The sequence below is a fragment of the Schistocerca nitens genome, chromosome 7 (genome assembly GCF_023898315.1).
Source record: "Schistocerca nitens isolate TAMUIC-IGC-003100 chromosome 7, iqSchNite1.1, whole genome shotgun sequence".
NCBI classification, from domain to species: domain Eukaryota; kingdom Metazoa; phylum Arthropoda; class Insecta; order Orthoptera; family Acrididae; genus Schistocerca; species Schistocerca nitens.
The window spans coordinates 118688060-118760148 of record NC_064620.1 but is presented as its reverse complement, the minus strand read 5'-3'; the positions used below and the strand labels follow the sequence as shown (position 1 = coordinate 118760148).

Below are 72089 nucleotides of genomic sequence, written 5' to 3'. Positions count from 1 at the left end.
ATTTAATGCTCTCCCTCAGGCAATAAAAATGTCAGTTACTGATCTGCCTACTTTTAAAGATCAACTTAAAAAAAAAAAACTTCTAAGTAAAACCATTTACTCACTGGCCGAATTTATGTATGAGAATATGTGAATTAATTTTGATCTATTGTAAGTCTGTTCAATGTAATTCATAACTTTTTACAAAAAACAATTCTTGTAAACATTTTTTCTATCTAATATATTATTCATTGTACAGCCTATCATTATAAATAAATCTCTCAAATCTATGTAAATGACACGTTGTACACCCAAGCGATTTATCGCTAATGGGTCTACAGAACACAAATGAAGTAAATAAATAAATTCTGACATCCTGCCATTCACCAGTCAACAATTTCATCATGAATTATGCTGGGAGAAGTTGAAGAATGACAATTCATTATATTTTCCTAAGTTCTCAGTAGAAGGAGTTCCAAAACTTTGCTTAAAGATCAATAGTTGTAAAATTATTATTTCCTCATGCAGTTCAGCCGAAAACAAGTCAAATATATCTGTACTCAAGTAATCTCATACATATGATTCTAATTTTTACCTGTTGACTTTTCTGTTTAAGAAACCATGATGCTAACACAGTGTAAAGTGAAGTACATGCCAATTTCAAGCAACACCACTACAAATCCTTATTCTACCAAAAACATTTAAAACAGTTACACATATTACTTAAGGGGAGACATGTGCGAAATAGACTCAAAAAATCGAAATTTCTTTTATGGTCATTCCAAATGCTTCGTAGTTTTCTTTGTAAAATGAGCTTTGTTTCATGTAAATCTGACGATAATTTTCCAAGTATCCTCAATTTTACAATACGTTGTCAGTCAAGTGCTACACTCATTTTCATGTTACTGTAATATTTCGTGCATATGACCTCGTGGCATGGAGGTATACCTCCATGCCTCGTGGTATGTCCTTGTGATTTTAGTACCTTTGATTTACATTTCAATGGTTTTCCAGACTGTAATCAGGGTGACAATTGAACGTCATTTAACAACAGACGGTGATTGCTTTTTTTTGTTTGTTTCCACACGTGAATTGCTGTTGTGATTCATTTCTGCAAAGGAAATGCTGAGAATAAAGAAGTTTTCACCAAAGACAAGATTCAGAGGAAATCAATACGCAAGTAGTAAAACCAGCAAACAAGACGAATGTGTGTCTTCACGTACTTCAAACAAGCAACCGGTAAGTGCATCAAGAATGAAGTTGAAAGTAAAACTTGATTCTGTGTTTGTCACATAAAACTTCAAAACAGAGAAAACTGTGGAAATATTATAACTGACTTGAAGATACTGGGTGAATTTATCAGTTCACATACATGATGTAAGGAGTGTGGCGGTATTGTATCTTTGGGTGAGAACAGAAATATTCGCAAGGGTATTGTGAGTCAGCTAGTTTACGAATATGCCAAGTGCAAATAAAATGCGGTAACAATGACGTGTAGCTTAGGTCCGATGAGGTTATATGACAATAATATACGCCTTGTATGTAGACTCAGATCAATAGGTAAAGGTATGCAGGCAGGAAAGATGTTCCTCAGCCTCCCGTGTGATTTTCAGTTTATAATAAAATCATTGGTTCAGCTGTCAGTAAGGTGTGTAATTTGTCAATGAAGGAAGCAGCTCAGCAAGCAATAAATGAAAACACCGAAGATAATTCCACACACATAACAACAGCCGTAATTTTTCCCGAGGGCATGCAGCTTTACTGTATGGTTAATGATGGCGTCCTCTTGGGTAAAATATTCCGGAGGTAAAATAGTCCCCCATTCGGATCTCCGGGTGGGGACTACTCAGGAGGACGTTGTTATCAGGAGAAAGAAAACTGGCATTCTACAGATCAGAGTGTGGAATGTCAGATCACTTAATCGGGCAGGTAGGTTGGAAAATTTAAAAAGAGAAATTGATAGGTTAAAGTTAGATATAGTGGGAATTAGTGAAATTCGTTGGCAGGAGGAACAAGACTTTTGGTCAGGTGAATACAGAGTTATAAATACAAAATCAAATAGGGGTAATGCAGGCGTAGGTTTAATAATGAATAAAAAAATAGGAGTGCGAGTAAGCTACTACAAACAGCATAGTGAACGCATTATTGTGGCCAAGATAGACACGAAGCCCATGCCTACTACAGTAGTACAAGTTTATATGCCAACTAGCTCTGCAGATGATGATGAAATTGATCAAATGTATGATGAAATAAAAGAAATTATTTAGGTTGTGAAGGGAGACAAAAATATAATAGTCATGGGTGACTGGAATTCGAGAGTGGGAAAAGGGAGAGAAGGAAACATAGTGGATGAATATGGATTGGGAGTGAGAAATGAAAGAGGAAGCCGTCTGGTAGAATTTTGCACAGAACATAACTTAATCATAACTAACACTTGGTTCAAGAATCATAAAAGAAGGTTGTATACATGGAAGAATCCTGGAGATACTAAAAGGTATCAGATATATTATATAATGGTAAGATAGAGATTTAGGAACCAGGTTTTAAATTGTAGGACATTTCCAGGGGCAGATGTTGACTCTGACCACAATCTATTGGTTATAAACTGTAGATTAAAACTGAAGAAACTGCAAAAAGGTGGGAATTTAAGGAGATGGGACCTGGATAAACTGAGTAAACCACAGGTTGTACAGAGTTTCAGGGAGAGCATAAGGGAACAACTGACAGGAATGGGGGAAAGAAATACAGTAGAAGAAGAATGGGTAGCTCTGAGGGATGAAGTAGTGAAGGCAGCAGAGGAACAAGTAGGTAGAAAGACAAGGGCTAGTAGAAATCCTTGGGTAACAGAAGAAATATTGAATTTATTTGATGAAAGCAGAAAATATAAAAATGTAGTAAATGAAGCAGACAAAAAGGAATACAAACGTCTCAAAAATGAGATCGACAGGAAGTGCAAAATAGCTAAGCAGGCATGGCTAGAGGACAAATGTAAGGATGTAGAGGCTTATCTCACTAGGGGTAAGATAGATACTGCCTACCGGAAAATTAAAGAGACCTTTGGAGAAAAGAGGGCCACTTGTATGAATATCGAGAGCTCAGATGGAAACACAGTTCTAAGCAAAGAAGGGAAAGCGGAAAGGTGGAAGGAATATATAGACGGTCTATACAAGGGCGATGTACTTGAGGACAATATTATGGAAATGGAAGAGGATGTAGATGAAGATGAAATGGGAGATATGATACTGCGTGAAGAGTTTGACAGAGCACTGAAAGACCTGAGTCGAAACAAGGCCCCGGGAGTAGACAACATTCCATTGGAACTACTGACGGCCTTGGGAGAGCCAGTCCTGACAAAACTCTACCATCTGGTGAGCAAGATGTATGAGACAGGTGAAATACCCTCAGACTTCAAGAAGAATATAATAATTCCAATCCCAAAGAAAGCAGGTGTGGACAGATGTGAAAATTACCGAACTATCAGTTTAATAAGCCACAGCTGCAAAATACTAACATGAATTCTTTACAGACGAATGGAAAAACTGGTAGAAGCTGACCTCGGGGAAGATCAGTTTGGATTCCGTAGAAATATTGGAAGATGTCAGGCAATACTGACCCTACAACTTATCTTAGAAAATAGATTAAGGAAAGGTAAAATACGTTTCTAGCATTTGTAGACTTAGAAAAAGCTTATGACAATGTTGACTGGAATACTCTCTTTCAAATTCTAAAGTTGGCAGGGGTAAAATACAGAGAGCTAAAGGCTATTTACAATTTGTACAGAGACCAAATGGCAGTTATAAGAGTTGAGGGGCATGAAAGGGAAGCAGCGGTTGGGAAGGGAGTGAGACAGAGTTTTAGTCTCTCCCCGATGTTATTCAATCTGTATACTGAGCAAGCAGTAAAGGAAACAAAAGAAAAATTCGGAGTAGGTATTAAAATCCATGGAGAAGAAATAAAAACTTTGAGGTTCACGATGACATTGTAATTCTGTCAGAGACAGCAAAGGACTTGGAAGAGCAGTTGAACAGAATGGACAGTGTATTGAAAGGAGGGTATAAGATGAACATCAACAAAAGCAAAATGAGGATAATGGAATGTAGTCAAATTAAGTCAGTTGATGCTGAGGGAATTAGATTAGGTAATGAGACACTTAAAGTAGTAAAGGAGTTTTACTATTTGGGAAGCAAAGTAACTGATGATGGTTGAAGTAGAGAGGATATAAAATGTAGACTGGCAATGGCAAGGAAAGAGTTTCTGAAGAAAAGAAATTTGTTAACATCGAGTATAGGTTTAAGTGTCAGGAAGTCGTTTCTGAAAGTTTTTGTATCGAGTGTAGCCATGTATGGAAGTGAGACATGGACGATAAATAGTTTGGACAAGAAGAGAATAGAAGCTTTCGAAATGTGGTGCTACAGAAGAATGCTGAAGATTAGTTAGGTAGATCACATAACTAATGAGAAGGTATTGAATAGAATTGGGGAGAAGAGGAGTTTGTGTCACAACTTGACAAGAAGAAGAGACCGGTTGGTAGGACATGTTCTGAGGCATCAAGGGATAACAAATTTAGTATTGGAGGGCAGTGTGGAGGGTAAAAATTGTAAAGGGAGACCAAGAGATGAATACATTAAACAGATTCAGAAGGATGTAGGTTGCAGTAAGTACTGGGAGATGAAGAAGCTTGCACAGGATAGAGTAGCATGGAGAGCTGCATCAAACCAGTCTAAGGACTGAAGACTTCAACAACAACAACAACAACAGCTTGTTATGATGGTTCATGGCAGAAACAAGGCCACACGTCTCTCAATGGCATTGTTTCTGTCACATCTTTTGACACTGGAAAAGTTTTAGATGTCTAAGTGATGAGTAAGTTTTGCTTTGTTTGTCAAAATGACCCAGGAGCAAAACACATCTGTGAAAAAAATCATAGCGGACGAAGTGGGGGTATGGAGGTGGCTGGAGTACGAAAAATACTTCAGCACTCTGTCAGTGCAAGAGGTGTCATGTACACGAAAGATCTCGGCGATGGCAACAGTGAAGCCTTCCCAAAATTCTGTGAAGAGAAGCCATATGGCCCTGACATTCAGATTACAAAACTAGAATGCATAGGGCATATTCATAAAGGACTTGGCTCAAGGCTGAGAGAGCTTCTAAAGGAAAAGACAGGAAATAAATTAGAAGATTGAAAAAAACTTGGAGGAAAAGAATGTCTTACAAACTGTGAAATAGACAAGCTGCAAGTTTACTATGGGTTAGCCATAAGAAGGAACTGTAATGATATGGAAAACATGAGAAGAGCTGTATGGGCAATATTTTTCCATAAAGTATCAAGTGATGAAGACCCACAACACAGCCTTTGCCCAAACAGTCCTGAAACTTGGTTCAAATATAATCGTGAGTGCAATAAAACCTATATTTCGGGACTTGGCTAGTACTGATGTACTCAAGAAGTGCTTACATGGAAAAACTCAAAATTTGAATGAAAGTTTGAACTCTGTAATTCGGAATCGCCTACCAAAAACGGCATTTGTACACTATGAAACTTTAAAATTTGGGGTATTTTACGCTGTTTTGTGTTTTAATGATGGAACATCAAGAAAAATTGAGGTACTGGTGAGGCTTGGAGTAAATGCAGGTGCAAACACTAGACTGGCGTTGCGTAATATTGATTTTTAAAGAATTCGTAAAGTGGACATAGCTGCTCTCAATTGCACAAAAGAAGAGAGAAAAAGAAGAAAAGACAAGAATAAAAGAAGGGAGGATGTCTACAATTGAGATGATGCTGAATATGGTGCAGAAAAAATATTAATTGTACGTACTGTAACAAAAACTTGTAAATAATATACAAATAAAAATTTAAACCAAGTTTTCTCAAAACAACATTTTTTTATCCTGTAGGTACCATTATTTCCTGAATGGTTTGTCACAGAATGTTGAAATTTTATACAGTTGTTCCAATGAAATGATTGTATAGCATTGTTGGCCGGGAGGCCCCATGCGGGGAGGTTCGGCCACCGTATTGCAAGTCCTTTTCAGTTGACGCCACTTTGGCAACTTGCGAGTCATTGATGATGAAATGATGATGAACACACAACACCCAGTCATCAAGAGTCAGAGAAAATCCCTGACCCCGCCGGTAATCGAACATGGGACCCCGTGCGCGGGAAGCGAGAACGCTACTGCAAGACCACGAGCTGCAAGTTGTTCCAAGACAACAAATGAGCAAACACATGCACGTTTGGTATTGTGGGTGTATTTCTTTTGAGGTAGGCCAAAAACAATTATAAATTTTATAAAAAAACTAAAACAAATGTTTGAAAAAAATGTCAAATGGTCTCTACAAATTCAATGTGCCTGAATTTGCACTAGATTAAACCAATTATTACTGAAAATATGCATACCAAAGTTCAAGGTTCAATGTTTAATACTTTGTTCAGAAACGGTACCTGAATACCTCGGAAATTTGCATTGCGAGCATAGGGAAGATGGCTTCTGCTTGTCTCCCCTTAAATAGAAGTAATGTTCACACTGTTCATGCTTTATGTAATTCTTTAGATTTACCTCTGAGTGATTCCTTGTGGATAAATGAATATCTGGAATGAATCTATCAAAATAATTCAACAGAACTATGTTGTTTGTCTAGTCTGACATCTCATTATGTCTAACTGTTTGCACTTAGGAAACTGATAATGAAATTCTTCTGAATAAAGCAACTATGTAATAACATTATAAACCACTTTGAGCATCTCACATTTAACACATGATAACAATTTGACATCATATTTTAGATTTGTTGCTGTGAAAAAATTGTTTTTGACATGTTATGTATGTGAATACCATAAATTCTGCATTATACTTGACAGCTACACAACGTTGTTTTAATGAATCATAATTCTGATTGACTGATAAACTCCCACTCTTGTCTATTTAAATGGTAATAGTATTACTGACTTGTCCTTGTGCACATGTGCCAATCATAGAATTGCTTTTATGTAAGAGGCAGCTTTTTTCTGCTTATTAACTGTCTGTACCTCTTCTGATGCTGTTTGTAGAGTTCAGCACTTTCCGTCTGTTTCATCATTCTTCTGTTCTATTTCTTCCTCCATGATCTGCTGCCTGTTCTGTAGGATTTTTCTTTTCCTCTTGGTTTTTGGAAATGCTATTTTGTAGTAATGTGCTAAGATTTCTTCAAAAGCATAGTATTTTTCATCTGTTCCCAAAGTTTGAAGAATGCCTGTCCAATGTTTTTTTCTCGACTTTATTGGTACTTGTTTACGGTACTGTGCCCAAAGTTTCATTTTCATTTTTCATGTCACAGACTAACATATTTATTAGACTGTGTTTCATACACTGAGATGACAAAAGTCATGGGGTAGCGATATGCACATATACAGATGCTAGTAAAAGGGTATAAAAGGGCAGTGCATTGGCAAAACTGTCGTTTGTACTAGGTGGTTCATGTGAAAAGGTTTCTGACATGATTATGGCCATATGACAGTAATTATCAGACTTTGAAAGTGGAATGGCAGTTGGAGCCAGACACATCAGAAATTCCATTCTGGAAATCATTAGCAAATTCAATAGTCTGAGATCCACAGTTCAAGAGTGTGCCAAGAATGTCAACTTTCAGGCATTATCTCTCAAGATGAGAGAATGCAATGTTTGATGGCCTTCATGTAACGACAAAAAGGAGTGGCGTTTGTCTAGAATAGTCAGTGCTAACAGACAAGCACCACTGCATGAAATAACCACAGAAATCAATGTGGGACATATGATGATTAGGACAGTACGGTGAAAGTTGGCATTAATGGGCTATAGCGTGATTGTATGGTTACTTGGTAGTCTCCTGAATATCTTTTTTCCAAGATGCGGAACTCCATTTTGGTAGAGCATAGTTTTTGTATGATGCATACAGAGTTCTATTTTTTGTCTTGTGTTGTGAGTGTGTACATCTTCATTTCTGAGGAATAGTGTGGGATATCAAGTCGCATACTGCTATATGAATACTCTGGTTTCATATATATGAAGGCATGGAAGTGGGAGGATTTGCAGTTTTCTGAAGAGAGGCTTTCAAGATTTTCTGTGCAAAGCACCTTCTATGATTCGTTTTTGGATTCTAAAGAGCTTGATGGTGTTTGAAGGAGATCCCCAGAAAATGACTCCAAACTTCAGGATTGACTGGACGCTGTCATAGTACACACTTTTTAGGCAGTCTTTGCTACAGCAGCTATCAAGGATCCTCATCACATAGCATGATGTGTTCAATTTTTTGCTGAGATTGTCAGTATGAGTTCCTCACCTGACAGTATCTTGGATCCGTAGCCCAAGAAACTTCGCCAGGTCAACTCTATTTACAGCTTTGTTTGGCAACTGGATATTTATAGTTTGTAAAAACTTTTCTTTGACATTATGGAAGTTGATTGCTACAATTTTTCCTTCATTTATGATTAACTTATTGTATGTGAACCATTCTGTAATGCTATCCATTGTCTTTATTATGTTTCCTTGAAGTAGGTTTTGTTATTTAGTAGTAACGAGAAAGCTTATGTCCTCAGCAAACTGGTAAGCATTTTGACACTGTATGTTGTTTCTAGGTCATTTACATAAAGGAGGAACAGTGCTGGTCCCAGAACTGATCCTTGGGAAACACCATATTTCATGTCTTGGTAATCTGAGCAATGATTTGTCATTTTGTTGTAGTCAATGTGTTGTATTTCCACTATTTGTTTTAATCCACAAAGGTATGACCTGACCCAATCATTAGGTGTGCTTCTGAAGCCTAGTTGATTTAATATCTGTAGGAGTGCTTCATAATCTACCATATCAAATGCTTTTGACAAGTTAAGGCATACGCCAATGATATATTCGTCACTGTCCACTTTCTGGGAAGTTTTGGCTTAGGTTCATAGATAGCACTGTTGGTTGAGCGATTCTTCCTAAACCTGTGTAGTTCTGTGGGTAGGATTTGATATTTTTTCCATATGGGCTGTAAGTCTTTTATGGAAGACCTTCTCTAGAATTTCTGGAGAAGCCAAACAATAGGGCAACTGGCCTATACTTGTCAAGTTCTTCTGTGTTTCTTTTTTTATAGATTGGTTTCAATTATGCAATTTTTAGACAAGAAGGGAAAGTACCTGATGCCAGTGATCTATTGCATAACTATGATAGTGATTTTACAATGAGTTCACTACATCTGGTTTTATTATTTTATTGCATATACCATCTACTCCTAAGGATTGTTTCGTTTTTAATACTTTCATGATGGTCAGGATTTCTTCTTCATTCATTGGGTACAGGTACAATATGTAGCTGAGCTGTTGAGCTTGAGTGGTGATGCCGTTGTATTTTGATTACTTGGAGTAATGTTACTTATTAGTTGCTCACTTATGTTTGTAAAATAGCTGTTGAAGGTATTTGCTACTTTTCTTGGATCTGTTATTTTCTCTCCTTGTTGACATAGCATGATATTGGCATTTCTAGTAGTGACATTACCTGTCAGTTGTTTCACAACTTTCCACAATGCTTTGGTCTTGATTCCAGCAGACTGAATGTATAGATCATTTGTCTTCATTTTTTCTTCCTTGACAAGCATTAAATTCATCACCTACATGCTGTGTCTTTATAATACCATATAGTTTTACCTTTTGGTTGTTTGAGAGCTTTATTCTAGTTGTTACCCAAGATTTCTTTCTATTATTAGACCTCAGTCTATGTTTCTTTATTGAGAACACAGTTTCATAGTAGTTGCTAAATATTTCCATAAATCTGTTGAACTTTTCAAATGTGCCTCCATGCACATATACTTCATCCCATGTTTCCTTAGCTAACAGTTGTCTGAAGGTGTCTATATTCTGTTTGTCAGGAGTTGTTCTTCTTTGACTAATTCTGTTTGATTTATGGTTTTAGGTATCGGTATTGTATGGAAAGCAATATACTGTCCATAATGCTCAATTTATTTATTTATTTACTTAGCATCCTTGTATCTCATCATTATAAAAATGATAAAGGATTTGTCATACATTGTCTAACATAGAAAATAGGACATGAAAAGATTTACAATTATATGTCCATAAAAAAAATATTATTACATATAACATGAAACCATACACATAACAACATTCATAATATGCTAAATTAGAATAATAAATGAATACAATTTAGTTTTCAATGAGCATTTTGGGTCATTATGATGAAGGAAATAAGCTATTGTATACTGAATGCTGGTGATTTAAGTATTCCTTGATACTATAAAACTCTTGCTAATTAACATTTTTTTTAAAGTTCTTTTTTGAATATTTGGAATTTTGGCTGATAAAGAACACTTTTTTTATATATAGCTTTTGTGTGACTTTCTCTATGTAGTTATGAACTTGAGTGTTTAACAAAGAATGTTCCTGGTGTACCTTCATAAAACATATACTTTCATAAGCATAGATGCATGGTAGAATCATGATTTGTATTTCCAGGACTGATGACCTCAGAAGTTAAGTCCCATAGTGCTCAGAGCCATTTGAACCAAGCCATTGTATTTCTTTGAAAACTTTTTTATATGATTTTCTGTGTGTCATACCTCTTATTATCCTTATTGCCCTCTTTTGAAGCACAAATGAGTGTTTGGCCAAACTGGTATTCCCCCAAAATATGATACCATATCTTAGTGTGCTATGTATGAATGCAAAGTATGAACATAACACTGCATCAACACTACAGGTATTTTTAGTATTCTAAGGACATAACAATACTAACAATTTTTTGTTTAACATTTCTGTGTGTTTCTCCCACATTAAATATTAATCTAACCATAATCCTAACAATTTAGTATGGGGGAGGGGGGTTCTCTATCTTACACTGAGCTCAGATTTTATTTTGTTATATGTCTGAAGTTCATCCAAACTGTTTTTTTGTCATTCACAATTAATTTGTTGTTTGTGAACCACATAGCTTTGACAAACAGACTGGTGTCATCGGCAAACAATACTGTATCAGCTGTTGATATATGGCTTGTCATATCATTCATAAATATTAAGAACAGCAAAGGCCCCAGTACAGAGCCCTGCAGCACACCATACCTGACTCTTTGGTATGCCGATGAGTAGACTTTACCTGCATGCTGTATCCCTACCTTCTGGTACCTACTAGAAAGATAGGATTTGAACCAGTCATATGCTACACCACGAACCCTATAGCTCTATAGTTTCCTGAGCAGTAAATTATGGTCAGTGACATTGAATGCCTTAGACAGGTTCATAAACAGGCCACAGTTTAATTCATTTTTGTCTACAGAATTTATGATCAGTTTTAAAAAGTTATAAATTGCTGAGTCAGTTGACCTATTTTTCTTAAAACCGTTTTGCCCATTAACTAGAATTTGATTTTTATTAAGAAAATGAGACAGTCTTTCATGTATTACCCTTTCAATTACTTTTGAAAATCCGGATAACTGTGATATAGGCCAGTAATTGATAAGACTGGACTGGTCACCCTTCTTGTAAATAGGATTGACAATCGATTTCTTTAGTTTTTCTGGGGAAACTATGTATCTTGCAGTGTTCTTTATTACTTTGTCTGGAATCCCGTCACAGCCATATGTAATTTTATTTTTTAACTGATTTAAGACATTTTGTACCTCTAATGCAGTAACAGGATATAGAAACATGGTTTTATCATTCATTGGTAGTTGCACTCTGGAGCTGAAATCACATCTTCTTTGAATTCGATTTGTTGCAATATTTGTGTAATGTGTGTTGAATATGTTGGCTATCTGTAGGGGGACCTCAACTGTTTTCCCTTCAGTTTTAATTACAACAATGAAGTTTTTACTTTTTTGTTTACTGATGCTCCTATTTATTGCCTCCCAGGTTGATTCTATTTTGGTAGTACCTTTACTGATATATGAGCCATTATTTAGTTTCTTAGCTGCTTTTATAACTTTTTAAATACTTTCCTGTAAATTTTCACATATGGTTTTAATGCAACCGTATTTTTTGCAGATTTGTTTAACTTTTGGAGAGTGTCTGCAGATTTTTTTTAATCCCTGTGTTTCCCATGTCTTTGTTTTGGTTTTAATTTTGACTCTTTCAATAGGAATTGCGACATCTTAACAATGCCAATAACTTTCTAGTAAAGACTCAAATTTTTTATTTACATCACAGGTTGATTCTATGTCCCAAGTTATAATTTTAACATGTGATTAAAAAGTCTTATGCTGTCTTTATTAACAAATCTTTTCTCTCTGTATTTTTCATGTACCACAGGATCCTTAATGGATATATTATATAATGTTAACGTTACTGCCTTATGATCCGAGAACCCCGTATCTATTAGTTCAGTGATATGCTCACACTTATTCTTACTTGCAAATACTTGAACAATTATTGTTTCAGACCCATTTAAACATCTAGTGTCTTCTGTTACTGTTGCCGTCATAAGATAAGGACAGATTGATCAGTTGTTGTTGTTTACTGCAATAATCCTGTACTTATGGTTCCAGTCTGGAAGCAGTTTTTCCTGCATTTGTGAATATTTGGTCAGTAGTGGTACATGTTGTTTTGGTAATCCTAGTGGGAGAGTTTATAGTTGTCTGTGAATTATACTTTGAAAGAAAAGTCATGAGATTTTGTTTTTGGTTTCAGTTTTTCTGGATATTTATGTTGAAGTTTGCTGACTCCCTATCTGGGCTTCTGTACAGGCAAATTATTATTGTTCTTAGTGACGTTATTTCTATAGTTGAAATTTCATGTTCCCAAACAACGATGTCATGCCCACTTTGCCACCTAGTTCGCCAGACATGAATCTCATCGAAAATTTATGGGATATATTCGAGAGGTGAAATTGTGCACAAAATTCTCCACTGGACACATTTTTGCAATCACGGGTGGCTACAGAGGCAGCATGGCTCAATATTTCGGCAGTGGACTTCCAACGGGCAACGGCTTATTGCTCCATGCCTCATGGAGCTGCTCACGAGGGAGCAGTAACTGCTGCGCAGAAGCAAACCCATTTCTGACGTTCTGCGCAAGACGTCACTGAGGAACAGCTCTTGGCGCGCGCGAAGTGTACATCTGAGCTTTTTGTTGTCGTGGTTCGTCCGTGTGTTTCGTGCGTGTTGTCGTTTCCGTTTGGTTATGTTTGTGCAGTGAGTGTTTGTCCGAAGTATTTGAGTGTGTGGAAGCAATGCCAGGTTGTGCTGTTGTTGGCTGTAACTCTCACAATCGCAATACAAAAGGGACTGAAATAGTGTTGCATTGTTTCCCACGTGATGAAAGTCTGCAAAAGGTTTGGCTTTCAAAATGCTTTAGGAAAGATCCTGTGAACGTAGGGAACGCTAGAATATGCTCTCGTCATTTCAAGGAAACGGATTATATCCGGGACTTACGTTCAGAACTGTTAAATTTACCGCGGAAACTAATCCTTAAGAGTGATGCGTATCCGTCTTGTAATTTGCCTTGTGGTAGTAGCGCCAATGATAACACACCGATTGCAATAGAATAGTGGTGGGCAGGAAATCGCGTATCTGTTAGAAATCACAGTGACTGAGAAGTCACAGATATCACAGTAGCAACTTTACATAATCTAACTGCGATTTCAGTCACAGTTAGCAGTCGCAAGTAGTATTTCACATTCAAAGACGTGAGCCATCTATTGGTCGAATTTAGCACTGCTTTCTGCGATTTCAGTGACAAGTCGCAACTAAGAGTCGCATGTAGCAACTAAAAAGCTCGGTTAACAGTGGCATCTGTTGGCCAAAGTTCGTACTACGTCCATCTCTGAGGTACGCTATGGAGTCCAACTGCGATTTCCGTGACAAGTCGCAACTAAGAGTCGCAAGTAGCAACTAAAAAGCGCAGTTAGCACTGCCATCTGTTGAGCAAAGTTCATACTACGCTATTCGCTACCGAGAAACTGCGATTTCTGTGACAAATCGCAACTAAGAGTCGCAAGTAGCAACTAAAAGCGCAGTTAACATTCTTTTCCTAGTGCCATCTGTTGACCGACGTACGTACTTCGTTATGAGAGCCTTGTGCCTCACGAGATCGGTGTGCTGTGTGTGCATATGAAGGACTTATTTCATTAGTGGTACTAGTCCATTTTTGTTCATTTTGAGATACAGAGCCGTAAAGTAAAATGAGCGCTGAAAAATCTGCAATTGAGATACCAGAAATATTCAAGCATATGGCTTCTTGCTAGAGATGAACCTTTATTTATGTTTGTTTGGATCATTAATTTCAGAAGCATTATAGACAGAAAAGTGGAGGTAATGGACTACTACCACTATTGAAATAAGCCCTTCACATTATATGACGACATGCACATTCAGCATCAATTATGGTTGGTCAAACACAGCTGTGACTCTGAAAGTATTATATTAATAAGAAGCAACATTGCCTTTTTTTCCTGAAAATATCAAGTAACGTAACAAATGTGTTTGATTCTGCTTCCAAAATGACAGTTTTGCTTAATACTCCACATGCCTACAGGACTTTGCGATGTTAACACAGAGGAACTCAGACATCTGTATAAGTGTAGTGAAATGAAAACAGTATTATTGGGTCATATGAATGCCTCACTTTTGTTCCGACACAGTTCAAGACTCGGGATAAAAGCTTTACACCTGGTGTTCTACATGGCAACTTCACACACAAGAACTTTTTGCCGACACTACTACCACTTACATAAGTAAGCTTTTCCTGTGTTACTTTCAAGTAATGCACTTAAGCTATTCCTGATTTAAATGGAAGATCTGTACTTCCCACTTTCATATCAACAGCCTCAAAATGCATATTGTAGACTTTGGGATATGTTACAGGTCAGTGTCACACCAAGATTGTGGAGAAGGGGGGGGGGGGCATGTCACTCTCCAACTAGTGTTTACCAGTAAATAAGTGGCGGAAAATTACGGGTATAGGACGGCTTAAACATGTGGAAAATGAGATTTTCATTATTCACTCACTGTATTTAACATTTATTATTCCTTTAAAATCGCACAACTTCAATAAAACACAGTTTAATCACTCATATGCACACTTATTTCACAATTATGTCACTTTTAAACTGCAAAATCTTCTAAGAGCTGTCTTGAATCTTCACGAGTCTCTCTCAACAGCCTTGATGTGGATAGATACGTACAGCAACCAGTAATCAGAGTCAGAACTGTGTCTGCAAAACCACAAGGATTATTAAACAATTTTTGCTGTCACTAATTACAAGCAATATAATTGACAGAGTAGAGTGCTAAAATTTGCTCTAACGAAAGCCACTCAATGGGGTATATTTCACATTTGCAAGAACGATCTCACTGAAGTAATTTAGTCCATCGAAACACTTAGAAACTAACCTCTCGTCTGACGAAAACGGTCTAAAGACGCAGTGGCAATTTCTCCAGATCTGTTGACAATGATATTTTGAGTTATCACTTTACTGAGTGACTGAAATGTAGTTCGCGTACCTGTGAACATAACAATATGTTAGAATTCATTTTATAAACACGAACTATTACGCTACTGTATGGCTACTTACACATTAATTACACTATTAATATTTTCACAGTTGTTTCTTTAATACAAAATTAAAGCCAACGGAAGAACAAACGTAAAACATACTTACCAATGACAGGTTTGTTGAGATGCAATTTTCTGTGTGGACAGATGTAACTTTTTCATACGGTGGTGAGTCGCAGAAATCGCAGGAGTCACAGAAATCGCAGAAGTAGCAGAAATCGCAGGTAGCAGAAGTCGCAGAAGTAGCAGATATCGCAGTGGTAGAGTGCGGAGGGATACAAGAGCTGGATTCCTTAACTGCGATTCTTAACTGCGACAAATCACAGTTAAGAATAACAGATACTGAAAAGTAGCATTCACAGAAATCACTGATATCGGAAAATCGCAGTTTAGCCCATCACTACAATAGAAGAAAGGAAAGAACGTTTTAACAAACGTGAAATTCGTAGAAGAAGCCTAGAGACTTTAAAGAAGCTCTCACCATTGAAGAGGAATGTTGACAAGTATACATTTACAGATGACGTTCTTTGTAGTGATCCACATAAAGTCACTTTACAGAATTCTGTAGCGTCACTACAGAGGAGAAATGCTCATCTAAGGAACATGTGCATGAAATTGCGAGCACATAATAAAGATCTTGGAGGTCAGCTGTCCCCAATGAAACGATGTCTGCACAAAGAAGAATTTAATAAAAAGGAACTTGTGTCTCGTGAAACTAATCAAATACTGGGCAAAATATTTTCACCCAATCAAATTATAAGTTTGTTGTATGGTTCAAAACGGGTTCGATGGGGCAAAGAGGACATTTGTAAGTCTATTACTTTATGTGCTCTTTCGCAGAAGAGTTACAATTTCCTTAGAGAAAAACTCGGATATCCTCTACCTGCAGTGTCAACATTGCATTCTTGGATTAATCGCAGTTTCAGTTGCCAACCAGGAATTTTGAAGGATGTTTTAGTGATGATGAAAATGCAGGCTGCAACACTGACAGGGAACGTATTTGTGTTTTGTCATTTGGTGAAATGAACATTGACAGTAGAATTTGTTACGATCAGCAAGATGATAGGACTCTTGGACCTCACAGTAATGTCCTTGTTGTCATGGTCTGAGGCTTGTTTGCAACGTGGAAGCAACCTATCTATTTCAATTTTGACGTTCAGATGACAGCAGCACTCTTGAACGAAGTAATTGTTTCCCTGGCCAGCATTTGCTACAATGTTGTGGCTGCAGTAGCAGACATGGGTGCAAAGAATAGTTCTGTCTGGAAGGAGCTTGGCATTACTCATGAAAATACTTGTTTTCCACACCCGTGTGATTCTCTGAGACGTGTGTGGGTGTTTTCTGACGTTCCCCATTTGCTAAAACTCTTAAGGAACCACTTGCTGGATCTAGGAATAACGTTGGAAAACAAGGCAGTGGCAAAAACTGTGTTCGAGAAACTGTTAGTTCTGGACAGTGGCGAGATGAAAATATGTCCCAAGTTATCTCAGCAACACATTGCAGTGAAGGGCAGAGAGCGACAGCGAGTACGCTTAGCAGCTCAGCTGCTATCAAATACAACTGCACAGGCGATTCGGTATTTGATGCCTGAAGAAGGACACGCCAGTGATTTCATACAGATGGTGGATGAGACTTTCGATGTACTTAATTCAAGGACAAAAGAAAGTAGTAAATCACTAGCCTGTGGATTTGGTGTAAATTTTCAAGCCCAAGAACAGTGCCTACGTAAATTTTCGAAGTGTTGTGAGAAGATGCGTGTTGGCAACTCAAAGCATCTCCTACCATTCCAGAAAGGATTTTTGAATACTGTTCGGTCACTTTTGGGTCTGTTCAGTGACTTAGCTGTTTATAATATTGAATATATTCTTACAGCAAGATTAAATCAAGACTGCTTGGAGAACTTTTTTTCTCTTATAAGAGGCCTTGGACGTTTTTATGATCATCCATCGCCAGTCGAGGTAAAGAGCCGGATAAGACTGTTGTTGTTGGGAGCAAACGCTCATGATATTCCACTTTCAAATGCATCGTCTGTTGAGCCAGATGAAGAAGGAAGATTCGTGACTGCAACTGTTTTTGGCAATATCCTGCCTGATATGTCTGAGGCGTTGGCAATGGTTGAAGAAGAGAAGGAGATAGAAGATTTAGATTTTGGAGTAGGAGAATCCGATGTGCTTCCAATGTCACTGGCTTCTGATTGTAGCACTGAAGGATTTAAATATCTTGCTGGATATGTAGCTTATCGATGCAGACAGTATGACAGATCTGGCCATACCCACTGGAGAGTTACTGACACTGCCTGAGGAGACATCGAGAGGATGGCTGGGCATGCTTTCTCTTGGGGGTTTGCTTGTGCCTTCAGAAACGTGGCTCGAAACAATTAGCAGATTTGAATTAATTTTTGCCCAGATCCATCGACACGACAGTTTGTGCAGGGAAACTGCTGTCATCAAGAACCTGTGCGCTATACTTACCGAGCGATTCCCCACTATTCACCCAGAAATCATTAAGATTTACGCTAGGACGAGAACATTTATCCGACTGCGTTGGCTGTCTGCAAAGGACAAGTCGAAGAAAGCAGTTGCCGCTCAGCAACGGAAAGCAAGGAAGTGGTATTTGTCATCGCTTTAGAATGTAAATAAACAATATTTGTGAAAGTTAAATAATATATAAACTTAGTGATAGAAGTGAAGGTCCTCTGACTGTGTGTTGCACAACTAGCAAGACTCTACACTGACAGTGTCAAGGATTGGCTTATTGTTTCCCACACTACATACCAACTTTGCTGAACGGCGGACTCGGTAATTCAATTTACCACCATTTCCTGTAAATCGAATTTTGCAGCACTTTTTTTGATTCAATGCTCTTTTATATAAGTGAATTTTAACAACTAGGGCAAATATTATACAGCCACCTTGATAAAAATATAAGCCAAAGGTTTGAGGTGTGAGAAAATTAAGAATGTGTGTGTGTGTGTGTGTGTCAGTTCAGGTAGGTAATTCAAATGCTTCCTACAAATAAGGCAATTGCATAATTTCTTGAGTGAAAATGAAAGTGTTTTTGTAGACATGATGTAAACAGAATATAAATGAGCGTTACATAGAGCTTGTCTACAAGTTAACACTTTTCCCAGAGCCAAAGTTAGAAAATTGAATGCTCATTTCGAACGTTTACTTCGTAGAGAACTGCAAAACAGACTGTACTTTGCACTTATTTTTGTATAGTTTGATCTATAGACGCTTGATTTTATTAAAGTCAGCACTCAGCAGTGTCTGTTTAAAAGCTGGACAAGTTACAGAATATAGCAGTAACTTTCTAGAAATAGCAGAATAACAATTTACCTTTTAGTATTTCTGTAGAAACTGAAACATTTCACAAATACATCGCTTAAACGCGTGGGCTGCATCTTGTAGCGCTGTTCAGAGGCAGCGGCGGTTCCTTTGTGACGTCACAGCCTCAGCCAATGGCAGGACAGAACGCTTACTGCTCAACCTTATTTTTGTTATGGACCTTGGAGCTGCTGCACAACGCCGGGCAAAATGAGCTCCGATACGATATTAAGAGGTGCACCATGACTTTTGTCACCTCATTGTATTTCTATTTGTAATTTTCCACAACTGTTAAAACTACAGTTATGGATATTTAAATGAGAATAAATACATCATTGATTTGTTTTTTTGTGAGCTTGCGTTAAACACACAGTGGCGTGTATTAGAGAATAAAACAGCTTCGTGTAATGGACCTTCCATTCTGCGAGTCGGCAGCCTACTTGATTGCTGTGTGGAATTTTTGTATTGAAGGAATGCGGCTTGAGTAGAGTAGACTACGATTGACGTAGTTTTTCTCATATCGATAATGCCTATTTAGTAAAGCCCGGTCCACACGCAACGATCTGTCTGCGCAGACATCGGCGCAGATATCTGTACATGCAAAAGATCGCTGCAAATGTGGTGTGTTCACACGACACAAAACCCAATCTACTACTCGCCTGCCATCTGTCGGTGTAGAAATGAAATATCAGTGGCAAGCGACTACGATCCCCGTAAACGTCAAAATTTAATTCAGTTATTTTGAAATATAGAAATGGAGAAAGTTCTGTTGTGGTCTGTGTTCGCAACTTGTGTTGCAAAAAACATTTAGACCAACCGCAGGAAACAGAGAAAGCGGTCAAAATGGTGTAGACAGTGGCTGCTAAAGCGAAAGCAGTTTTCTCACGTAAATTTACTGCGAGAGTTGCAGGGCGAACCAGTTTTGTTTTACATTACCTCGTGTTCCATTTCCTCGCACATTGGCACTCCAATTTCATCTTCAATTGTATTCCTGCTTGGTCTTGGCGTTTCTTGATCACTAAGAAAGACAAGCAGATCAAAATACCATAACGTTGGCTGGTATACTTGATCTACTCCTACACCAGATCTTCTAGATTTCTGAACTTTGGATAACTCTTTTCGGTAAACAATTCGCTGACAGACTTAATTTACTTGACTTGCCTTCATGAACTCATCCTTCAGGAAAGCGTAAATAGCTTCACATCTGTTGGGTATTATTTCACTCAATGATTGTTTCGATATTGCAGATGAAAATTCCAAATCCTTGTAGCTCCTTCCTGTTGCTAGGAATCTTAATGTTAGGTTGGTTGGTTGGTTTGGGGAAGGAGACCAGACAGCGAGGTCATCGGTCTCATCAGATTAGGGAAGGACGGGGAAGGAAGTCGGCCGTGCCCTTTGAAAGGAACCATCCCGGCATTTGCCTATAGTGATTTAGGGAAATCACGGAAAACCTAAATCAGGATGGCCGGACGCGGGATTGAACCGTCGTCCTCCCGAATGCGAGAATCTTAATGTTACCGCCAGCCGTTAATGAGGAGAAATTGCCCTTCTCATACAAGTATTTTTTCTCATAATATGAGGGGTTACAAGCTTTAAGAGATAATTATAAGTTTCGACATCCATCCGCAAATAATTTCGCCAATTCGCAACGAAATTATTTTTTTATTACCGTTTCTCTGCTTGCCGAGGCGTCAACTACCCGCAATTTTTCAATTAGAGCATTGTATGCTGCTGTCTTTTGTCTCGGTCACTATATTCTTTACTTTTAATCTTCCACAAACATGGGTGGTTTCTGTATATTTCAATGAATTCACTTACAAACTCTCGAGAACACTGACGAGTATCAGCCATTTTAATGCTCTGTGCGTACAAATACAAACACTAGACTGAGCAAACAGCTGTTTCGCGCCAGATTTGCGGCGATCTTCTGACCACACGCTCCAACTTGTCTGCGCCTTAAAGGCCCGTCCACACGCAACGATCTGTCTGCGCAAATGTCTGCGCACATCATATGTGTGCAGACAGTTCGTTGCGTGTGGACAGAAGATTTGCACCAACCTGAGGTGTGTGCAAACCTGGAAGTTGGAGTTGAAGGTTTGAGCGAAACCTCTCAAATCTGTGGGTTCAAACCACATCTGCGCAGACAGATAGGGTTTTGTGTCGTGTGAACACACCACATTTGCAGCGATTTTTTGCATGTACAGATATCTGCGCCGATGTTTGCGCAGACAGATCGTTGCGTGTGGACCGGGCTTTAGTTTCACTTCGATATGGTCGAATGAGAGTTCTGTGATATTTTATATTTGGAAAGAGGTTCCCCAGAAAGATATTTCGTACGACGTACGTCCTTGTCGTCTGGTTGGTAGAAAGATGGCGAAGGCTGTTTCTAATTTGGTGCAGCGGGCTCCAATATGGGCTAGAGGTATTAAGTTGTTAATGAATATGTTTTAGTTTTATTGAAAACTGTTTTTTCAATCTTTTCGGTTGGAAGTGTTTTACAGAAGGTGGTAGGTATACAGACCATTTACAGAAAGTTAATTTAGACATCCTGCCGCAACTTTGTTATAGAATATGCACAGCCCCGGTTCCAGACGTTCCTGAAATATGCCCGTGTTGAGTTGACACCACCAACTCCTGGCGAATTCCCACAAGTTGCTAGTGGCATACAGAAACTGCTCAGCGGTGCACGAACTGGACGATGGAAGCAGCTGACAGTGAAGGTAAAGATTAAGAACAAATATCACGGTTCAGACCACATTTGTTTTTTTACAGTAACACCCAGAAAAAAGGGTTGGTTTTTCTGGATCGTATTTCAACGACTACAATTGCTGTAGCCAACGTAGAGCTGTGATGAAATTGTTTCATTCTAGCAGTCTAAAAAACAGTTTTTTCAGTAGTGTGGAGCAGGTGTGTGTAAGAAATAAATTCTTCATTTAAAAATGTGTGATAGTCTCATTTGTTTGTGATTTATCCTAGTAAAAATTTTCATTTATACACTATTTATGCAGCAGGACACACTTGCTGCCGTTTCGTCTGTATTCCACGCCATTTGGTAATCTCTCACGGTTAGTATTTGTTAGGCCTACTGGAAGAGATATGTAGGCATTTGGGTATAATGCTGAACCTCTGTGTGTCGGTTAGGTGATGCACTACCATTTGCAACAGCAAGTAGTATTGATTTGTGGCCGTGACATATTCTTTGTATATATCATTGCTGATGTAGGATGTAGGGGCTCTACCTATAACGTGCTAGTCAGAAAATTCTCATAATACAGTGATTCTGAAAATCCCTACAAGTTTATTTGTAAAGAAAATTCATAGAGGTCGTACATAGAGAGAATATTGACAATGAATAGTTATTTCCTGTTACCTGCTTTAATGTTATCTGTCCATACTACTTCTGTGTTATTGCCATTTTTCAAGATCAACGTGACATTGTTCATAACATATGTACATACTGCATCAGTGTCTGATTGCTATTTTCTTGCTGTCACAACAACTAGTACAGGTTTTACTGAAGATTTTATAGTTGTTTCTATTTTGATAACTTTTTAACTCTATCCAGGTTTCCTTGTATTAAGTTTTTATAACATATTTGAAAAGCTTATTTCAGAAGTGCCCTAAGTCCAGTTTTGATATTTTGTGCTATATACATTTCTGTGTTCTTTAGGGATAGACTTGTCTCTGAGTGTGAAAGGACCTTACCATTTTTATCAAATAGCCTAAACATACTACAAAGAGATTCTTGTTAATTTCAAAATAGCCCCTTTTCCAGGACATAGGGTGCTTTTGCTCTCAACAATTGTGAACAATGACTCCATGTACTTTTCTAGAGATGCAGTTGTCGAAAAAGGTGGGAGAACAATATAAATAATGCATCTGTTATTAGGAAAAGATCTGTACCTTCAGAGTGTAATGCAGGCAGAAAAAGTAAAACGACGTAGACCAAGGGAGGGAAAAATCCAAAGGCAAATTCTTTCAAATAGTATTGCATCGCGGGAACAAATTGTACCCAAATTTGGAGACAAGTATTTCCCAGCTTATTTGCAGTTGGCAAAAAAGGGTGAGAAGAATAAGACAGCAACTTATGTTTGGAAAAAGCCCTCAAGATGAACTAGGAAGCTGTAGTTCAGTATCAGAGCCGAAATTGCCAATGTTCATGAGCACATACAATTTCTGACGAATTTTATAATGCCGCTTAAAGTGTACATTTACTAAGTACCACTTTGAATGAAAAGGCCATTTACAAGAGTTTCAAAGAAGTGAATCCCCTTTCTCTGAGTGAAAACATTTAACCAGGATTTTGACCTCAATTTCGGCGGGCTGCCCATGGATGCATGACGTGAATTTGAGCAATTAATGGGGAAAATTAAAAGCAAATGCACCGGATAAGTACCAGAAAATTTTATGCTGCTTTGAATATAAGTGAAAGGCTGTGCAGTGAAAATATACATTTTTGAGTCTGAACTTTCATTTCATTCAGAATCTTCATCTGTCAAGCATTCCTGTTCAGGACCTATTTTGTCTCCAGCAGCTGATGGTTAATGTTTTTGGCATTTGCATTTTGAGACAATATGACATGTAATTACCTTTATTGTGAAGGTGTTGCCAGCAAAGGTTCTAACAAAGTGTCCACTTTCTTGTATCACTCTCACCACCTGCATCCCCAACACACAAAAATTATTCATCAGTTTTTTGATAACTGCCCAGTGCAAATAAAAAATCACTGTTAATAAAAATGTCAGGCTTTCATGGGTGCTGGAAATTTTCAAGAAATAGAGGTATTCTTTCCTATCAGGGGACATTTTCTTGGCATCTGATAGAGCTTTTGATACACTCAAGAGACTGCTGCAAAGAATTCAGAGTATATACTATTATGGATTACATTGAACTGGTCATATCGTAGAGTGCAAGGCACCAATTCTCTGTATAGGTTGTCTCAACAGATGAGGCTTTACAAGAGGACAACTCATTCATGAGAAACAGTTAATCACAAAAGGACTTACTCCAGTGTTTAAACATTTCATCAATTTGTCTTCAGTGATGAAATATTTGGGACTTAACAGGATGCAGTATGATCAGGGGTTTAAGTACCCACACGGTCAGATTAGGACAACCTCGAGTTTCTCGATCCAGTGTCAACTTCCCAGCTGTTTGAGCCTGTTATATATTCCTGTCAAAATAAAGATATTGGTAGATGTAAAGAAGTCTGCTGCTGGCATAGTGTAGGAAGAACACTTACTTGAATTATGGAATAGTTTGTCAATTGCCAACTGCTGCAGGAGCACTGGACACACAAGATGAGTGATCTGTGATTTCCAATATTGATAAACATTTACGTACTTGTTCATTAAACAGTTTGTTTGTATGATGTGAAAGTTTTAAGATTTTTCTCGCTTATTCAGAAAAGATCTCTGTCCAAGAAATATTCAGCTCTAGTGAATAAACACACACAATATTTGTGAATATAAGAAGTGATAATGATTGTTCATCAAGGTATCTGTCACATGGTTATTGCAGAATATTAAGAAAATGCCCTGTGAAATATTAACAGCTTTCTCCATTTTTCTGAAAACTGTCAGACGGGCATAGGAACCTTCTGAAATAAGCAGTTCATTTGTGTACTGGATTTTATATGATCATAATTTTCTATCTTATACTGTGAATAATTATGTATTTTTTGTAAGACCTCTGCATTAAGTTATGAAGCTGTATATTTTAAGATATATAACTCTTCAAAATATCAGACAGCAGGAAAATTATGACCATATACAAATCTGGTATATAAATATGGTACAAAAACTGAATGCAAGGAAACCAGGATCAAGTTAACAAGTTGTTAAAATAGAACCAACTATAAAATCCCATGTAAAACACATACTTGTACCTGATATGACATCAAGAAAATAGCAATCACACATGCATTATGTTCATATGTTATTAACAAATTAATGTTGTACTAGAAAATGGCAACAACAAGAAATAAGCTTATAGCTTGAAGCAATAATAAAGTTTAAGCAGCTAACAGGAAATATCTATTCATTAAAATGTCATACTGCCACCTATATTACACAGCAGGCCCTGCAATGTGGATATTGTGTTCAAATTTGATTCAGTCACAAAGCAATGTTTATGGTTCAAATGGCTCTGAGCACTATGGGACTCGAACTGCTGTGGTCATCAGTCCCCTGGAACTTACAATGTTTATATGCTTTCAAAGTGTCTTAAATGTGGAATGGGTGTTATCAGACTTGAACATAGACCTCAGGCTACAGTACAGATCATTTATCACACCCTTCTTTTGCTATTGATTCATTGTCTTTGTGTTCTCACAGCCAAATTTGTAACAAACCTAGCCTTAAGGCTACTCTACACAAGTATCAGGCACTGTCACACTCATCCAGATTATCACTGCCTCAAAGAATTATGCGTATTGCTTGTTAAGTTCCTGAGTAAGACAGCAAATCCCATGGGATATTCTGTGCTTACAGGTGTCTCATGTGGACAGATTTCCATTGATATGTTTGGAATAATAAATTGAACATGTTTTTGATACTGCGAATAAACATTGAAATGTTCTTTCCACCACAGAAGTCAAAATACAACATTGTAAGGTACAGAAGTAACTAATTATACTTCTTTATGGGTTTCACAAAAGTGGGCGTTATTTTGCGAGTTGTTGAAGTCTACAGGATTACTAGAGACTGAGGTATCACCTGTCTGCATTGACCAATGACATCACCATGCCTAAAACCCCCATGTCAAGTGTATCCACCAGTGCCACCGAAACATCAATCGTAACATCTGCAAAAATACAAATACCACATGATCCAATATCCTGACTACACCCAATGAAATTAGCCAGGCAACAGTGGGGAAAAGGGGTTTGGGGACTGGAACAAACTAAAACTTCAATAATAAAACTAATGTTCATGACTCAAGACTCGGGGGGGGGGGGGGGGGGGGACAAACACATGAAACTGCCAAAAAATGAAACCTGGCAAAACCATACAAAACACACCACACGAACATAGTATCCCAATCCACAGTTAACCTGTATACTCAACTGTAGACCAGGGTACCAATACCCCCTCCCCATTTCCCCACTCGAAAACAGATACGCTATGGCACGATGCCGTCACACGACAGTGTGGCATAGCATAAGTACATCACTGGTCAAAGAAAATGGGTGGCATCTGACAAACAAGCATTTTCTGTAATACTGAAGAAGTACATGTAAGCTAATTCCACTAAGGTCATAATACACAGAAACTACACACATGTACAGATAATACAGAAATTACCCTTTTCAGTACAAATGACGCACATTTTAAAATGACTTAGTACACTAATAATTAAGTGTGGTACCTCTATAAATTTCCATGCAATAACATAAATGAATATACCTACATATTTTGATGAAGATAATTTAATAGTCATTTTAAGCAAGAAAAACACTAAAATCCTCATGGCATTTTCTCACAAATATCATCAGGTTTTTAAAATACTGTAAAATACCACTTAAAATTTCCTTGCCACTTGAAGAAGAATTTCATTATTTGTTCTGAATCAATGTAGGAAATACCATTTCCATGTAATCTAAATGTTGTGGCATATAGCTGATTACACATTTGGAGACACATCACCTTAGTTTCACTACATTCTTCATCCAATCGGCGTAAACATAAATAATAAATGTTTTCTGGTAGAATGCAATTAATGGAGTCTGCAGCTCATCAGTTGTGCTCTGCTGTTTCCAGTTTTCATTGGTCATAGCCCATCAGGTGATAGTGTAGAGGTAGCCAGTGAGAATATCTCAATCTAATCATGTCTTTTTCTGAATGTCATGATTTCATATGTATAATCATGGTTGATAAAAATATTTTGCTGTTTTTCGGTGATATATCATGATTTCCAAGCTTCTGTTTAGGGTGAGACTTGAAGCACATCTTAAATTGTTGCAAGGGAAACAAAATACCAGCCAACTTCACTTACAAAGTTTACCAGCAATGTGATTGGCCACCCACTCCACTTAATGATTCATTGTGTTCTCTTCCTATTACTCATCTTGGGAACTGTTACCAATTACAGCATGCAATGAAAAGGCCATGGGATCCAGAAAAGCACTTTTACCATGTTTTCTATTTCTGTGCTCTCTACCCTATTATACATGTGTACCTTGTAAAACATCACTTTCAGTAGCTGAGACACTTTGATAAATGACGTTAAGTCATCGTAAGCATCAGAGAACATGGCATTGCTTTGGCTTTCCTTTTGTTGGATGAATTTTATCCAAAATCAATTCTAATTTGGACTAACAAGTGAAGTTACCCTGTAGACAGGGATCTGTGTGAACTTCAGAATGACAGTTTGTTTGGGATATAAAGTTGTGCAACAGCTGGTTGCAAATTTTTCAGTTGTACACTACTTCTGTGACCCTAAGCCAAAGGCAGCTGTTATTCCCAAGCGATCACCTGTCTTTGTAACCAGGTGTGACATTGCTTAATTCTGGTGATCGGGTGAGAACCGATGTAATCAATGTGGCGAGGCCGTTGGCTTGGAGGCCATGAATTGCTTGCATGACTTCTCATATTTTTGAAAAAGTATCCTCGAATTCTGAGGCTACATCAGTTGGTATAAACAGGATTGTTACTCCCAGAATACATTTTATTACACCTAAGAGATAATAATAAACATGTTAATGCGTGTGTGATCCCATTCTGTAAAGATAAAAATTTGTTTTGGGAGATGTTGTTTTTAAAGTAACTTTACACATGTGCAGTTGAAATGCATTAAGATATCTGAAGGTATTATTTTACAGTAAACAGTAATTCTGCAAAGAAATGACAGGTTGATATTTTAGACTTAAAGGTGTGTGACATTTTTCATTGCTTTAAACTGATTTATGAGAGGTTTCAGTTAATCAGATCTGTTCCTCCTATGTGAAGAGTTTTTACCATTCCTCAGTTATTTATAACATACTGGAAACTTTTGCATTATTTTTCTCACATTTGTCAAACAACTAGTGGGTAATTGAACTTCATTAATAAACAAAACAATTTGCTGCTAACAAAAAAGATATCTATGATAACAACCCTGATTCTTTAAATAATATTCCCTCTGAAAGAGCACTGCAGTATTCAGTCGATGGTAAGAGTAATTATTGCCATCATTTGTTAAAATTTTCTGTTGCTGTGGTCACTTCATATCTGTAACTTCGCTGTTAGACCAGGGCTTCCCAACGTGTGGTCCGCGGACCCCTTAGGGGTCCGCCGGCTCTTTCTAGGGGGTCTGCGGCCACCTTTCACCAAATTGTGTAAAATAATGAGTAAAATTATTGAATAAAAATGTGAAAATCAAATTCATCACTTTTTTTTTCGTATGAAAAACGTGTGTACTTTCACTTCAGGTCGTATTCCCAAGCAGCCTTTGCGGTTCTTAAGAGAGAACGCATACACAGTTTAGTGCCGGAGAATGCGGCTTCTCTGATTGACTGTTTCGCAACAATACGGGGGCCGTTTGTGCACCGGCTCACGGCGCTAGATGCGCTGAAACCTTTTACGCCTGCGCGGAGCGTGCTTTGTCGACCAATCACAATGCTCGCTGGCACGTATGCGGCCCCAGGCATCATTAAATGTTAAACTTGCTTTGTCAGTGCACTACCTATTTCATAAGTCGATTTTTGACCAGTTTATTACTTCTAACATGGATCGGTTGCTGAAGTCAGGACATTGAAGAAGGGTGCAGTTTCTCCATCGCCTTCACAAGGGAAGTTTCCAGTTGAAATGAATGAGAAGGCAGGACGACCAAAGGAAGAACAATCACAAGAAGCTCCACAGCCGGATTTATTATGTGAAAATGCTGCAAGTACTCCGTTGGTTGCAATATCCTGTGGAAGTGGACTAACCAAGAAGCGTAATTACAACGAAAGCTATTTAGAAATGGGCTTCGTGGAGACAAAGGAGGGTAAAGCTCAGTGTGTAATCTGTGCACGAGTCCTTCCGAACAGTTCAATGGTTCCAGTTAAACTGCGCCGTCATTTGGAGGTACTCACCCGGATTTCCAGGCTAAAGACATTTTTTGAGATTTTCTCAAAAGGAAGAGTGCTGAACCAGCTGCTTCTCAGCATTGCATGAAAACTCATGCAAAAACAATTAATGAAAATTCATTAAAAGCTACTTTCTTGGTTAGTTATGGAGTGGCAAAAACAGGCAAAGCTCATACCATTGCAGAAAATCTCATAAAGCCGTGTGTTAATGATATTGTTTCTTGCATCCTAGATGAAAAGGCAGTGAAACTTGTATCTTCGGTCATTATCAAACAATACTGTCAAGAGACGCATTGTTGACATGTCAAATGATATGAAAGACATTCTTGTTTCTCGCATCCAACACAATTCATTTGCTCTGCAGATAGATGAATCCACTGATGTTGCAGGATTAGCAATTTTATTGGCTTTTATGGACGTGCAAATAGCGGAAATTAAACTTAGGTTTAGTGTGTAAGACAAGGGACTAATGACCTCAGCAGTGAAGTACCATAGACTTTACATACATTTTAACATTTTTCATCTAACGAAAGCGCCGGCAGGCCGTCGCTTTCGTTCGGTGAGTCACATCATCTTTGTTTTAGATGTGTTTTTCCCATGTGGAATGTTTCCCTCTATTATATTTTTAACATTTTTCTTCGTATTTCACGACCCCCCCCCCCCCCACACACACACACACTCACACACACTCTGTTACGAACGTCTGAAATGTCAATTACCAAATAATTTTAATCAGGCTATAGTGTGTTGAACAAACGGAGTAAATCCACTAGTGAGTGTCTGGATACAGTGGGAATTCAAATTGGATCATTAATTGCAAGTTGTTTTCATTCATCTCTAAACCAAAGACTATTGATACTTCAGGGGGGGGGGGTCATTGGGAACATGGCACTTGCATTAAGAAGCTTTCAGTTTCCTTGGGTTTCACTCTGAAATTTAAAGTTACTGTGCTCTTGACTGACTAGGGGTCCACCATGGATTTTCGACTGAAGAAGGGGTCCGCCAGCTGAAAAGGTTGGGAAGCCCTGTGTTACACAAACTTGATCAGTTACTGAAGTCTTAAAAAATTTGATATTTTAGTAAATACAAGGTTTGCCTGCAAGGTAATGTCGCCAGTTCTGTTCTGACATTCCCGTTGAGCAGTGTGGCCTACCTGCTTGGGCTAACGGGTGGTCCTGGTGAATTACACAGTCTAATTCTGTGTGAAACATGGGAAGTCTGTGGTCAAAACATTTCAAATGATTGAGCATGCATTTAGGAATGAATGCCTCTCAAAGTGACAGGTGTTTTGGTGGCACAAGGCACTTATGGAAGGCTAAGATAATGTTGACAAAGTAACATGCTCTGGACCCACTTAAAGATTGAAAGACGAAGACAGTATTATGACAAGGATAGATTACCACTCACTATATTGTGTAGATGTTTAGTCGCAGATAGGCACAACAAAAAAGACTACTAAACAAGTAAGCTTTTGGCCACAAGGCGGCCTCCTTGAGTAGACAACGTGAGTGTAGTCTTTTTGTTGTCTGTTTGTGACTCAGTATCTCCAGTGCATAGTATATAGCAGTCTATCCTTTTCATAATATTGTCATTATTCCTTCCTGGATTTTCCAGGGCATGAAAGATGACAGTGTGACTTCCGTGCATGAACTTTTAAATACTTTGTAGAATGAGTCTTCACCTCACTCTGGAAGTACCCAAAGCCATGGAACAAAAGATTGTAACCAAATAACTGCAGACAAAGAAAGTACACGCAAAAAGGTTCCAAAAATTTTGATGAACAACCATAAATCCAGCTCTGTACTCATTTGTGAAGGTCACCACGTCCGTACATGAGCAGATCCAAAGTGAAGGCAATATTCATTATCTTTCTCAGTGCTTGTTTTATCATCAACCAAGAGCTTACACTTGCTGGACAGACTGTTAAGAGGCTAAGGTGCTCAGAACACTGGAAAAAAGTCTTGGATGCCAGACCACATGTTGCTGGTTCCTGGAAGTGCTACCAAGACAACTGGCCTAGTGGTATCATCTTTTTGGTGAGGGATTATCTGATCAAAAATGATGTGGCAAGACTGCCTTGGCCCCTCTACAGTCCTTACCTCACTTTGGCAGAGGCCCTTCCCCCTTGGATCAAGACATGCTTAGAAGAACACAGTTTCGAACCATTGACAACTGAGAACTTGCTGTGCATGTGCCCGAGAGGAAATTCTAACCCAAGCCTTCCAAGGTGCCTTAAACACTTGAAAATATCAATTGCAAAAATGTGTTGATGAAAGTATGTCCTGTTTTTATGCATTGCTCCATTTTAATCAATAAATAGATTTTATGGGTTTAGTGACATTACTTTCTGGTATAACTTATTGACTGTGAAATTTAATTTTTTAGCTTCAATCTGATGTAATAATGGGATGCCTCCATGGGAAATATTTAACACACAGTTCATGGGGAAAATGTGTGGAATGTCAACTTCGTGGAGATTGTGAAAGTCAATGATAAAATTTGGGTATGTTTGCTGTATCTTACCCAAAAATTTCAGTGTTACAAGATTACAAATAAAAACAAATTTTATTGTTAGATATGTGAAATGTATCTTTGAAGTTCCAATGAAGATTGGAACCAATGTTTATTATTGGCATGGTCAAACAATGGGAAGTCAAGGATGGAATAACAGTGTGCAAAGGATAGTTTGCTACTCACTGCGTAGAGGCGGCTTTGAGCCACAGACAGCCACAATGAAAAGTAATGTGAGAAATATTTCAGCTTTCGGAAAGTGCTGCTTCAGAATAGAAAACTCACATTCAAACTGCTACTAGTTACTTGTGCACGGCCACAGTCTCCAGTTGCTAAGGTCAGACATTTTAAATATTTCCAGCATTATTTTTCATTGTCTGTATGTGACTGAACACGTCCTGTATGTGATGAGTACCAGTCTAGCCTCTACATGTTATTGTTACTGTTGTAACAGGATGATCAAAAGATGACTTATATGTAAATCAGGCCTGTCTCATTTGAGTAGTTACATAATTGGTTAATTCCAGTTTAATACTGAATTCTGTCTTCAGAAATTTACTGCGTAAGTTCGTAACACTGTCGCTCCTTCCAGTCGTCGTACGAACCTCAAAATGTGAGGTATTGAGATCACTGATTGCGGAATAGAAAAACTACAATCACTTATTAGTGGAAAGGCCTCAGGACCAGATGAGATAAGTATAATATTCTGCAAAGAATATGTGAAAGAACTTGCTCCCCTTCTAGCAGTAACTTATCATAGATTGCTTTAGCAATGAAGGGTACCTGATGATTGGAAGAAAGCGCAGGTCATTCTAGGTTTTTAAGAAGGGGCATAGGGCAGAGGCACGCAGTCTGTTGTAGAATTATGGAATATGTTTTATGCCTAATAATTATGACAGTTTTGGAGAATTAAAATCTTCTTGATAAAAGTCAATATGGATTCTGCAAACAGATCCTGTGAAACTCAGCTCGCTCTGTTCCTCCATGAGATCCACAGCACCATAGACAATGCCACTCAGGTAAATGACTGTGTTCTTTGGCTTCAGGAAGGCATTTGACACCCCATTTAATGTCTTTGAACTCAACACATCGCTCTTAACAGAATAAAATTGACAGATGTAAAGGTAATTTCTGGATTACCCCAAGGAAGTGTTAGAACTGTTACTGTTTACAGTATATATAAATGATCTAGTAGAAATCATTGGATGCTCTTTAAGGCATGCTCAGACCTTGCAGGTGTCTATATAACAAAGTAGCAATGCCAGAAGATAGTAACAATTTGCAGAATGACCTCCAGAGAATTGATGGGTGGTGTAGGCTCTGGCAGTTGACCCCCGGATGTAAATAAATGTAACCTATTGCACGTACATGGGAAAAGTAGTTCACTACTGTAAGCTACACTGTTGATGACAAACCGCTGGAAACATTATCTACCAAAAAATATCTAGGAGTAACTATCCTGAAAGACTTCAAGTGGAACGACTGCATGAAACAAATAGTGGAAAAGGTAGATGCCAGACTCAGATTTGTAGGAAACGTACCTCATCCACAAAGGAAGTGGCTTATAGGGCACTTGTTTGACCGGTTCTTGAGTATTATTAATCTACTGGGGATCCCTACCAGGTAGGACTGATAGAAGAGAGAGAAGATGCAACACAGTTGCGCATTTCGTCATGGGAGTGTTACAGAGATGCTCAACAAACTCTGTTGGCAGATATTACAAGAGAGGAATTGTGCATCATGGAAGATTTACTATTGCAGTTTTGAGAGAGCACTTTCCGGGAAGAGTCGGACAACATATTACTTCGCCACCACATAATGTCTCACATAAAGAACATGAGGAGAAAATTCAAGAAATTAGAGCCTATACAGAGACTTACTGATAATCGCTATTCATTAGTGGAATCGGGTTGGAGTGCTCAGTTAGTGGTACAAAAGTACTCTCGATCACACAACATTACGTGGCTTGCAGAATATTATGTAGATGAAATTGGTGTGAAATCAGATTTATTTCACTGATAATTCTGAAGTAACTTATTAAGAGCTGCAATTTTCATAAAAATAATAAATGCGTCAGAAAAAGCATACTTTTTATGCAAATAACGTCGTAACATAGGTTCCGGCAATATATTTGGTAAATCTGAGTTTTTTCAGACATCCATATGGAGTACTGTGCATTAAGATTGCCTTAAATTTGTAAACTTGCCTCTCTGAAGTTGACCATGAAACACAGCTTTCAATAATAATTTCAGCTGTATTGTAATGACAGTTGATTGTATAGTACAACTACTGAATTTGCATGTTGAGTACAAACACATTTATATTAGTAAAGCAGGTTTTTAATTTATTCTGGATTTTGGTCATACATTTCATTGCTGTAATAAAGACAGCAGTAAATTTCATTTTTTTTGACACCCATTTCCGTGTAAGCACTGAGACACAATCATTTTTTGTGCATCTCCTATTTGGCCATGAAATAGATTTATTAGTATTGAATAGGAAAAAGACTTCCTAATGTTCTGCACAACATTGGGAAGTGTTTTCCTATTTAATATTATGTTCTCCAAGCACTGATGGAAAAGTGTTAAAAATTGATATTTATTGTATTTCTAGTGGTAATTTGTGAAGACCTAGACAGTGTTAAAGAAATGGAAACACATTTTTTGAAACTTTATCTAATTCTAATTATGATTTTTTGTCAGTTGGCAGTCAATATAATGACTGAAAGGGTTAAACTGTGGAGTGTGAAGACATAGAGTAAATGTAATCTTTTTTGACCATAAAAAGTATGTCTATTCTGGGCAAGGTGAAGGGGCGAGGGCTGTTTCGTCAGGTTTGCGTCGCCATATTGAGGTTAGTCATAGCACGGAAGATGGGATCTACAAACTGTTTTTCTACTCTGGAACAGTGGTATATATTTCCATGTTATCATTAAACAAATGGTCTTTCTCCTCAACTCAATTCTACAGCTGTGGAAGCCATTTGTTTTATAAAAATGTGTCCAGTTCTGTAAGCATTCATTCAATAAGCTCTTCCAGATTTTAAGTTTGTTTTCACTTCATTACCATTAAAATTAAAAGTTGCTACAGTGTTTGTATCCTAATAGTACCCTTTTAAATTTTTCAGGAAGCGTGGCTTAATACTCTTGTCACTGTGGAAGTTCTATGTTGGTTCTTCGTTGGAGAATGTATAGGAAAACGGCACATTGTTGGTTATAAAGTGTAATTCCAAGCACTATACCTGAAGTACATGTAGTTGTAAATTATAAAATGTGTATTAAAACTCTGTAAAATAATTGCTTGGCATAGTATGAACTATACTTGAGAGGATTGTGGAGAATTGAAAGTTTGTGGTTACAGAGTAATTGGTTGCATAGGTACAGAATGCACTATTACACTTACTTTAAGAATTGTGAAATATTTTGATTTGGAGTGAGCAGTTATGGAATACTGATGGATAACATTTTGTTGAAATAAATGTTTCAATACAACAAAGTGTGTTGTCTTTCTTACCTACACCCACTTGTAAAACTAGTAATGTGCTACTGAAATTGAATATACACCATAAACAGTGAAACATTTTGAAAATTCAGTTGCTATTTGTGATAGGAAATACTGTTATATTCAAATTGTACTGTTGTAGTTATGCCTTTCCACTTTTCTGGTTGCTATTCCTTAATGTCTGATGGTATCGTGGGACAAAAAGTAGACATACCAGGATGAACAATTTTTCTTTTATAGGATGGTTTGGTGTGTACTACCCCAGAAATGTCCACCTAACAATACAGATTGTTTTTAGGTTAATATATTGCATTGTTTCAAACCATTTGGCAGTAAGTTAGAGGCACTGCCACAGTCTTTCTTTAGAATATCATCAATGTTCACAATGCAGTGTCCTTTGCTATGTCACTCAAATAATTACTAAGTGAACGTCAATCCTCCAACGTGGATAGAAGCTAACACACAGCTCAATGTGGTCAGTATCAACAGTATTTCAAGAAGGCATTGGGACACTGTCTATAGGTGCCATGAAGATGATCCACTGGACATTCTGCAAGTGACAGAACTTACCATTCTCTGGATTCAGCACTAGAGAAGTCAGTTTAATGCAAGTGAACCTTGAATTATTGCAATGCACAGTCGTCATACTACTGTTAAGTCATGTTATGTTTCTGTTAGTAAATTGTTGCTATTCCGGGTTGTCACTTCTGTTGTAGCATTGCCTAACACTATTGGACCTGTGATGAGGCTGTATAGATGCTATACGCAGCAACTCTCCAGCAGTAACTGCAGTTACTTACGATAGTAAGGGGTTCTCTTCCTGCCACCTATTTATGTTTCACTCAGGTGCATTTGTTGACAACAGTAAGAAAATGAACTTTGTGGCTGAAGGCAGTTATATATGGAGCGTTCAGAGCACAAGGGAATCAAGCTACAATAAGTAAGTTTTGAGAAAATAGACATAATTTTTGCTGAATAATTAATAACAAGGACAAGCTGACCCAGTTTTAAAATGTTTGAATAACAGAAGATATTTTGAATAATGTATTCTCATACTGAAGGTGGGTCGGTTTAAGTGCTTTTTGCATGTTACCTTGAACAAAATCTAAAATTTTGGATTTCGTTCTTTTGTGCAGTGAATGTATTCTAGCTGAATCTTCTGTTTTGTTCTAGTCATCAGGTGTTATTAAAAAAAGATAAAGAAAGTACATTGTGGAAGATACAATTTTATTCCTTGTGTCTGCTTATAACAAATATTTCCAAATGGGAACTTATGCAATTCATATTTAAAGAAAAATTTATCTACCTTCATCTGCTTGCTCTTCCAAAGTCGAGGAAGCTGTTGTGACAGTGTTACTTGGTAGGTTCTTGAAAATATATAGCAGTAAGTCTTCCATGCCATTTTTCTTTGCTTTTGCTACTGGTCACAGTTAGATATGAAGAGGATCCTGCTGGATGTTATGCAAGTCAGCTTCGTGAAATTGCATGTCAGGATTCAGAGACTGCTTAAACATCAGAGGAAAAAGAGATTATATTTCATAATGTTACTATCTTGTAGCCCGCCAATTGATACTATTACCATTAACCATTTCTCTACTGTTAAATCAGCATGGAGATATTTGCTTTTCGAATCCTTCTCTTGATTGTGATAGTTTTGTTAAGGTGGGATGGGAGCAATATGTTCAATAACTTTATATCATCAATTTTATAGGCTGCCTTCATCCTACCACAGCCAGCCAGTACACTAAAAACTTCATATTTACTACCTTATACCCCTGTAGACTTTCCTAACTAATTTGAAAGGCATTAAACACTTAAAACACACCCTTACAGATTGTCCCATGTATCTTGATGAGCAGGCTGTCCAAGAGATTCGGGTAAAGGATAAAGTGCCTTGTCCGGTAGCTCACAAGTTACTGGTTAGTCCCAAACCCTGTGTTCTCTTGTCTGGCACCTATAGTTTTGTTCTTGTTACCCCTCGCTCCATGAAGGACATGGCCACACAGCCATGCGACCTCAAATTCAGCTTTGAGGTTGTGAAATCGCCCAGTGCATCACCATCCCCGTGTGCAAAAAACCGAAAAACTGTCGCCTCAAGGAGCGAAGCCACCAGCTACATAACCAATAGGCAGGAAAGGACAGGAGGAGTACTCTCGTGAAGATTTCCTCCGTCCCTCCAGGCAAACACCACCCGAGTCTTCCTCTGACCAGTAAGGCTTGAAGTCCACCAAAGGCAAACAGTCTTATCATTTGCCAACTCGAAGTTCCTGTTTGACAGTGTTGCCATGTGGTACCTTAGCCTGGCCAGCCTTCTGAAAGCAGGTCGATTTTAATCAGCATTCCAATACACCATATTATTTCCCACTCTTTAGGTTACAAAACCCTATTTTTTAACAAAATCTCCGTTCAGTGCGACAGTCATACACCATCTTACTGGGAGAGCCTGTGTGCCCACATGGTACCACTCTATAGATCGTCAGAGCAGCATCTTGCTGCATCAGTAGCCTCCCTGTCATCCTGTGGAGTAAATCCTTCATGGTGTCAAACAGGTTGAAGTTGGAAGGTGAGAGATTCGGGCTGAAGGGTGGATGTGGAAGAACAGTCCTATAACTTTTATGAGCTGCTCTTACATGCACAGACTTGTGAGGCCTTGTGTTGTTATGGTAAAGGAGAAGTTTATTTGCATTTTTGTGGTTACGAACACACTGAAGTCGTTTCTCCAATTTCCTGAGGGTAGCGCAACACACTTCAGAGTTGGTTATTGTACCGTAAGGGAAGACATCAAACAGAATAGCGCCTTCAGAGTCCCATAAGAACATCGCCATGACTGTAGTATCTGAGGGTTCAGCTTTGAACTTTTACTTCAGAGGACATGGAGGTTGGTGCCACTCCATGGACTACTGCTTTGTTTCCAGTTCAAAGTGATGGACCCATGTTTCAACACTTGTGACAATGTTTGACAAGAAATTGTCTTGATCAGCATTGTAATATGCAAGCAATTAACACACACGGTCCTTCGTTTCTCTTTATGGTCCTCTGTTAGACGGCAAGGAACCAAGTACACAGAACCCCAACCAGTGGATGAGTTTGTCAGCACTACCAACAGATTGCCCAGTTGAGCAGTGAGGTGTGTGTTACCCGTCGATCACCTCAAATGAGAGTGTCCGGATGTACCATCATTGTAGGAGCTACAGCTATGTGCCATTGGCCAGCATGCAGAAGATCGGACAGGTTTATGCAAACTTGTTCCAATTTTGACAGATACTTAGCCCAACAACTCACTGTGCTTTTGTTCACTACCAGGTCTGTGCTGATATTCTGCAAGTGCCTACGAGTATCTGTGAGCCTCTGGGTTTCCCCCAAAGAAACTATATAACAGCTTTCTGCTTGGAATGCATGTATCTTACAGATGCTATTTTGAGGCCATGTATAGTGGTGCCACTGATTGTTACTTTATGAAACTATAGGGGCTGAAGCAAGAATATTCCATGATATCCCACAGAAAATTCTGCATTTTATCAACCAAAATTGGTTGAAGGTATAAAAAAAGTGTTGCATAACTTGTTTAATGCTTCTCGTACTCAGAGTGAAACCATTATATGCATATTGTGTGCCATAAAGTTCCTGTAGTGTTGGCATCTACAGGTCCAAAGTACAAACATCAGAGAATTTTTCTCTGTGTCGACTTACACCAAATTATATTACTGTGTCCCTATTTTGAATCATTCATGCTGTTCCTTTTTTATCTTCCTTCTAACAGTTGTATTTGCCTAGTAGTTTTCCTCCCTTACTCCAGTCAAACCACCCTCTTCAATGTGTAATAATGACACCCTCCAATCTGCCACTTTACTTTCTTAGCTTCTTTCTGTTCTGCTGCCTTCTTTGGCTTGAAAGTTCTGGATGTATACTAGCTAGCCTTAAAAGTTCTAACCACTTACATTGTTGCGCTCAAAAGAAAAAGAATATGAAAACTTCATACCCTTTCTGAGCCTGAGCATCTGATACCTTCTGTGTGCTCTCAGGTTGGTAGAAAAAAATTTTTTTCCTTGTTAAAATTATAACTTTGTATTGATATTGGTAAATTTTTCCTTTACTGTAATTATGTATTTTTTCATATCCTAACAAAGTGTGGAATTAACTAATGCAGTGCAATTTGGTATTAGTATTTAATTCACAAGGACAGTAATGCATGCATTTGAAGATGGTTGTGTGTAGACATTTAATGGTACTTCATGAACAAAAATATTATGAAATATTAGCAGTTCTACCATTAATCATTCAAATATCGTATTTGATTATTTCCGGTACTTGATGATGTGAATTGCCAAAGTCAAAATAGAGTACCTGGGATGGACAACATATCCATAGAATCATGAAAATCCTTGGTAGAACCATCCGTGACAAGACTGTTCCATTTATTATGTGGGATATGAGACAGGTGAAATAACATCAGACTTAAGTACATAATTCCAATACCAAAGAAGGGAGATGCCAACAGCTATTACATTCTTAATCCCAATTTAATATGTTATGGGTGCAAAATATAAACATGAATTTTCTACAGCAGAATGGAATGACTGATATAAGCTGATGTGCGGAAGACCTGATGAGCTTCAAGGAAATGTAGGAACACACAAGGCAGTAAATGTAGGAACACACAAGGCAGTAATGACCCTATAACTTTCAAAAGTAGGCCAAATAAAGATAAACCTAAGCTTATATACCATTTGTAGATTTAGGGAAAGCTTTTGGCAGTGCTGATTGGAATACTCTTTGAATTATGTAGATAGAGATAAAATACAACAAGTGAAAGGTTATACATAACACAAACAGGACAATAGGTATAGGGATCGGACATGAAAGGGAGGCAGTAGTTGGGAAGGGAGTTAGGGTTGCAGCCTATGCCTGATATTCAGTCAGTGCATTGAACAAGCTATAAAAGCGTCCAAGGGATTTAGAGTTTAGTAAGGAAAAATAAAAATTTTCATGTTTGCAGATGACATTCTACAGTAACTGCCATAGGTGGCAAAGTTGAAGATTAAGAATACTGTTTTGAAAAGAGGTTATAAGATGATTATCAAAAGAAGTAAAACAACGGAAACAGAATGCACTCAAATCACATGAGAAAGTTGGGATTAGGGAATGACATTAAAAGCAGTAGATGAATTTTGCTATTTGAGCAGCAAAATAACTGATGATGGCAAAGAAAAGACAATACAAAATGCAGAATGGCAACAGAAAGGAAATCATTTCTGGAAAAGGAGAAATCTGTTAATATTGACTAAGTTTTGTGAAGGTCTTTCTAAAGGCATATGAATAGTGTACCCTTATATGAAAGTGAAGTGTGGACTAACATTACAGACAGGAGAATTGAGGCTTTTGAGATGCTGTGTAACAGGAGTGTTGAAGATTAGGTAGATAAATTAAGCAAGTAATGAACATGTACTTGAAATGAGTGTGAGAGAAAAGAGCTGTATGGCACAGCTTGACTGACTACAGGGATCTGTTGAAGAAAAAAGGCACATCCTGAGGCACCATTGCCACTTGATAACAGGGTTATGTGTGGAGGTGCAAAAACTGGAGGAGACCAAGGCCTGACTGCAGCAAAGAAACTCAAGTGGATGTAGGTTGCAATAGTTATGCAATATGAAGAGTACTGCACAGGATAGACCAGTATGGAAATCCATAGCAAGTCAGTCTCCAGGCTGAAAACCACAAGAACAATGTGAATCAACCTGTTTCGAATCACATTTTGTTGCACAGTAATTAATAGCGACTTCAGATGGGAATATATAGGGTGTTCCAAAATAATGTATACATTATTTGAAACTGAATATCTCTTTAATGAAAGGTGTCACAAATACAATTTTAGCAGTGTTATGTGCCTCATGGTCTGACATAAGGTGGTAAATGTTCGAAATGGTGTCAGTCCATCGCAGTAAACTAATGATGATGACATACGACTGAGCAACATGCCAACTTCATTGTTTTCAACAGAATAGCATCAACAGGCTTGCTCAATTTGCTCTCTAAGATTATCCAGTGTGTGTGGTCTCGCAGCGTAAACTGTGTTCTTGAGAGTACCCCACAGAAAGAAGTCTAGAGGAGTTAAATCTGGAGATCGAGCGGGATATTCCGCACTCCCTCTTTGTCCTATCCATCTGGCAGGGAATGTACAATTGAGAAATGCCCTCACACCCAGGTGAAAATGAGGTGGCGCCCCATCCTGTTGAAAGTAATAATTTTCATTTCCAAACACAACGCTAAGACTAGGAGTTATCATTTCCAAGTATGAGTCGCCTGTGACAGTGTTGTCAAAGAAGTATGGCCCAATTAACCCTCCCTCCAGAAGACATACCACACCAGACTGTTACTCCTGGTAGATTAACATGCCTTTGCTCGGTTACGTATTTATACTCCCTGGCCCAGTACATGCAATTATTGTGATTAATTGTTCCATCAAGTTTAAATGTCGCTTCATGTGACCAAAGAATTTGATCTTGGAAATGATGTTCTTCCTCACATCCGTTAATGAACCACTTTCAAAATTCGCTTCGCCTGTCAGGATCATCCTCGTTAAGAGCATGGAGAAGTCTGGGAATATAAGGCTTAAAGTATGAGACCACAAAATTCTATGAACATTGCTTCAGCAGATCCCAGTCTTACAAAAGCATTGCCTTACAGACTTCTTTGGGTATCATGTGTGTGCCTGGATTACTGTATTACCATGTGTATGCCTGGATTACTGTATTACCATGTGTATGCCTGGATTACTGTATCAACACTCTCATAGTCTGTTGAACTTCTCTTTTGTCCGCTATGTCCCTTCTTCATATCGTGCACTGTTCCTTCGACTTCAAACTTATCTCTGATTCTTGTAATTGTTACTCATGTAGGGGTGCTGTTCCAAATTTAGCTCTCCAACATAAGCAACCCGCACTCACATTCTCTGTTTTCCAGTAACACTTTAGCACCCATTTCCGTTGTTCTAATGATAACGCCATATTTGTTGCCAATCCTGAAACAAAAGAAAGCATTGTTATGTTTTTCACCACCTTCTAAATCATACCCATAGAAATTGTATTTCTGTCTCCTTTAACTAAAGAAAATTATGTTGTTGTGTTCTTTAGTCCAAAGACTGTGTTGATGCAGCTAGCTCTCCACGCTAGTCCCTCCTGTGCAAGCCCTTTCACCTCTGAAAAGCTACTGCACACTACACCCATTTGAACCTGCTTGCCTTATTCATGCCTAGATCTCCCTCTTTCTTGATGCTGCAGATTGTGTCCTATCAACCAGTCCCTGTCTTTAGTCATGTTATGCCGTAAATTTCATTTTTCCCCAGTGTGAGTCAGTACCTGATCGTTACCTACCTCATCTACCCATCTAATCACCACCATTCTTCTGTACCAGCACATTTCAAAGCTGATATTCTTTTTGTCTGAACTATTTATCATCCACATTTCACTTCTGTACAATGCTGCATTCCAGAAAGTTCTTAAAATTTATAGCTGATGTTAACAAATTTCTCTTAGTAGTTGCTAATAATGAAATAGCATACTTTATTTTAACTCACCTGCTGGCACATGAAACAATGAAAAGATAGAATAGAAGATATTCCACACTTCAACGATTCTTTTACTGTTCAATTAGCTGTGTCATCATATGAGGATTATTTTACCTGCAGAATGTTTTACCCACAAGGATGTCATCAACATCATTAAGCCATGCAGTTGAGCTGCATGCCCTCAGGAAGAAAAATAACAGCTGTAGTTTTATCTGTGCTTTCAGCCATTCGCAGTACCAGCGTAGCAAGGCCATGTTGGCTAATATTGCAAGGCCAGATCAATCAATCAACCAGGCTATTACCCCAGCAACTACTGAAAAGCCTGCTCACCATCTTCAGGAACCATGGGTTTGTCTTGCATTCCATAAAGACCCCTCTGTTGTGGTTTGTATGTACGGTATGGGTATCTGTATTGTTCAGGCAAGTCATCCCACATTGGCAAGGTCCATGGTTCATGGAGGATGGGAATATATTTGAAATTTTATTAATTTTAGACCAAAAAAATGATAAACTACATTACACGTATAGAAATATATGAAAGTGCAAAGAGACCAGTTTTGAGGGATGTGACTGATTTTATTTTTTGTCCCATAGCTTTGTGCTGTTGTGGATTTCATAATCATCTATGTTTAAGGGATAGGAATGGTGCTGAAATCAATCTTTGTAAGGTACTGAAAATTTTGACACTCACTTACAGATGTGATCATAATTAGACCTACAGTATGCACAAGCACAAATCTTGCATGTGAAAAGGTTCCTATCTTTCTCACAGTGTCTGTTGTCTTTTATAATAATCATTAGAGACAATATAGAGTGAAGAGTGGTTTTCCCTATGTCAAAAGCATTGTATATTGTCATGCCCTGCATGACAGCACACCATTTCCTCTCACACAAAAATAAATAAATAGAAAGTGAAAAGACAGAACAATTATCTTGCAATATACAAGATGGATCTAAAGGGATGTTCATCAGGATAGAAGTCAGGAATGGAAAATTATGGGTGTTGCAATAATTAAAAGTAATCAAGCTTGAAGTGAAAAGACAGAACAATTATCTTGCAATATACAAGATGGATCTAAAGGGATGTTCATCAGGATAGATGTCAGGAGTGGAAAATTATGGGTGTTGCAATAATTAAAAGTAATCAAGCTTGAATGGACCCTATTTACTCATGTAAAGATGGTACATGGGTGCCTACATAGGGCTGATCACCCCCAAGATGGGTTGCCGTCTGTTCATCAGGAGGTTTGAGGAGAGAGGCAGAGGCTAGAGGAGCGACTATTCAGGGCCGAGGTCTGAAGCTAAGAGGGTACGGAGCTATTTCCGAGCCACCCTCACCGCTCCCGGCCACGTCCCCACGTGATCACACGACTAGTCTCTGATTGGAGGGTTGATTGCGCCAACGCGCTTTGTTAGTAGCGTACCCTCATCAGCGCGACCAACCCATGGAACTAGAGCCTGACTGAGGAGCACGTGGCAGGAATGTGCCGACCACGGTCTTCCGGCCAGCACCTTCCACCACAGTATGCCCAAGCCGGCTACGGCCATACATTATGAATGGAAAAAATTATTTAATAAAATTTTATCGGCAATGATCCCTCTTGGGGGGTCTCCTCCCTGCACATCCTTTCTCCTTCCAAAGAAGGCTCTCTGGATGAAAATGAATGGGCTTATTCTAATTGATTATTTCATTTAAAAGAAATATATGATCATTATGAAGGGTCACAGAAATTAACATTCATAACATAGTGATATCAATAAGTGCAAAAGTTACAAAGTGGCCCGAAGGGCCTGAAGGAAGGCTCTTAAATAACAAACTTGTGAAGTTGGGGCGACGGCAGTAGGGGCAGTGCCATGGTGTGAGTGTGTGTGTCGGTATCAGTGGTGGTGGGTACCCAGGCGATGATGTGGGACACCGGAGCACAACACACTAAAATACTCCACACTCGTGGGGTTCATATTCCACCTCGTTGCACATTTTCTGCTGTGTCATGCTTGGATTGTATCATAGCATTGCCGTATTATACGCTGCTGTAAGCATCCCGATATTACCAAATGATTTCCATGGGGAGTTTTTTGATACAAAAGGTCTTCTATTACTTCAAATTCTGGCAAGGTGGCGTATCTTTGACATTGAACGTCTACCTGCTGTGCTTCTTTTAACTCTTCAATTGATACCTCATCTGATTGAATGACACACACTTTTATACTTAACGCATCAGCATTTTGATGCAACCGACCAGGCTTGTGCCGAACTTCAAAATCATATTCTGACAATTTCATGGCCCAGCGCATAAGTTTGCTGCTAGGATCCTTAAGATTCAATAACCACTGCAGAGCATGGTGATCAGTAAGAACTGTAAACTTGCGACCATAAAGGTAACATCTAAAATAATTAATTCCAAAAAGAAGGGCAAGCAATTCCTTTTCTGTAGTACTTAATTAGTTTCTGCTTTATTCAGTTGATGAGAGGCATACCCAACGGGTTTTTCCTCACCATCTTGCACTTGGCTTAGAACACATCCTACAGCAAAATCAGATGTGTCACAAGATAAAATAAAAGGTTCAGCGAAGTCTGGGTAAACAAGTAGCGCTGAACTAGTTAAAATAGTTTTCACTGTTTGAAAGGCAGTCGAACATTCATCCGTCCATACAAAAGGAGTATCCTTTTTCAACAATTTAGTAAGAGGTTTGGTAATAGTAGAATAATCTTTAACAAAACGGAGGTAATAATTTGCAAGACCAAGGAAGGATTGTAATTCCTTTAAATTTGTTGGAATAGGAAGTGTCTACTGCTTCAGTTAATCGTGGATCTGGCTTGACTCCGCTGGAACTGATGACATGACCTAAATACTGCACTTGTGATTGAGCAAAAGAACATTTTTCTAATTTTAAGCTTAAATTAGCATTTTGCAATCACAACAGTACACTGCGTAGCTGTTCAGCAATGGATTTTGAAAATATAATTATATCATCAAGATACACAAGGCACATAGTAGGTTTCAACCCATGTAATAGCAGATCTGCAAATCGCTGAAAGGTTGCTGGCGCATTGCGAAGCCTGAAAGGCATCCTTAAGAATTCATATAATCCACCAGGAACTACAAAAGCTGTCTTAGCTCGATCTTGAGGAGCAATTGGAATTTGATGATACCCACTGCATATGTCTAATGTTGTAAAATACCAACAATTGCCCAGACGATCGAGTGTTTCACGATCCGGGGTAATGGATAATGATCTGGAGTAGTAACCTTGTTTACTGCTCGCATGTCTACACAGACCAATAGGATTTTTCTCCCTCTATAGATTTCTTTGGAACGGCTACAATTGGGATAGACCATGCACAAGAAGAGGGTTGTATTGTTCCACTGACTGAAGATAGTAGGGAATTCGGTACCATTTTTGAGTTATTGGCCTAGCATTTCTGGTTGGAATCTCATGTTGGATTAGATCTGTTGCTGGAAAAAAATTTCCTGTCTTCAAACAACCATGAATACTCATTCAATACTTCATTTATTAGCTTTTGTTCATGCACTGGTAGGTGACTAAGCTTAGCTTTAAACTTATCTGTCAGATGTGACGTGATTGTCAAAAGGTGTTGAGAGGCGGCAGCAGTCTTTTTCTTTTTCAGAGAAGGGGTTTTCATTGGCAACTCATCTTCTGTGATAACCTGTAAGCTGCCTAATACTGTACCACGTGGTATTGAAGCTTGCTTGTGACAAAAATTGTCTAAACACACCGGCATGCAGTTTTCTTTCTGTGCTTGCTGCACTTTGCACAGGCTATGTTTTACGTGGACCTGCACCTGGTCAAGAGTTTCATTCTGACAGAGTGGATCTACCAAGAAATGAACCTCTTCAGATTCACGTATCCAGACAGGCACCCAAAGGGTCTTTCCTGTGCCTTCTGGTATCTCCACGGGACTATCAGCTTTTAGCATCGTTACAGGAGACGCCGAAACTTGAGAAACGGATCCTTTTTTCCCAGCTTCGCTCGCCCGCAACATGCAGTCACGTCCAAAACAGTGCACGTTGTCGCTGAATTGGACGGTATTTAACCTATAGTCAATAACCCCCTGGAAATGACGCAGAAAGTCACTTCCCAGGATGATGTCGTAATCCGTGTGCCTGTTCTGTACAACCTCCATGGTAAAAGCATATTCTGTTGAGTCCAACATGAACTCAACACAACAGCTGCCATCAGGTTTCACTATGCCGGTACCAGTACCACTGATATGGTACCGTGGCGGTTGCAATGTTCTTTTATCTCTCTTCGATAAAAATGCCAAGCTGATCTGTGCGCCTGTGTCAATTAGCACCCGTATTGGTTTGCGGCCTCTAACACCATCGATAACCACGCTTGCCACCTGCGTGATTCCCTTATAAGCTAGTGGGGTCACTATTTTTAACGGGGGCCGGGAGGGGTGGCAATTCCTGCCCCGCGGACGTTTCCCGAATTCTGTGGTTGGTTTGCATTTCGCCTGGAATTTGCAGGCGGTTGTGGCCTACTATTTGGACAATGCACGCTTTGGTGACCCATGTTCCTGCACCGATGACAATATGGCATGCAACATTGCTCTGCCACATGTCCTTGTCTATTACAGTGCCCACACTTAGTGTCGTTCGAAAAGACACGTCGAGACTCGTTTTGCCACACGGAGACGGCCACAAATTGGCTCGCCTCCTCTCTCAAGAGTGCTAATCGCACGGCTTCGTGTAAGGTGGGGGGGAAGCTACCTCAATTTCGCCTCCTATTTGAGGGTTTATGCCACAAATAAACACGTCTATTGCACGACTTTCTGATTCTTCCAACAGAACCTCGTTACGAGCAGAATTGGCACTTAATGTGTCTTTGTGGCATGCAACGCTTCTAATCCTGTCCGTGAATGCTTCTAAATCCTCACCCGTTTTTGGAAAGCAAGTCGTGACAGTAACTAGTACCACGTTTGTCTGTATACCTTTCAATCAACCCTGTTGCAAGGGACTGGAAAGTAGGGGCATTTTTCAAGCTCTCAACTGACTGCATGTAGTTCCGCGCTTTGCCGGTGAGTTTCATTTTCATTACGTTTAAGAGAAATTCATTTGGCCAACCGCAAAGCTTTCCGATGTCCTGGATATTCTCGACAAGCGTTTGAATATTCTCGTGCGGCTTTCCAGCCAATGCTGGAATAAACACTACTGCTGGAAAGCTCGGCACCAAAGTAGAGGTGGCTACTGCCACAGGTGATTCTGCACTAGTGAGTGGTGGAATCACCTGCTTCGGCTGTTCCTCCACTAGCACTTGCTTAGCAACATTAGATTGCGGAGAAGCCATTTGAAGATCATCTATCTGTTGCTTAAGCTCCGCATTAGTTAAAATTAATTGATGTATCTGGGTCTGCAGCACCGAGAGGAGATCTTTATCCTCTCTGGCTGCTCCTGCCTCCAATTGCTGCCTGGTGGTCGGCATGTTACAATAGTGTGGGCATCTACACCACCGTAGCGTCGCTAGCGACTTACACTATTTGGTGGCGTGCAGACAACGGACGGCGGCGGTGTCGACGAGCAGCAGCATGTGCATTGATCACGCGCGGGGGCAGCAGGCGGCGGGCAACGGCACGGACAGCTGCGACGGCGGGGCAGCGCGAGGGCCGCACCCCGGACCCTGGCGCAGGCGGTGACCCACGGCAGCTACGGACAGCGGCGGCGAGCATGACTGCATCGCAGACCCTCCTCAGCTCGCGTCCGGTGGCGAACTGCGTCACGCTTGTGGCGCGCTAGTGCGCTGTCACGCACATTCGGCAACACAGGCGACCGGCTGTCATGCGCATGGCAGCCTCACCACGTTCGGTATAGTTTCCTTTACTTGCTCAGCCTTGGCCACTTAGTTTTCCGTTACCAACCCGTGAAGGCAGAACTGATGAGAGATCTGTGTATAGCGTCCCCAGTGAAATACTAAGAAAAGACTTAAAAAACAGTATTTATAAAGAAGTGGACACTAGCCGCTCAGGCGAACATGTATTTTTCTCAGGTATCCGTATTACAATAATTTCTCTGTGTAAGTTTCGACGGCAAAGAAATATAACAAAGTGACCTAAAGAGTCGGCAAGATACGCTCTTTTGTTAATTTTTTAGTCATCTTCACTTCTTCTCTTGCCTTGGTTGCGTGTAGACGGACATCTTGCGAGTGCTGGTAAATGTAAGCATATTTGTACTAATTAAGCAGATAATATATTGATTGAATATTATTGTTCACTCTTAATTTGCAAGAGGTGATTCCGATTTCATGTCCGCCTTCCTTGTATTAACCTGCGTTCGTGCAACAATCGCAGCTGCTGATGCAGCCAACGACGCCATTACGTGGCGATATTATAGCGGAAGCGAAAAACTCGCCCGCCTTCTCCATAGCCGCCCGACGTTACAGAAAATACGTAGCTTTAAGCTTCTTATTTTCAGCACAACAGCCGAGAGCCAGAGCCAGGACTCCGACTACAATGCAATGGTTAATGGAGGTAAGAAAAAATACTCTCGCGCGTGTGTGGGCCGCAATTGTTATTAATAACTAAATATTTTTTGCTTTAAAATGTACTGACTACCGGAAATTAATATGAAAAGGTTATTCCATTGTTCAACTTATATGCTCATGTTTTAAGATTCGGTGAGTCTAACGTTCATTAACGTAACAAATAATTACCATTGAAGATTAATATTGTTAAAAAGGACAACTTCACAAAAGCATTTAATTGTAAATCAAAATTGAATGAAATATTTTGATTAAGGCCCACCACGTAAGTCGGCAACAATCACCATTACCAATCAATATCCGTAGTAAATAATAAATTAAATTACGACGGCCGACGGGCGCGAGATGTGCTACAAAATATCTCATCTGCTCTCATTCCCCGAGTTTCCTACAACACGTGCAGCTTATGTATCCAGACAAGGACATCCTGGAAAATTGTACAAACAATAGAAAGATGTATAATTTTATTTGGCTTTTATTTAAACAATAACAGTGCATGCATTTGCTTATGTGACCTGTCCATAAACAGGGATCCAGTTGTGGCAGTTCACCTTCTTTATTTACTACTTCGTTTGTTGTCCTCGGGGTCGACGTACTAACTGAAAAAGTAGCGGGTGGAAGTGCAGCACTGTCTACTGTAATTGATGTAGCCGACAGGTTCACATTTGCGTTTCACAGTTGTTTACTTTCGCTTTCCACAAACCCCCATGTACACATTTAATATGGCCAATGCACTATTGTTTAACTTTCAATAATCCTCATTAATAGTTTTCAGGTGAACATCCCCATACTACTACAGTAATTGACTATTAACATCTACAAGCAGTAAAAACCTAAACACAAAGTCGACAGTTCTTGAAGAATAGAAAGGTACAAGTGGAGCAGACACTGTCATTGTTTCAACGCACAGCCTAATTGTGTAACACTTATTTCACAGTTAAGTTGAAACATTGTTGTTTTTCTAACCAACACAGGTTTCTCGTCTGAAACTCGGCCAGGACGAAGAATCGGGCCCCTTGTATATCCTCAAAAAATACGAGGCCTGTTCAGAAAGTAAGCTCCGATTGATTGCCAAATTGAAACCACAGTGAACATCAGAAATGTTTTACTTGTAACAATTAGCTACACCTTTCCGCTACTTCTCTACGTAGTCGCCGTTCTGACTTAGACTTTTGTCTTAGCGTTGTACCAACTTTTCAATAGCCTCATCATAGAAGGCAGCCGCCAGTGCTTTCCGCCAATTCTCCACGCTGGCCTACACCTCGTTGTCTGTGTCAAAATGTTGTCTTCAAAGACAGCGGTTCATGTGACCAGAGATGAAACTCAGGGGGAGACAATTGCGGACTGTATTGTGGGTAATCTAACATTTCCATTTGAAAACGATGCAGGAGCATCTTCATTGCCCCTGCAGAATGCGGCTGAGAATTGTCTTGAAGAAGAAACAGCACGACAGTTATGTAATGTTAGCTGCATAGCTTCAGGCGAAATTTCTCACCAGGCCCTCGTACTTGGCGGCAGACACTATTTTCTAGACATCTTTACGCACTCACTGCGAGCTCAGAAATGAGAAGAGCGACGTGATGCTAACTGGGGTTATACTAGAGACACTACCCAACACATCTGTGCAAAGCTTTATCGGATTTTCATAGTCGTTTCCATTTCGCGACCGATCGGAGCTTACTTTCTGAACGCCCCTCGTAGTTGCTGAAAATACACATTGTTCAAAGTTTAATGTACAGAATTTTCAATTAAAACTTAACTCATTAAACTGACTGAATACATCGAAAAATTCGTTCCGTTTAACAGTTTCTTCTACCACAAGGGTTAAGCCAAATTATTTGTTTAAATGTTGAAGTTAACAAATATCGTTACACAAACAATAGTTTTGCCAAAACTGTTAATTACTTTGGAATTAATTAAGGGTTGGCTTTGCTAACATGTTGTCAAATAGATCATTTAAGAATACTATTAGTTGTTCCTCCAAATGTTTATAATTAGTACAGAATTTATATTTGTTTATACGTCAACAATAGAATTTAAGTTATGAAACAATCACTGACTTTCACCCTATAACAATTAAGCAAAAAATTATATCTGGTGTTATATTCTTTAAAACTGAGGGCTAACCTTTCTCTTTCATGAAAATGCAGATTACACTCACTTATGTTAATGGTAATTAGTTAAAAGTGAAAAAACGAATTTAAGGAGGCAGATGGCAAAATACGAGGGGAAGTAAAATTATCCCGGCTTGCTTCATCACACAGTGAACTGAGAAGCAGTGGTAAATAACGAACACAAATCAGATGTGATGCAGAAACAACCACTAAAACTGTATACACCGAGAATTAACCAGTGATCCAAGACATGAGACATAGCAAAAGTTATACAAATAAAAAAAGCAAATAATGTTAATTGTTGACACAAGAGGCGAACATGATTGAAAATGTCTTCACGATGTGTTCACCATTTATAACTTTCCCTCATTCAAGTGGGCAGCCATGGCAGTTGGCAGTACTGTAATCTGCATTGCTGGTAAAAACCACCTACTTGCTATATCTAAGGATGAGGTGTGGCTCTCTGAACTGTATATTGCGGTTGTGGCCCTCTTCTGCAACTACTTTTCTCATCCGATACATGAGGCTAAGCATCAGGGGTGACTGTTTGTAGATGTTTGGGTGCTGCTGTGTTTATGTGTTTCTGATCATCCCATTTTTGGTACACAAGTCACATTCAGTCTCTGTGTAGCCGTTGTCCTCACCTGATTGGATCACGAGCTGATGGTTTGATGAAGACTGCACATCTTGGTAGAAGTAGCTCATTCTGTGGCGACTTGGTTTATTTTTTATTTGTGACAGGCAGCTGCACTGCTGAAATCGAGGTACTGAGCAGAGTGGAGTGCTGAATCGCAGACAGGCACAATAAAAAAAGACTGCTAAACAAGTACGCTTTCGGCCAAGGCCTCCTCCTGAAGTAGACTAATTGAATAAAACCACGCCCATGCATGTGTGAATGTGGCTGTGTACGTTACCTAATTCAGAAAGCGGCCTGATTGAAAGCTTACTGCACCACAAGATGATTATGAAAGCTTACTTGTTTAGAGTTTTTTTTTTTTTTTTTTTTTTTTTTTTACTGTGCCCGTCTTCAACTTAGCACTCCACTAGCAGTCTATCCTTTTCATAATATTGTCATTATTCCTTCCTGGATTTCCCAAATAACTCAGTCAGCCAGCAGCCGCCGGCCAAGACAGAGCAGCACCAGGGAAGTAACTAATCTTGTGACATTTTATGAGTTCCTAACGAAGAACTAATTTTATAGTTTCACCTGGGTGCTTTGGTAATTCAGTTTTTGAATTTCTGCATGTTAATTTCATATTTAATAGAAATAGTCAGCATGTTTTCATTTGTATTGGAAAGTAAGCTGATTTTGTGATAAATGTTCCTAATCAGGAGTGAAACATTTATGCACACTTCTTGTGTCTTCATCAGTGTCTACAGAAGAATTCCGCGGCGCGTGTCAATAGTCCTTTGTTTGTCTGTGTAGTGGAGTTTTCCATGGTCTTTAATATGGATAGGGACTATGACTGCTATGTGTAGATGCAAGCAGAGTTGCTGACGCTTAGCTCTCAGCTCCAGTGTATGTTAGCTTCAATTAAACAACTTGAGGCTGTAGTGGTAGGGCATCACTATCGTGGGCCGGCCATTGGGATTCAACGGATGTCCAGCTAGACCCACGAGTACACCGATTAGTCCTCACTGGTGGCCAGCCAGTTATTGGTCACACTGAGATTGACCCTTCACCTGTGTTCTAACAGGTGATTACCTCACGGCATGGAAGTCTGTGAAAGGCCTCCCTGGTTAGTCAGGCAAACATGTTCCATGTACTGTCTGTGGCTGACAGTACCCGTCAGCCAGGTACAGTCCCTTGTCCTGTTTCAGAGGAAACCTCTCAGCCTGCAAGACTCGGACAATCACAAAGAGTGGAATTATTGGGAGTTGGGAGCTGCATGTTATGGGGCCCCTTAGGGACATGGCTGTGAAGGAAGGGAAGAAAGCCAATGCGGACTCCATGTGCATACCAGCTAGAGTCATTCTGGATGCCTTGAAGAGTGCAGGGTGCAGCTGACTGCAGATGGTGGCTCACATCAGTACCAACCGTGTGATGCTTTGGATCGGAAGAGATTCTCTCATGTTCGAGTGGCTATCAGAAGTGATAAAGGCTGCCAGTATTGCTTCCGAGATGAAAGCAAAGCTATCCATGTGCAGCACAGTTGACAGGACCGATTCTGGACCTCTGGTACAGAGTTGGGTGGAGGGTCTGATCGGAGGCTCAGAAGGTTCTGCGACCATGTAGGCTGCAGATTCCTCGACTTGTTCCATAGGGTGGTGGGGTGTCAGTTTCCACTAAATAGGTCAAGCAATATACTACATACATACAGGCAGCTATGTGCGTAGTGGGGGATGTGAGGCATGGACTGGATTTTTTTTTAGGTTAGAGGGTCTTGGGGAAACACAAAAAAAGAGCTTCAGTCTCAAAGAGTGCACATCGAATACAGGAAGAATGTATATTGAGGAACCATCAGTCTAACACTTGTAAATTATTGTAGATTTTTTGGGAATGTACCAGAGCTGAAAGTGCTAATAGAAAGCACTGATGCTCTAATTGTTACAGACAGTGAAAGCTGGCTACAGCTGGACATAAGTTCAGCTGAAATTTTTGCGAAGAACCTAACAATGTTCTGAAAGGTTACGCTAAATACAGTTGGCAGTTGCATGTTTGTTGCTGTTACAAATAGTTTATCTTATAGTGAAATTGAAGTAGATAGTTCCTGTGAGTTAGTATGGGTAGAGATAATTCTTGGCAACCGGAATAAAATAATAATTGGATCCTTTTACTGACCTCCCAACTCAGGTGACACAGTCACTGAAAGGTTCAAAGAAAACTTGAGTTTAATTTCAAACATGTATCCGATCATACAACTATAGTTGGTGGTGACTTTAATTTACCCTCAATATGTTGGCAAAAATACATGTTTAACTCTGGAGGTACGCAAAAAAGCATCATCCGAAATTATGGTAAATGCAATCTCTGAAAATTATTTTGAGCAGTTAGTTCCTGTGCCCACACAAATAGTAAACAGCTGTGAAAACACACTTGACCTCTTAGCAACAAATAATCATGAGCTAATAATGAGAATCAAAATGGATACAGGGATTAGTGATCACAGGGCAGTGTTGCAAGACAGAATATTGTAACCCCCAAATCCTCTAAAAATAGATGAAAAATGTATAAATTCAAAAAAGCAGATATAAATTCGCTTTATGCCTTTCTGAGATAAAATCCACATTCCTTCCAAATTAACAATGTAAGTATAGACCAGATGTGTCTTGAATTCGAAGAAATAACATTGGCAGCAATTGTGAGATGATCATATACAACCACTCGCTCAACAAAAGATCCATACCCTAAGACTGGAAAGTTGCACAGATCACACCAATATTCAAGAAAAGCAATAGGAGTAATTCACTAAGTTATAGGCCCATATCATTAATGTTGAAATGCAGCAGGATTTTGGAACATACGAGGGCGGTTTTTTTTTTTAACCTCCGATTGTCCATCTAAGCAAGTAAGAGGTATGGAGGGGCTGGACCTGCGCGTCATGTGATTGCGCAGCTCCCCCAAAACAACCTCTGCCGTTTTCAGCTGCAGTGTGACCGTCGTAGCCGAGCTACGTCCGTGTAAACATGGCCGCTACGCTCAATGCTCCCGCCAAACGCGAGTTACTAAGTGTAATCCGTTTTCTGCAAGCAGAAGGATGCAGTGCTGCGGAAATCCACCACAGAATGAGCAACGTGTATGGTAACAATGTTATCAGTGATGGTAGTGTTCGGGAATGGTGTCGAAAATTTTAAGGACGAACAAACGTTCATGATGAGGTCGCAAGTCTGTCGCCACTGCAGGCCTCGTCGAGCGTGTTGATCAGGCGGTGTGATGCAAACGAAGGTTTACAATTAGCGAACTGTCTGATGAATTTCCAGACATTTCGAGGTCTGCTTTGTACACAATTGTGACTCAAGACCTAGGCTATCGGAAATTGTGTCCACGTTGGATCCCAAAAATGCTGAGTACCGACCACAAAACGCAAAGGATGGCGTCAGCCTTATCGTTTCTCACACGTTATACCAATGAGGGAATTTTTTTTTTAAGTCAATTGTTACTGGCGATGAAACGTGGGTCCTCTATGACAATCCTGAAACAAAGGAACAATCAAAGCAGTGGATGCACACCAAAAAAGTTTAAACATTCACTGACAAAAATAAAAACAATGGCCACTGTGTTTTGGGACCATAAAGGAGTGCTGCTGGTGGATTTTATCGAGCAAGCTACGACGATAACCAAGGAAGTTTATTGTGAAACTTTACGTCGTCTCCGCAGAGCCATTCAAAACAAATGCAGAGTAATGCTTTCGTCTGGCATTGTTTTGATCCATGACAACGCCCGACCACACAGTGCCAAAATGACAAAGGACCTCCTCAAAAAGTTTAAATGGGAAGTTTTTGAACATTCACCCTACAGCCTGGACCTAGCACCAAGTGATTAGCACCTGTTCCGAGAACTGAAGTCATGGTTACCTGGGCAGTTCTTCACTATTAACGAAGAACTTCAGGATGCTGTCAAGACTTACCTGTCCTCACTGGCAGCAACATTCTTCGAGGTAGGCATCGAATAGCTTGTGTCACGGTATGACAAGTGCCTCAATCGTTTTGGCGATTGTGTAGAAAAATAAGTTAAGACTTTACTGCACTTTTGGTAATAAAATTATTATTTTCTGTACATTTTTCTTTTATTTACAGCCAATTGGAGGTTGAAAAAACATCCCTCGTATATAGTGTTCAAACATTGTAAATTACCTCAAATAGAATGGTCTATTGACACACAGTCAACACAGATTTAGAAAACATTATTCTTGTGAAACATTATTCTTTACTCACACAAAGTGTTGCGTGATATCGACAAACGGTTTCAATTGATTCTATACTTCTAGATTTCAGAAAGGCTTTTGACACCGTACTTCAGAAGCGACTTGTCATCAGACTGTGTGCTTATGGCTTATTATCTCAGGTATGTGAGTAGATTCATGATTTCCTGTTACAGAGATCACTGTTTGTAGTAATTGTTGGAAAGTCCTGGAGTAAAACAGAAGTGATTTCTGGCATTCCCCAAGGTAGCGTTATAAGCCCTCTGCTGTTTCTTAACCATGTTAACAATTTAGGAGACTATGTGAGCAGCCATGTTAGGTAGTTCGTAGATGATGCTGTCATTTATCATCTAGTAAAGTCATCAGAAGATCAAAACCAATTGCAAAATGACTTAGATATCTGTATAATGTGAAAATTAGCAATTGACCCTAAGTAATGAAAAGTGTGAGGTCAGCCACAGGAGTGTGAAAAGGAATCCATTAAATTTCGTTTAAACAACAAATTAATAAAATCTGAAGTCCTTAAATTCAACTAAATACCAAGGAATTACAGTTACGAACAACTTAAATTGGAAAGAACACACAGAAAACATTCACAGAAGGCAAACCAAAGACTGTGTTTTATTGGCAGAACATTTCTGCTAAAGACTGGCTGTTGTTGTTGTGGTCTTCAGTCCTGAGACTGGTTTGATGCAGCTCTCCATGCTAATCTATCCCGTGCAAGCTCCTTCATCTCCCAGTACCTACTGCAAACTACATCCTTCTGAATCTGCTTAGTGTATTCATCTCTTGGTCTCCCTCTGCGATTTTTACCCTCCACGCTGCCCTCCAATGCTAAATTTGTGATCCCTTGATGCCTCAGGACATGTCCTACCAACCGATCCCTTCTTCTAGTCAAGTTGTGCCACAAACTTCTCTTCTCCCCAATCCTATTCAATACCTCATTAGTTACGTGATCTATCCACCTAATCTTCAACATTCTTCTGTAGCACCACATTTCGAAAGCTTCTATTCTCTTCTTGTTCAAACTATTTATTGTCCATGTTTCACTTCCATACATGGCTACACTCCATACAAATACTTTCAGAAACGACTTCCTGACACTTAAATCTATACTCAATGTTAACAAATTTCTCTTCTTCAGAAACGCTTTCCTTGCCATTGCCAGTCCACATTTTATATCCTCTCTACTTCAACCATCATCAGTTATTTTGCTCCCCAAATAGCAAAACTCCTTTACTACTTTAAGTGTCTCATTTCCTAATCTAATTCCCTCTGCATCACCCAACTTAATTCGACTACATTCCATTATCCTTATTTTGCTTTTGTTGATGTTCATCTTATATCCTCCTTTCAAGACACTGTCCATTCCGTTCAACTGCTCTTCCAAGTCCTTTGCCGTCTCTGACAGAATTACAATGTCATCGGCGAACCTCAAAGTTTTTATTTCTTCTCCCTAAATTTTAATAACTACTCCAAATTTTTCTTTTGTTTCCTTCACTGCTTGCTCAATATACAGATTGAATAACAACGGGGAGAGGCTACAACCCTGTCTCAGTCCCTTCCCAACAACTGCTTCCCTTTCATGCACCTCAACTCTTATAACTGCCATTTGGTTTCTGTAAAAATTGTAAATAGCCTTTCGCTCTCTGTATTTTACCCCTGCCACCTTCAGAATCTGAAAGAGTATTCTAGTCAACATTGTCAAAAGCTTTCTCTAAGTCTACAAATGCTAGAAACGTAGGTTTGCCTTTCCTTAACCTTTCTTCTAAGATAAGTCGTAAGGTCAGTATTGCCTCACGTGTTCCAACATTTCTACGGAATCCAAACTGATCTTCCCCGAGGTCAGCTTCTACCAGTTTTTCCATTCGTCTGTAAAGAATTCGCGTTAGTATTTTGCAGCTGTGACTTATTAAACTGATAGTTCGGTAATTTTCACATTGTCAACACATGCTTTCTCTGGGATTGGAATTATTATATTCTTCTTGAAGTCTGAGGGTATTTCGCCTGTCTTGTACATCTTGCTCACCAGATGGTAGAGTTTTGTCAGGACTGGCTCTCCCAAGGCCGTCAGTAGTTCTAATGGAATGTTGTCTACTCCCGGGGCCTTGTTTCGACTCAGGTCTTTCAGTGCTCTGTCAAACTCTTCACGCAGTATCGTATCTCCCATTTCATCTTCATCTACATCCTCTTCCATTTCCATAATATTGTCCTCAAGTACATCGCCCTTGTATAGACCGTCTATATATTCCTTCCACCTTTCTGCTTTCCCCTCTTTGCTTAGAACTGGGTTTCCATCTGAGCTCTCGATATTCATACAAGTGGCTCTCTTTTCTCCAACGGTCTCTTGAATTTTCCTGTAGGCTGTATCTATCTTACCCCTAGTGAGATAAGCCTCTACATCCTTACATTTGTCCTCTAGCCATGCCTGCTTAGTCATTTTGCACTTCCTGTCGATCTCATTTTTGAGATGTTTGTATTCCTTTTTGCCTGCTTCATTTACAGCATTTTTATATTTTCTCCTTTCATCAATTAAATTCAATATTTCTTCTTTTACCCAAGGATTTCTACTAGCCCTCGTGTTTTTACCTACATGATCCTCTGCTGCCTTCACTACTTCATCCCTCAAAGCTACCCATTCTTCTTCTACTGTGTTTCTTTCCCCCATTCCTGTCAGTTGTTCCCTTATGCTCTCCCTGAAACCCTGTTCAACCTCTGGTTCTTTCAGTTTATCCAGGTCCCATCTCCTTAAATTCCCACTTTTTTGCAATTTCTTCAGTTTTAATCTACAGTTCATAACCAATAGATTGTGGTCAGAGTCCACATCTGCCCCTGGAAATGTCCTACAATTTAAAACCTGGTTCCTAAATCTCTATCTTACCATTATATAATCTATCTGATACCTTTTAGTATCTCCAGGATTCTTCCATGTATACAACCTTCTTTTATGATTCTTGAACCTAGTGTTAGCTATGATTAAGTTATGCTCTGTGCAAAATTCTAACAGACGGCTTCCTGTTTCATTTCTTAGCCCCAATCCATATTCACCTACTATGTTTCCTTCTCTCCCTTTTCCTACTGTCGAATTCCAGTCACTCACTTCACTACCTCAATAATTTCTTTTATCTCATCATACATTTCTTCATCATCTGCAGAGCTAGTTGGCATATAAACTTGTACTACTGTTGTAGGCATGGACTTCGTGTCTATCTTGGCCACTATAATACGTTCACTATGCTGTTTGTAGTAGCTTACCTGCACTCCTATTTTTTTATTCATTATGAAACCTGCTCCTGCATTACCCCTATTTGATTTTGTGTTTATAACCCTGTTTTCACCTGACCAGAAGTCTTGTTCCTCCTTCCACCGAACTTCACTAATTACCACTATATCTAACTTTAACCTATCCATTTCCCTTTTTAAATTTTCTAACCTACCTGCCCGATTAAGGGATCTGACATTACATGCTCCGATCCGTAGAATGCCAGTTTTCTTTCTCCTGATAACGACGTCCTCTTGAGTAGTCCTCGCCTGGAGATCCGAATGGGGGACTATTTTACCCAAGAGGATGCCATCATCATTTAACCATACAGTAAAGCTGCATGCCCTCAGGAAAAATTACAGCTGTAGTTTCCCCTTGCTTTCAGCCGTTCGCAGTACCACAACAGCAAGGCCGTTTTGGTTAATGTTACAAGGCCAGATCAGTCAATCATCCAGACTGTTGCCCCTGCAACTACTGAAAAGGCTGCTGTCCCTCTTCAGGAACCACACGTTTGTCTGACCTCTCAACAGATACCCCTCCGTCGTGGTTGCACCTATGGTACGGCTATCTGTATTGTTGAGGCACGCAAGCCTCCCCACCAACGGCAAGGTCCATGGTTCATGGGGGGACTGGCTTCAACATGATTTTCCGTCCTGTTTTGGAGTAATGCTGCGTGGTGTGGGATCCTTACCAGACGGGATTAATGGAGTACATCGAGAAGTTTCTAAGAGGAGCAGCACATTTTGTATCATCAAAAAATAGGGGGAGAGTGTCTCGTTTAGTACAGGATTTGGGGTGGACATCATTAAAACAAAGACATTTCTCATCACAGCAGGATCTTCTCTCGAAATATCAATCACCAGTTTTTCCTCCGAACGCAAAAATATTTTGTTGACACTGACCTACATAGGAAGAAATGATCATAATAAAATAAGGGAAATCAGAGCTTGCAAGGAAAGATATAGCTGTTCATTTCTTCTGCATGCTGTTAGAGAGTGCAGTAATAGAGAATTATTGTGAATGTAGTTTGATGAACTCTGCCAGACACTTAAGTGTGATTTGTAGAATATCTGTGAAGATATAGAAACAGCTTGGTCGCATGGGGCCAACACCAGAGCAGCTGCCAACATTCGGATGGACTGCTGTACTAAATGCCAATGATTGAGGCAGTGCTAAAATTTTGAAGGCTTGTTGAGCCAGGAGGAGATGCTACCAAAGTTGGAGTGATGGTTCACCAGCCTCTGAACTGGAGTGGTCCAATAGGCTCCAGTCGATATCTGAATGCCCTCATGGTGGAAAGTATCTAGCACCTTGAGCAAAGAAATACATGCTGATCCGTAAATCACCCTGTTGTAATCTCTTACCAGAAAAATGCTCTATAAAACTGCAGGAGGCATGACCTGTGAGTTTCCCATGCCTTTCCACTGAGCCATTTCAAAATATTTGATGATTTGATGCTCTTTGTTCTCAGATGTTTCAGGTGTGCGAGCCAGGTTATTTTTGTGTAGCCAAAAGTACAAATTATCTGTAAAATTTAAAATATTGCCCCCCCCCCCCCCATTGTGGGCTGTGTCTGGCTAGAACTGCAATGAGTATGGTTAAAACTGTCACAAGTAGTCTTCTCTAGTGAGAACTAAAAACCACTTAATTGGTCTGTTTCCAGCGTCCCTATGGACAAATGTAGTAGCCTTATTGTCATTGTAGGCTTGGAAAAAGAGCAGAAGATCAAAGTAATCCATAAACAAAGATTTTTTAACAGGGCTTCTGACTGGAGATGGTCAGATGAGGTATCACCAATGCAACATCAAAAGCACCTGCCTGAGAATCTGCAGATGTCCATGTAGACCCATTAATGAAGTTGGTGAAGGGTGTTGTACCTCCAAGTGGTGTCATACACCTTTTCAAGATAAAAAAAAGTACAAAATAAATTGTTTTGGCTCCTCTATTGCTATCTCACTTAGAATTAAGTTATAATGGGTAAATAGTAGTGCCTGAAACCTCCGTGGGAGGGGCAGAGGTGATTTTGGGATTTGAGGAGCCAGACATGGCAGCAATTGACCATGCACTCAGATATATTACCCATCCACTGGTAAGGGCTACAGTCCACTAGGAGTGACACAATTCTTCCCTAATTTTCCATAAGGAAATTAATATTGCCTCCTTCCAAGTGGCAAGCTACTGTCCATCAAACTAGGCCTGACTGAAACAAGATATGAGCTTGTCATTGGCTGCAGAGCACACATGATTGAGGATGGCATAACGAATCTGTCCAGTCTGGGTGCATGTCTCTAGCTGTGGACAGAGTAAACTCCAATTCCCAGGTGGATAATGGATGAGTGTAGATCTCATTACACAGGAAGAAGCTGAGCCTTTTCATCACTACAGCCCCACGGAGTGCCTGTAACTCAGCTGTTTGTCTGGATGACACAGTGAAGATAAATAAATTTTTCAGCTAAAACCTAAGCCACACCTGGTTATCAGTTAAAATAAAATCTATTTTATTTTAACAGGTAACCCGTTTTGGCTCTAAAGCCATATAAAATGTTATAAGGCAGTGACAGAGGATGCCAAGCCATTAATAAAATAAAATGTAACAAAGACTGAATTTAACATTAAAAGAGTTAAGTTGTTCAGGAATAGTTGTTCTTCACAGTGACATCCAGCTCACATCCAAATCTCAGTTAATAGATAACCTACCAATAAGCAACTTTACCTGCACTCTTGACATCTGCTACCACTTCCACGTCAAATGTTCCCTTCCCTATAGCCTAGGCATCATGAGCAAATGTACTTCCTCCACCAATTACTTCACGTACATTTTCCTCTCTTGCAAGTATTCCACAAATCTCACAGGCATCATTCTCCTTTCTCCCTCTTTCACAGCTTACACTTAGGAGAACTCTCATCACACATTACCACTGAAGCCTCGATACTTTACTCTGCAGAGGACATGACTTTCTCAAGTTGAGCCCTAAAAATGAAGTCCTCTCTCCTTGATAGCATTCCACCATGCTCAGCACCTCCATAACACTGTTATCACTACCACAAGGTTCCTGCCTCATGCACCTGCACACTACCATTAACTCAAATTGGACCACAGGTAAACCGTACATCAAAGGCTTAGCAACATGCGAAACCACATGTTGCTTACCAGCTTAAACATGTCCACTTCTGTGTTTTATGTAGGAATGCCCACAACCAAACTGGTTCAGCACATTAATGGACATAGAGCTGTCTGGTTAGGGGACACCCTGTACCCAGTTGTTGAACCATTGCATGAGTCAGGACCTGCAAACACTACAAGGGTTCCTTGGACCCTCCCACTCAATACTAGTTCCTCCGAGCTCCAGATATTGGAACTTCTCTCCAACATATCCTTGTATCCTACCATCCTCACGGACTCAATTTCTGTGAACATATAAACCAACTGTTTATTATTTATCCAGTCAACTATATTCTTTATTCCTTTTTTTTTTATCTCCTCCTCGTTTTCCACTGATCGGGAATGTCTTTGGTTTGTATGATTTTGTTGAACACTTCTGTGATGATTGGTGTTAGGAGATCTTGGGCTTCTTTTAAGAGCTCATTGTATATGTTGTCTTCTCCAGGTGACTTTCCATTTTTCAATTCAGTGATGGTGGTTCTAACCTCGCTGTGTATTATAGCGGGTATGGTTTCAGTGGTGTTTGGGTCTGGATTGACAGAGCTGTGGCTGTGGCTTTGTTTGGCAGAGAACTTGTGTATACTTCTTTGTGGAATTCTGTTGCTGATTTGATTAAATTCTCTTGTGTTTAGATGTTCTCCCGCCAGATTCTTCATCCTAGTATCCATAGTTTCCCGCCCTGGGTGCTTGTGCTCGCTTTTCTAATTGATTGGTTTGTTTCTAGTCTGTCTTCTTGTTGCTGATCGGTGCTCATGAATATCTTTCCAATTTCCCTTTCATTATTTTGTCTAGTTTTGTGTATTCTTCTTTATTCCTGTCTGAAATATCTCTAGGTTTTAACATTTTCGATCTGTGGTCGACTAGCTGTTTGGTACTCTGACTTAATTTGCTTCGACTTTTCTTCATTTGCTCGTCTTTGCTTGTGCCCTTGTGAGCATGGTATGTGCATTTTTCTAGTGCATTACACATTTCATGAGTGCTTTGTTTTGTATTGGTGTAGTTGCTTCTGCAGTTCTTGTTTAAATTTGTTTCTGTTCAGTTTTTCTATTTCTTGTTTGCTTTCTTTTCCTTCGTTTCTTTGGAATTTTTATTTTTGCCCTCACTATTCTATGGTCTGTGCTAAATTTTAATTGTGAAATTACTTGGATGTCCTTTATTAGGTTTTGTTTGTCTGTTAGAATGTAATCAATTTCATTTTTCATCTTGCCACCTGGCGAGCCCCAAGTCCATCTTGTGTTTTGACTTTTCCTGAAGAAGGTGTTGGTTATTTTCAGTTTGTGTTCTTGAGCAAATTGTACCATTCTTTCTCCTCTCCTGTTCCTTGTTCCAAAGCCATGTGATCCGATTGGGTCTTCGTTATCGTTACTGCGGGGGCTGACTTTACAGTTGAAATATCCAATTATTAAGTTTATTGGTGATTGATATCTCTTAAGGTGTCATCTAGTTTCTCATCGATATCTTCTAATTCTTCGTTGGTACTCATTTCTGTTGGGGCATATATTTGTATGATTGTTATTTTATGACTGTGTGGTAAGTTTCAAAGCTGCTATTCTTTCTGACACTCGCACTATTTCTTGTGTGTCATAACACAGTTTAATATCAGTTTGTATTTAGCAAGTACTGGCTTTGTTCATGTAACATTTATTAGTAATTGCATGTCTGAGCAAACAGTGTCAGTGTTGCTCAAGAGGCATCTGTATTGTTTTCAGCACTTGATTTTATGAAGTACATATGTGTAAAGGTTTAGCTAACACAGCACCAAATCTTTGATTTTTGCTGCATCTCATTGCATTCTCTTGCACAACAATTGACGGTATGAGCAAAATAATTTTCTGATTAACCTGTCGATGTCCAGATCACAGGAAAGTTTTGAAATGATACAACAAAATTATCACTTTTTTCACTAGTCTTGAAACAGCCTACATTATTGTTCCCCAGAAATCTGGAACATGAGACGTAGTAGGCACATGTGAGCACAGAATTGGAGAATATTTTCATTTGAATTCAGTACATGGCCATCATATTGTAGTTGGGCAAGATACAAAGTAGGAGGATCTTTGACTGGCACACACAGGTGAAGCTCAACATCTATTTTCAATAGCAAACGGGGTGCTTACCAATGTAATATATTTGACCCACTCTCTAATAGCTCAACATCCATCCTGGTTTCCACCTCAGCTTCACAACAGGTGGGTCCCCTTCAGCCTAGTCCTCTTTCCTCCCGGAGGAAATATTTCTGAAAGAATGGAATGGTTTTTCACTTGCTTGTGTATATCAGCAGTACTGGAATTCTGTAACCTGAATGTACTGGCCAGCCATTCTGTCTCTCTGTAATTTTATAGTTTGCCCAAGTGATTCTTCTTTAGAATCAGTTAATAACGAGATACAAATATAGTATGTTTTTCATAGTTTCATGGTGTGTCTGATTTTCCTAGATTATTGCAGAGAACACTTTAGTGTTTACTTATTATAAACGATTATCAAATAAATGGATTGAAATGATCAGAAAGCTACAACATTCTGAATTATTAGTTTCTGTTATACTGATCTTTCTGTAATTTAAAAGCATATTTTGTACAGAACATGTTACTAAATCTGGCCTTTGTGTTTTAAGTCTAGCAAATGGAGCATTTTAAACACACCTGTCAAATTATTTTAGTATGGTCAGCCATGGACTATCAAAAACCTAAAACTACTTTCATAATTTGTTATGATCATCACATTTGTTTTCAAATGGTTCAAATGGCTCTGAGCTCTATGGGACTTAACATCTATGGTCATCAGTCCCTTAGAACTTAGAACTACTTAAACCTAACTAACCTAAGGACATCACAGAACACCCAGTCATCACGAGGCAGAGAAAATCCCTGACCCCGCCGGGAATCGAACCCGGGAACCCGGGCGCAGGAAGCGAGAATGCTACCGCACGACCACGAGCTGCGGACACATTTGTTTTAATATAGCTTTTTGAAATGCAATATTTCTAAAGAGGTCTAACCATATTAATTCTACATGCTGAAACTTACCAGAAATGAATAATGCTGTTAACAAAAACATAATAATTTATTACAGTGATGCTAGATCCAGAATAGAACTAGTGTGTGTGATGTCAGAAACTAAAATGAAAAACTTTCAGTTCACAGCTCAAAACATAATGCTAAGGTTAGTCCTATTTATTTTTGTCTTTGCAGCCTCCCATTAACTACTGAGGTATGTTAAAATAATTTGACTCTTACAAACTCAATAAAACCTTCAGGGATGAAGGTTTGTTTACATGAAACATTGCAACTGCAATGAGAATTCACTGTGTAAGAATTGTAATTTACATACATAATGAAGGTATTTGCTACTGCTGCTTCTGCACCTTTTATTTTGACTTACTCTTAAGTTGTTTACACCACATAAATTTAAGGCACTGAGAGAACGGATGGAGGAAAACTGGAAATTTTTTTCAGACAGGGTATTGGTATGTTACATATATTATGGAGATTTCAGGTCAAAAAACACATTCACACAAATATGTGTTTTATTGTGTGTGGCAATAAAGAATTTACAAACAGTTTTTGTAGTGACTGTACATGGACACAAATGCAACACATACTTGTGAGCTTTAATAATGCTACAATATAAACTGAAATCTAGTAAGTCTTTCTTAAGCTCTTGTTCCATAGTTCAATTTTGTTGAACACAACTTATTTTTCTCAATCTCACACACGCACACTACTTCACTCTAAAAAATTTTCTACTATGCAACTGATGGTGGAATGATGAAGACTTGAAAAAAACTTAAGCTTTTATAAATTCTCTGAACAATGTTTGCAATAAGCAAAAAATATTTCTCATTCTTGTAAACAGTGACAATAATCCTTCAGACTATGTGCAGATGAGGTGTAGCATTCATTGTCTGAGATTATTTACAGTATCAGAACAATAACTGTCAAGTCGCACTGAGATGTTTTAAGTGCACTGGAAATTCCAGTTATCTGTAAGTACATGAACAATTAAGTAATGAAGACGAACTCCAATGAAACTAGTCTTTTGCTGGCTTAAATCAAATTTGTAACATGTAGCTATAACAATGTTTTTATTTTGGAGGATCCTGAGTTTTTATAATGTTATCAAATACTGCACACGGTCACAGTCAGGTTATCTTTCTCACTAAGAATTCACACCTCCACTAATTTTGATTACCGGAGGCAATACTGATGCCCATTCGCTCCGCAACTGTAGCTTGTGCAATTGCCGCATCCCTCAATGAGAATAAATGGGACATCTCAATTTCAGTCTTCGCTAAAGGAATGGCTTTATCAAATAGCTCCACGGCTCGTTTCAAATTACCCCTGTAACATAAAGGCAAAGCATTTATAAAAGAACACACAAATCATTCCATGCACCACTTAAGTATCTGAGTGTATAAATAATTTTCGCATTGATAACCCAACCTTTGCACTTCTATTGTTCCGAGAGTTTCATAGGCAAATTCACACCGATCATCCATTTTCAGGGCTTTGCTGATCAGTTCTATGGCTTTATTAATATCACCTGTAGATTGCAACTGCAGCAAACCTGAAAGCAGACATGATGTTTGAATCACTATCACATTTGTCACACTAAACAGCTAATACAGTGTGAAAGACAGATCACTATTTGCCTTATGTCAAACTAAACAGAGCTTAATAAGTTTATGTACTGCTGGAGTTTAATCTGCAGCAAACTTCACAAAACTGCCAAATATCAGTATTCTCTTCACCAAAGAAAACAACAACCACATAATGGGTACTCAAGGGTGTCAACAGGAAACAGATAATTTATTCTTAATTTGGCTGTAAAATTCACAATAAGTCTATCTGAAACTTTTTCCCCTATGGAATTAAGTAAGTCTGAAGTTTTTGACACACAAACAAGCACACTAGTTATTCACAGCTGATCAAAACTGTGTGTTCTGAAACTCACGGTTCACAATACTGCATATTTACCTTGTTCACAGGTTCGAAAATTCACAGTGCTGAGAGGTGTGCCAGGCATTAATGTGTCCCAAAGTGGATAGGACACAGTATACAAACAATACAAACTGTCCTTGAATGTCCTTACTTCACTATTTAAAATACCTGCTGGCACTGGCTGAATATATTACTAGCCTCGTAGAATATTATTTGGTTAGCAAATACGATTTACTGGCTCTCCATCTCGCCTCGTGGATAATATGGACAGTACATCTGTGAGTTACCAAATAGAGTGCATCATTCCCACAGAAGGGAAGGATTGATACTGGCTAACCATAACAGAAGCACAGACATTTGTTGGCACATATTGATTATGTTAACCACCCCCTAAGTTTTCACCTCTGACATTTGGACAGAGCACAGCTGAGTCTTGCTCTGTTGATGTTTAGCACTGGCCACCAAGCTCTTTCAGCTTGGTAGCCAAGTTTTTCATGGGCCAAACTGTTGGAGGCACTACTGCAATGTGCAAGCTCATGGGATTGTAGGTGGAAGTGTACAGGAAGCAATGGGCATGTTTTTGAAACAATATGGATGCCTGGCAATTTTTAAGCCAGCATGCTGTAATAAAGCTTATTTAAGGTAAAATGTTGTGGGCTCTTAATGCTTAACTACTTCCATCATACTCCACAAAGCAAGCATGAATCTGACGTAATATCAACTGGGTCATCACAGAACTTTCAAATAAATGTGGAAAAAGAAAAATGAACAAAGCTGTAGTCAGGAGACAATGTAACAAAGATGATGATCCTGTTTAAATTGAAACCTCCATACATTACAATGAAGAACACTGGAGAGAGTTAGGTATGTTAAAACACACACCACAGACATAGAACTTTACAGCTGATGCAGAGGAGAATGGATTTATGAGCCTATGGTAGTAAAAGTGCAATAGAACTTATTGATGTAGAAAACTATTCATCTATTATGAGACACTGTTAGATAGTATAATTATAATATCACAGAAATCAATGATAGCTGAAGCCACAATAAATCTATGTGGATGTCACATATTGTGTGTCAAGATGTCTGATAGCTATTGTATCATTTTTCCTATCTATGCCTTCACGTTCTGTCTGTCTCTACTGAGTTTGACGTCAAACTCTATGTGATTTTTACAGCTTGGAACCAGATGAAACGTGATCATGGATCCAAATTCCTCATCTGCTCTGTTTCCCTTAGTGCCCTGCAGACCATCCAGTAAATGTTCCCAGCAGATAGATTTGTCCACAACATCCACACCATCCTGCACTTACAAAGACAAAGAAAGGAGGTCTAATTCTGCTGAGTACTAGGACATATGCATATCTGTGGGAATAAGTTAGCCGATACCATGGCCAAGGAGGCATATACCATTCCCAACATAACCAACTGCACTATCCCTATCTGTGCTGCACTGTCATTGCTGTGAATGTCTGTCATGTGTCTTTGGAAGGAACAGTGGTTGGGTGCGATGGATAGGTTGTGATCAATAAAAGAGACAGTGATACCATTGATCATGTCCTCCTCCTTGTCAGTCAGAATTGATGAAGTCTGTTTAATCTGACTTCAAATAGGGCACAGCCCTTTGACCCATGGCTGTCTTCTCAGACTTTAAGAACTGCCTATGTGTGATGGATTTGGTGTGCTGCTTACAGTTTGCTACATTTAACCATCGTATTTTATATAATGATGAGAGGGTACAAGCTGGTCTACCGGTAGACCTACCCTCAGTTTTACTTGATGAGTTGAAGGAGGCGTGTGTTTTATGATTTTGTGTTTTGTCTTCCCTTCTACCAAAGTTCTTAGGTCAAAGCCTTTTAGTATGTTAGAGGATGAATGGCTAATCCATGTGTCATCTTTGTGATCAGCCAATCTTCTTTTCTGGACTTGCCTATTAGTGGCCATACAGATCTGGTACCAACATTTCTCACAATCTGCCTTGACTCGCTTGCACCATTGCATCATTAGGAGGAATGGTGAGTTCACATAACACAGAGTAAAAGGGAGAGTAAGTGACCTCATCTTGTATTTTAAGCTATCCTCACATTGTGTGCTCTAGCCCCATTCATCTCATACAGTCAACATAAGGGTGCTGATGACCGCGATGTTGTGTACTCTAAAGGTCCAACAGCAAAAACAGCAGCAGAGCATCTGCAACGACGACGACGACGACAACAACAACAAGACAACCACAACCACAACAACAACTCGTGAGTGGCTGTGGAGCACTGGGCTTGGAGTGGGTGAGGCACTTTAAGGTTAAAGCAGTATGCTCAAAATCTTGCATTAAGATGTTCTTTGTCATCAGAGGGACTATTACAAATGCTGTAGCATCACGTAAGTGTATAGTGAATAGTTCATAGAACCATCCTGTATAAAAATTATATAAGTTACAGTAATGAAAAGTGTTGTTAACATCCTTGAAATGTTTACTAAGATGTACAAATAGTGTATTCTCAACTTTTTTAAAAGAGTTCCTGTCATTAATATGCCTGGAGAATATTTGCTCTCTCAAATAGGATCATGCTGTGGTACCTTATAATGGGATTACCACCCAAATGAGAAAGCTTAGGGAGCTAGTAAAAAGTTTCTGCAGATCAAGATAATGTGCTACAAAGTGTTTGAAAGCATGAACTAGCTGAGCAAGTGAGGTTTCATGATGATTCTTGATCAGATAGGTTCTGTTATGTGGAAAGAAAAGAGATCAGAAATACACCGACACATACATTACAAAGGCACAATAATATATGGCAGACCATTAAAATTGCAGCACCAGGAAGAACAGTACATAATGTAAGTTTCTTTATTGTGCTTATACAGTACAATACGAACAATGCATGATTAAATGTGTAATTTGACTTGGAGGTACACAGTGTGTGAAATATACTACACACAGCTGCCACCACTGGCAGCAAGAGTGTGCCTAACCAGACTCTGCTTCAAGTCAAACTGAACTCTGATGTCAGCTTCAGGTACACCATTCCGTGCTGCTGCAACTATACCACAGTTCGTCGCTCATGATTGCCACCAAGTAGCAGTGTACCAATCTTTGGGCAACATGTGACTCATGGATTCAATGTGTGCAATATCTGGAGAATGTCCTGGACAAGGCAACAGGTGACATTATGTGTACTGAGATACGTCAGTGCAGTACTGCCAGCAAGAGTTCTCACAATACTTTGTCAAAATAAAATGTGATGGAGACCTTGAAGATAGGACATGGCCTACTGTCTAGATTATTGGCTGTGCAAACCAGAGGTGATTGTATTGTGTACCCAATGGTACTTTACCCAATCATGTCCAGTGCTGAGTCAGTATGACGATGACGAATGCAATGTTGATTTCCTCTGATCCACCACAGATGTACATTTCTTCTGTGCCCCTCTAACTGCACTGAGGGAAACCACAGCAATGGCCACTGTGCTGACATCCCGTGTCACAACAGACATCGTTGCACTGTTTGTACGGATACAGTAAACTCTCTTTCTAATGAATCTGTGGGGATCGAAATATTTTTTTTCTTAAACAGGGGTTTTCCTTAAATTCAGGCTTTGTCTAAATACATGGAAGGAGTGACCCAGAATCATAATTCAAGTATGTTTAGGCAATACAAGCGCAATTTAATTACAAATTTGCCAGTATCCTTCAGTAAAAATTTAAATACTTCCTGCATATTGTAGTGACAAAAATTGTCACTCTGGTTGGCTGATATCAATTAGAACTGATTCGTCTACATTAAGAAAGGACTTATCTTAGAAGAAAGATTAAGAAAAGGCAAACCTACGTTTCTAGCGTTTGTAGACTTAGAGAAAGCTTTTGACAATGTTAACTGGAATACTCTCTTTCAAATTCTGAAGGTGGCAGGGGTAAAATACAGGGAGCAAAAGGCTATTTACAATTTGTACAGAAACCAGATGGCAGTTATAAGAGTCGAGGGGCATGAAAGGGAAGCAGCGGTTGGGAAGGGAGTGAGACAGGGTTGTAGCCTCTCCCCGATGTTATTCAATCTGTATATTGAGCAAGCAGTAAAGGAAACAAAAGAAAAATTCGGAGTAGGTATTAAAATCCATGGAGAAGAGATAAAAACTTTGAGGTTCGCTGATGACATTGTAATTCTGTCAGAGACAGCAAAGGACTTGGAAGAACTTTTGAATGGAATGGACAGTGTCTTGAAAGGAGGATATAAGATGAACATCAACAAAAACAAAACGAGGATAATGGAATGTAGTCAAATTAAATCGGGTGATGCTGAGGGAATTAGATTAGGAAATGAGACACTTAAAGTAGTAAAGGAGTTTTGCTATTTAGGGAGTAAAATAACTGATGATGGTCAAAGTAGAGAGGATATAAAATGTAGACTGGCAATGGGAAGGAAAGCGTTTCTGAAGAAGAGAAATTTGTTAACATTGAGTATAGATTTAAGTGTCAGGAAGTCGTTTCTGAAAGTATTTGTATGGAGTGTAGCCATGTATGGAAGTGAAACATGGACGATAACTAGTTTGGACAAGAAGAGAATAGAAGCTTTTGAAATGTGGTGCTACAGAAGAATGCTGAAGATAAGGTGGGTAGATCACGTAACTAATGGGGAGGTATTGAATAGGATTGGGGAGAAGAGAAGTTTGTGACATAACTTGACTAGAAGAAGGGATCGGTTGGTAGGACATGTTTTGAGGCATCAAGGAATCACAAATTTAGCATTGGAGGGCAGTGTGGAGGGTAAAAATCATAGAGGGAGACCAAGAGATGAATACACTAAGCAGATTCAGAAGGATGTAGGTTGCAG

General features: G+C 39.1%; 2 protein-coding genes and 1 long non-coding RNA gene across 3 annotated transcripts in view; 1 reads left to right on the top strand and 2 right to left on the bottom strand.

Moving 5' to 3' along the window:
- Nucleotides 1-14953: 14953 nt before the first annotated feature.
- Nucleotides 14954-15688, bottom strand: LOC126195441 (uncharacterized). Its single transcript, XR_007538607.1, has 3 exons — nt 15580-15688; nt 15311-15421; nt 14954-15132 (listed from the first exon to the last, which is right to left on the bottom strand). It is a non-coding gene; the product is annotated as an uncharacterized LOC126195441 (long non-coding RNA).
- A 5371-nt stretch (nt 15689-21059) lies between these two features.
- Nucleotides 21060-34852, top strand: LOC126195337 (ATP synthase subunit g, mitochondrial-like). The gene is made up of 3 exons (XM_049933911.1): nt 21060-21221; nt 21368-21519; nt 34485-34852. Exons 1-3 carry the CDS (start codon nt 21170-21172, stop codon nt 34581-34583), a joined length of 303 nt encoding a protein of 100 aa, XP_049789868.1. The 5' UTR covers nt 21060-21169; the 3' UTR covers nt 34584-34852.
- A 30980-nt stretch (nt 34853-65832) lies between these two features.
- The window catches only part of LOC126195386 (mitochondrial import receptor subunit TOM70), a 60961-nt gene continuing 54704 nt past the window's right edge, over nt 65833-72089 (bottom strand). The window contains exons 9-10 of the mRNA XM_049933976.1: nt 66767-66890; nt 65833-66664 (exon numbers count right to left, since the gene is read on the bottom strand). Coding sequence (XP_049789933.1) covers nt 66502-66664; nt 66767-66890 — 287 coding nt within the window. The 3' untranslated portion in view covers nt 65833-66501. The remainder of the gene's footprint in view (nt 66665-66766; nt 66891-72089) is intronic.

Excerpts from the sequence above, each read along its gene's own strand:
- LOC126195337 (XM_049933911.1), top strand. The coding sequence starts at position 21,170 with ATGGCGAAGGCTGTTTCTAATTTGGTGCAGCGGGCTCCAATATGGGCT. Across the intron at positions 21,222-21,367 it reads GGCTCCAATATGGGCTAGAG|AATATGCACAGCCCCGGTTC; the intron begins GTATTAAGTTGT and ends ACTTTGTTATAG. Across the intron at positions 21,520-34,484 it reads GGAAGCAGCTGACAGTGAAG|GAAGCGTGGCTTAATACTCT; the intron begins GTAAAGATTAAG and ends TAAATTTTTCAG.